General features: G+C 39.2%; 1 protein-coding gene across 2 annotated transcripts; it reads left to right on the forward strand.

Moving 5' to 3' along the window:
• The first annotated feature begins 6,172 nt into the window (after positions 1-6,172).
• trim44 (tripartite motif containing 44) lies at positions 6,173-56,549 on the forward strand. Of its 2 annotated transcripts, none has more exons than XM_026919909.3 (6): positions 6,173-6,287; positions 10,714-11,285; positions 16,086-16,163; positions 21,923-22,237; positions 28,522-28,544; positions 53,370-56,549. In XM_026919909.3, the coding sequence occupies exons 2-6, from the start codon at positions 10,773-10,775 to the stop codon at positions 53,449-53,451; spliced, it is 1,011 nt and encodes a 336-aa protein (XP_026775710.1). In that variant the 5' UTR covers positions 6,173-6,287; positions 10,714-10,772; the 3' UTR covers positions 53,452-56,549. The 2 variants fall into 2 exon arrangements, with proteins under 2 accessions (XP_026775710.1, XP_026775709.1); XM_026919908.3 differs by having other exon boundaries at positions 6,175-6,411.
• Positions 56,550-72,089: the final 15,540 nt, after the last annotated feature.

The following is a 72,089-nucleotide window of genomic DNA, read 5'->3' on the forward strand; positions in this document are numbered from 1 at the left end:
CCAACACAGATTATTAAGTATTCTCCTCTTGACCATAAAATATGGAGCTGTCAGAAGGGTATACACTACTTCTCTGTGCCTTTGTGTGTGTGTTGTGAGTATGTATGTGTATGTGTGTAGCATGCAGTCTGAATGACAGGGTGTGGGGAAAATTCTGGGAGATACACACAGGCAAACAGCTGTGTGTAGTCTATGTGTCAGGATAAAAGTATGTCCCTTATTAATTTGCCAAAAAGCACACACAGTCACACTGTTTTCCCCAGCCAACAAACACAGAGATTAAGCAGGAGACTTTGGCAGTAAATCTCTGCATCTGGGTGCTGTCCCAAGGTAGCTGAGCCCTTTATAATAAAACACAGCAGCACTTAGCAGCGAGCCAGGGTCTGCCCGCCAAAGATGAATCACAGATATAAAAGAATCCGGCGCCTTTATGTCAACTTAACCACAGCGTTCCGGCAGGACAGTCTCGATCTAGATCTCTGACTGTGTTTGGGCTATGTCCTGTGTTCTTTTCTTTCTCCATGAAGGATGCAGTTAAGGAGAATTATGCACTAAAGAGCAACGAACTAAAAGAAAACATGAATATGGATATGAATATGATGTTGGACAAAGTTGCTGCCTGCCTTTTCTGCAGTATCAGCATTTTCAAGAGAGCACTAGCAGCAATTTTTCTAATTCCCCTATTGGGCTTCAAAATCAATATTTAATGAAACATCTCACTTCCACACACTAAATAGCCCTTAAATAAATCCAAATAGTTTACAGTTCTCAGGGGGAACAGCTAGCTTTTCCCAGAGCAGCACTACCAAACTCTAATAGAGCATTGTATCATATTCGAAAGACAAAAATTGCTCCAAATCATGATTTAGAACTGAAACCGAAGATGGAAATATGGCATGCATGGCAATTAGGTTTTCTTTTACTAATAAGAAGCGAGTTCCCGGAAAGTCGGGCTGCGGTGATAGAAGCAGACATCTATGGAAGCACATCGCTGCTTGCAACTTGGAAGCAGGACATTGTAACCACAGTAACAGCAGAAGTGGTGCTGTATGTATGAGCTGATAATGCCAGGAGTGTTTAAACTAGCTGAAACGGCTGTGTGCCAGAATCCTGAATACTTTATCTGTCCCTGTGCTCGTTCATCTGAGCCCAGCAACGAGTCCACAGCCCACAGCACTTCACTGTCCCTATGTCTGAACCATCTCTCAGGCAGAGACAGTGGGAGGAATCTGGAAAAAATTCAATTTCTCTGATTGGAGGTTTTTTTTTTATTTGGCTGAAGCACTTGACTTGGAGCTCATCTTAAATGGATCCCTGAAGGGCATTTTAAACCCGTTCACCAAGCAACTTGCTTTGATCATTGCAGTTATTAATGATAAGAGGATTTATTTGCCCTTTTCTCTTAAAACTTTTCTCATAAAAACTAAAAATAGTTATTTGATTCTTGTCTCAATGTGGAAACAAATGTCCGTGGACATAAAGGACATGAATGCATCGTTTCTGCATTTAAAAATTCATTCTTTGAAATTCTTCTCACCAAGAATTATTACATCTTATTAATTTCCCAAAGACCACACAGGCTCCATGCTGAGTGAGGCCATCCTTCAGTTACACTTTTAAACTCTTTCATCTGAAGTGAGGGTTTATATCTCAGTCTCAGAGGACCATTTGCTTCTCTTTTAAATTATGTTTAAGGACGAGAGCCAAGTCATGTCTAATATTGGCCAGCTACACTGCAGTGGCATACTGCACCATTTGGCTCTCAGCCGTCTGTGGCATTATGAGAAAATATAAATACATTTTGCAAATTGGTCTTTCACATAAGACAAAATTTAATCTTATACCTACCAGCTTGAGCTGAAACAAACAGTCATTGTGTTTGCTGCTGTTCAAGCCCAGATCAGTGTTTACATATCACAGTTTTGTGCTATGAATATATGCATATTTATAACCATGTTCCATTAGACTGAAATTTATGTTACTCCTCATTTGGAGTGGTTTAGAAATTTAGAAATTTAGAGACAAAATTCCTGTAAATTCCCTCATTCTGATCACTACAAAATTACATTCAGTAGTTAAGCCATGTTCACTTTCATTCTGATATTGTGGATATTTCATTCTGGTATTGTGTGAATGTTTCTTGTTAATGTTTTCAATTAATTTTATTATTAAGGTCTTCCTGTATTTTATAGCGATAATTGTTATATTTCACCCCTCCTAATTGCCAGGGGTAGTGAGAATCACCTGGATAACTTTTGCATACATTTGCATACATTTGCAATAAAATACCACTGTCAATCATCCATTTTCCACCATTCTTCTTGTTCTCTTTTACATATGTCAGCCCACATGTACACTACCATGGCTCAGCTGAAATCACTGATTCAGGAGATGAAACCCAGAGAGCTCAGAGAGCTCAGAGACTAATTTCCAACAACCAAGCCCTACTTATAGTCCAATGAATAGTCACAATTGCAGAAGTTAATCACCCTGTAGGAGAGCTGATTGAAACCTCTCACCTAGTAGTGTAACTCCTAAGCCATTATATAGAGTGACTCTCTTCCAACCTGCTTTCCACATGGTGATACATGTGTTTAGCACAATCCACTCTGCTGCAAATCAACCCTGTGTAATCTGCCCTCTGTGGCATGTGCTTTTTGGACCTGTCCAAAGAGGCCCAGGAAAGGAGACCACATGTCTCAGAATCAAGAAAGCAGCATGAGGAAATGGACCATTCATGCAAAACTTTTAGGCCACTGCAACCCGATTCTGTTTTCCAACACCCACAAAAGCCTCACACAAGCATTAGGCAGGAAGAGTTATGCCCCATCCATATTGTAGGGCAGACCCTCAACAAGCCCCCTTCACTAATGGGTCCTGCACAGCACACCAATGAAGGGCAGGGGCTGGCAGTGGGAAAACATCGCAAAATTTACAGATTAAAACACTGATCCTTAGGCAGCGACTACATCGAATCAGTGGGCCAAAGAATTAATTCTCTCTTGGACAGAGGAGTGATCGAAAAAAAAAGGTAGACCCCATGGATCAAAACAAAATGTTCTACTCGACATAATTACTTTCATTCAATTCAATTTATCAAATATAATTTATGTCATAAAATCATGTCAATCAATGTCTGTGGATATGCATCACAGACATGCACCAGTCCTGTCTGTGGACTTGCACACAATCTGTTTTCATATCCTCTCAGCATTCTCTCAAGAGCACTGATGCTTTTTGAAATTTGCCTTCAAAGGATAGGCATTCAAATTCTACAAGTTCTGCAATTCAGCCTCTTTCTAGTGCCACAGGTTTATGCAAGTGGCATTGTATTGCCTGAAGGCCAGAGGCACCAGGATACTGCCAAAAAAAAACAGATGACTGGCTCCCATGTGCCCCCACCAAGGAGAAGGCCATTTAGGATACATACACCTTAATTGCACACATTGTGGTGCTTTATATCATGGTGAACTCAGAAAAGAGCTCCTTAACACTAGAACAGGCCACACAAAATCTGTGTGAAACTAATGTCACTGAGAATCCTAGCCAAAGTGTGCTTGACATTCAGATTCAGCCAGGTCGCTATGTGCAGGACCAGCTCCTGTCGAGGATCCCAACATTGAACATGGCAGCCATAGCAGTAATCCCCCTAGGAATGCTGGAGCCGTGAGCTTTTATCATCCCGTGGCTGGAACCCAAACACCACAAACAGAGGCATGCCCTTGTCTTAGTAAGAGGGGAACCGGCTCTTGCTGTAGGCGCTGACTGGGTCTGTTTGGGAGCATGGCCTAACAGAGAAAAATAATCACCACAGATACTTGCCATACAGTTTTGAGGAGCACTGTGGTGCAACAGTGCACCAGGGTGGCCCCTGGAGTAAAATCAGAACACATCAACCATCTAGATTTAAGGGCAGTCCATCTAGCCCCTTGTAAATGTTCTTTCGGCAGCTCCCGTTAGGGGTCGCCACAGCAGATCACCTTCCATTGTCTGCATGTTGATTTGGCGCAGGTTTTACGCCAGATGCCCTTCCCAACACAACCTTCCCCCTTTGTCCAGACTTGGGACCGGCACTGAGAGTGCACTAGCCTGTTCACCCCCAGTGGCTGGAGTTGGCACCCAGCATAGGGCTCGAACTCAAGATGGGATGAGGCAGAGCGACATGCAGCTGTCTCCACCTTGCACAAGTCTCTTCAGGTGAGCCTGTCCATGTTTAGCCTCACTGAGGACAACTCATCTGGCAGGGCAGCAGATGTTTTATAGCAGTTCTCCTAAACAATGGAAGACATTAGACAGCCTTGGCTGCAGTATGACTGGTCAAAACACTTATTTATCCATGACAGGTCCTGAAGCAGTCTGACCTCAAATCAAAGTCATGTCATTTAAGCTATACTATTCTAAAAACGCAATAAGGATGAAGTGTTGTGTTCCAACACTTCTCTCATACGCTGTACCCCCGAATATGAATATGTGAGTCATGCTAAAGTGCAAAGTGTGTGTTCAGAGTGGTTATATAAAAGCAGCTTTGGTGTCAAACACTTAGTATGGTTGCTTTTGTGTAATATGAAAAGACTGGCATGTGGGAGGCACTTAAGGGGGAGGGAGACAGGGAGAGCTCTTAATGAATCCATCTTGCAAGGACAGAAGCTGAGAATTAGTTACGACTGCTGGTGAAATGCTACACATAGGTTGACTATGGCACACTTTCTGAGGGAAAAGGGACTTGGCTATGTTGAAATATTACCAGATAATGATTTATAAAAGTGCAATAACCTAAAGTGTATTGATGTATTGATACCCCTCCTGCTCTTCTGGGATTCAGGCAGTTTCAAAGCACAACTGTGATCAGTGACATGCTGAGCATCAAGGCTACTTTGATCTCAGGCTGATGGTATGACCTGTTGTCCATCATTCATCTCTGTCTCCTCTGGGCTGACACACTCTCCCTCTCTCAATCACAAACGTATATTGATTCAGCTTTATGGTACCTCTAATGTCAGCAACAGTTTATAGTGGAAAAGAGCTGTTGAGCTGCTTTTAGTGGGTCAGTTGTTTTCTGTGTGTGTGTGTGTGTGTGTGTGTGTCCACGCGTTTGTGTGAGCTTTGTAGTAGGGTACACTGTTATACATGGTTACCAATGTGCAAAAAAAATAAATAAATAAATAAATAAAAAATTTTTTGCTAATATTTTGGAGTACAAATTTACTTAAAAGGACAATGATGACAAGTGATATCTGATAGTACTATAACATAGTAAGTTCTACTGTTAAGACAAAGTATACATATAATAATCATATATACTTATTATAATATGATAATAGTTATTACAAAGGCAGGATTGTGGTGCACCAGGTAGCCCTGCCACTTCACAGCTTTGGGTTCCTGTCTGTGTGGAGTACATGTTCTCTCTGTGTCCATGTCCTCCAGGTTCTCCAGTTTCCTGCCCCCTATCAAAAACATGTCAATAAATGGACTGGCAATGCTAAATTGCCCCTAGGTGTGAATAAGTGTCTGAATGGGTGTGTATATGGTGCCCTGCGATGGACTACACCCATTCAGGGTGTATTCCAGCTCCCGCCCAGTGTTCTTTGGATTGGCTTCAGCTCCAAAACAACCGTAACTAGAATAAAGTGGTTACTGATTAAAGTGGTTACTAGAATAAAGTGGTTATATATATATATATATATATATATATATATATATATATATATATATATATATATATATATGTGTGTGTGTGTGTGTGTGTGTGTGTGTGTGTGTGTGTGTGTGTATATATTTCTCTTTTTTTTCTTTTTTTTTTTTTGATATTGTATTATTTTAAGTGGTTTTATTCTTTACATTGAACTAAATTTTCTCCTCTGGTCTCAAAATGACATCATTTTACCCAGAGTTAAAAACAGTCACTATTTGGTTGCAGTCAATGAAGAGCTCTTAAAGGGGAAAAATGGAATCGCTCCTTAGTTGTTTTTGTTGTTGTTGTTATTTGTTTGTTTGTTTGTTTTTGCCAAGCTTGCAAATCCCGTTTCGTTGTCGCTACCAGCACCTCTCTCTCTCTCTCTCTCTCTCTCTGTCTCTCTCTCTCTCTCTGTAGTCAGAGCATGTCTTGCTCTCTCACTCCCTCTGCAGTATGAGCATGTCTCTCGCTCTGTCTTTCTGTCGCCTGTCTGTCGCGCCAGAAACAGGAAGTGTAAAAAAAACCCCGAGCAAAACACGGAAGTGGAGCGGCTTTAGTTAGCTCAGCGGGAAAGTGAAAGCAAATCAGGCCGGAGCAGGAGGACGCACAGGTAATGCTAAGGAAGTGTTAGCTTCAGTTCAACTGCTGAGACAGTCACCGACTGAGAGAAATAAAAAGACCGAGAACCGAGGCTGTAGCTATTTCAGTCCCACAGCGGGCTCACAGGATTAGAGGTAATTTACACACAGCCAGCTGCAGATGAGAGTGCTGTGCGCGCGCCTGTGTGTGTGTGTGTGTGTGTGTAGGTGTGTGTGTCTGTGTGTGTGTAGGTGTGTGTGTGAGTGTAGGTGTGTGTTGGGCCTGGACATTTATGTTGCAGTGTATTAAAAGGACAGGATTATGTCTCACTCTGTGTATGCATGCATGTGTGTGTGTGTGTGTGTGTGTGTGTGTGTGTGAGTGTAGGTGTGTGTTGGGCCTGGACATTTATGTTGCAGGGTATTAAAAGGACAGGATTATGTCTCACTCTGTGTATGCTTGCATGCATGTGTGTGTGTGTGTGTGTGTGAGTGTAGGTGTGTGTTGGGCCTGGGCATTTATGTTGCAGGGTATTAAAAGGACAGGATTGTCTCACTCTGTGTATGCATGCATGTGTGTGTGTGTGTGTGTGTGTGTGAGTGTAGGTGTGTGTTGGGCCTGGGCATTTATGTTGCAGGGTATTAAAAGGACAGGATTATGTCTCACTCTGTGTGTGCATGCATGTGTGTGTGTGTGTGAGTGTAGGTATGTGTTGGGCCTGGACATTTATGTTGCAGGGTATTAAAAGGACAGGATTATGTCTCACTCTGTGTATGCATGCATGTGTGTGTGTGTGTGTGTGTGTGAGAGAGAGAGAGAGAGAGAGTAAGAGGGATTGAGGGATTGAGGGGGGGTGTTCATGGGAATAAGTAGGGTGAAGCAGCATGTCTCTTTTCTGAATCTGTTGTCCTGCAGAGGGACAGAAAGGAAGGACTGAGTGGCGTCGGAAGGTCAGAACCTGAAACTGGACACTTGCAGGAAGGGCTGTTTTGTGTGTGTGTGTGTGTGTGTGTGTGTGTGTGTGTGTGTGAGCATATGTGAAAGGACCAGATCTCCCAGGATCGGCTCCGGATCCACTGCAGACTGACCAGGATAAAGTGGTTACTGAAAGTGATGGAGAGTTTTACCAAATGTCCTAATAAGGACACATGATTATTGTGAGCCTGTAAAGTACGATCAGAATCTGAGCTGATCCTGGCCAGAAATCAGTCCACTGATCTTATGAACATGTGTGGTACTGACTGGCATGACACAGATCTTGCAGATGAGATGAACATGTGTGGTACTGACTGGCATGACACAGATCTTGCAGATGAGCACATCACCAACATGTCCCAGACATATCTCCTAATAGCAAACCCGCAGGCTCTTGTAGGCTCGGTTATTAGAGGACGTCCATATCAGATCAGTATCATATATCAGCTATCAGATATCCAGCGCTTCAGTATCCGTCCAGGTTCATGCTTGCACGTAACAAATCACAAGATGTAAGTTGTATGAAAATGCAGCTGTTTGTGTTAAGAAAGCTTATGGTAGGTTGCTGTTAGGGGCAGAGTTAACATTCATACCATTTTTTGAATTGGTCTAAATTTCTCATGAGATTAGGTGAAGCCAAAATGGAAAAAGCTGAATTTGTCTGTCTCTATTGTTTTTGTAGCTACTTGAATGTAGTTTTTGAACTCTTGAATTTTAGATGGCTGTCTATATAGCATTTTGAAATAGTCACATATATGTTTATCAGTAATGTGCAAAAACAGTTGTTTTTGTCAGTAAAAAAAAAACAGCTTTTCTTTAAGAGTGAGAGTAAAAGGAAACATCTGGGATAGTCCTCAAGAGTTTATTAAATTCCTGAATGCTGCTTGTTGTGTTCACTGTCTTTACTCAAACGCTTCTGCTGATTGTTTCTACGGGCTCCAAACAGAAAATAATTAGAAAAAATTAATTGCAAGGAGACTAGAGAAAACTTTTCCATTCTGAGACAAATGAGTTTCATAATCATGTTGTCAATTCACCAAAACAGAATTTGCAGAAAATCCACACTGACAAATTCCAGTGATATTCAGAGGTGAAAAGACCTAATTGCATGCAGTATTTCCATTTAAAATTATGTTTCGGTCGGCTACAGATATAAGTATGGGTACTCAGTTTAATCAATTGTTTTGCTGAGTTTGTTTGACTCTGATGCTACTTAACGACAAGTTAAATTAATAATGAAACTGAAAGACTTTATCTTTTTCTCTTGTTTCATTCACCTTGCTGTTCTCCATTCTTATCAAATCTGTCTGCTTTGATCGGACCTTGAACATAATCGCAAGGGTTTGGGGTCAGAGGCCGCTGCAGAGTGCTCTTTGATGTGAGCTTCTCCATAAGCGTGCACAGAGGGGACCCTTTTGAAACCCTGCATGAGAAAGGAGACATCCTACAACCTTATGGGCAAACCAAAATGACTACCATGAGACCACAAGTACAACATCTGGGACAGAACATTAGACTTTGGAGATGATACTGAGGGTTTTAACCCCTTAAACTCCCACCATATTACCCATATCATTTTAAAGCATATGATTTAGTAACTATTATGAATTATTCATAAATACAGTTAAACTAATATGTAAGAAGTGCAGCTACAAAAGCCAGTGATGTACGTCTGAAGCTGCCAGAGTGTCTTCTGAGTTTAAAGAGTGAACATTCACAAAGCACAGTAATACGTACTTGGTAGAATGTCACACCATAAACTTTGTTTTCATATCAATAGTTAATTATCATTGGCCAATTTTAATCGTAGACTAACATTTTTATTGTTAAACTTTTGCCATAGCATTTTTACAGTTTATTATCGTGTAATTTGTTAGCATTATAATATACTATCTGATGTGTTGGAGACTGATGATTGAGTGTGTACTCACTATTCACTATTCACTGGTGAAAGCATATTACGACTACAAACCAAAACAGCCAGTGCCCTTAAATCCAGGTTGAAATGTGTTAAACACAAACCAACACCACAACAGCAACAAATGAGGCAGAATCTAAAAATGATATTTATACCAGTGCTCTGTTGAATTCTCAAATCTGATCAGTCAGAAAGAAAAACGTATAATCGTTGATATGGTGAAGCAATTTGGATGAGATATTTATTTAATGTTTATGGAAGGAGTCTCTGGTGTTGGTGCTTATGCCATGGGAGAGTCTTCTGGAAAGAAGACTTTTCACTTTTCAGTTTCTCAGGGCCATGACAAGCTGCATTTTTTGGTCTTATTTACTTGCTTCCTTTCCTCCCTGCCTCCATCTATCCATCCATTTATTTATCTATCCATCCATCCATCCATCCATCTTCCTCGTTTTCTGGTGGGGATTGCAGTGGCATCAAGCTGAGAAGATCATTCCAGTCTTCTCTATCCCCAGCCACACATTTCTGCTCCTCCTAGCTTAAGCAAGCTGTGAGATATAATCTTGTAATGTGTCCAGACCACCTCAGCTGGTTTCTCTCAATTCAGAGGAACAGTGGCTCTCAAGAAAGGAAAAAAAGAGAGGCTGGTGATGGAACGTCTGTTTATAGCTGCTATAACATAGGTGAAAATAGACGCTTACCTGTCTGTTGGTGGTTCAGTAACATTAAAGGTAAACTATAAATGGTAAAAAAGCATGACATATCATTCATTAATAAACTAAAAAGTGTAATTGTTGGCAAATAACTGTGGTATAAGATGAATAACATACTTTGAGTCATGCTGGTATTGGAAAATAATCCTCTTTGGGGTGGTAATAGTCCTCTGTTTCATGTCAGACCTCATCACGCCATACCATTAGAACCTTGTAGTACATTATGTTGTACTTGGGATGTTCTTAACCAAACTCTTACACCACTTTTGCAAGGTCCTCACTACACTTAGCACTCTAAACTCACTGACATGGACTTAAAACTCCACTTAGACTTTAGCTTATGAGACTTTCACTTGGACTGTTACTTAGTGAATTTTGCAAGCTCTATGTGTAAATAAACTATATTAAATATTATGTCTTCACCAGTGAATAGTAATACTGTACACTTCTTCAACCTGCTGTACAATTTCTTTAAGTTAACAAGAGTAAAATATGGTTGTGACTACATGCCCTTTAGCCCCTCCACTGCCCAGCCCCGTTTTGTCTTGATTAGTGTAGTAGCTTAGGGACTTTAGACTCAGCTTGGACTTCAGTGCTGCTGACTTGCAGGTAACTAACTTGACTACAGCACTATTAGAGCTGCAGGTTGGATGATCTTGGAACTTCAGGCTTTGTTTAGAGTTTCAGTCTCTGTGTTTCTGTTAGTAGAGTAGGAGGGAACAGTCAGAGAGTGATTTAGTGCAGTGAGCTTGGGCTCAGCTGTGGAAAGCTGAGTAAAGTACATTTGTTCTGTGTGTGTTTACCAAAGTCCCCTGAGCTGTGGCTATTATTAAACTTCTCTTTTCTTCCTCTAGGCTTCCCTGGGACCACTCTCTCTTTTGCTAGACTGCCCCTCCTTTTTCCTTTCTCCAATATGAACCCTCCAGGAGCATGCTGGGATAGATGCAATGATGAAGATGACCTGCCCCAGATGGACGGCACATGTGACGCGTGTGAACCAGATGAACCGCAGCCGGCTACGCAAATGTGTGTGATTTGCCGCTTTGCCTTCTGCGTGGTCCACGCCGAAAAACACACACGCAGCACCAGACATCCAATTCAGCCCTACACCCCCCCAGAACCTGGAGTAAATGCCAACGCACACATCAATGCTCAACCCGAGGCACATGAAAACCGGCTGGAGGAGGCCAAGGCTGCTGGGGGTGGAGGTGAAGGGATGGAGGAGCAGGACAAGGAGCAGAGTGTGTGTGAATCAGGAAAGAGAGACACAGTGACAGTAGAAAGACTGAGATGTAAGGATCATGGAGAGGAGGGCTCGTTGTACTGCAAACAGGATGAAAAGATTGTGTGTGTGCTGTGTGCTGTACAGGGAGATCACCGAGAACATGAGATCATCACACTCCGGGAAGCCTACATGTGGCAGAAGGTGAGTGTCAGTGTATGACACTGCCGTCATATTCTCTAAAAATGAAATTTTAATTACTTGAAAGATTAATACTTTGAATGGTAATGGGTTTGCAAAATAATGATTTTATCATAAAATTTAATTTTGAGATTTTTTATTTATTTACCCACAGTAATGTTTTCTTTCCTCTGATATTAGCTATAATTCTCCATTCTTGTAAAAAATTCATAAAACTTGTCTTCATGCTAGAATATTTTCCTTTTTTTCCGTAAGCCTTTTCCACACAGTTATGAAAAATTCCAAAATGGTGTTCTGGTCACTGTGCTTGGAGTTTGCATGTTCTCCCCGTGCTTCAGGGGTTTCCTCCAGTTACTCCGGTTTCCTACCCAGTCCAAAGACAGGCATTCTATGCTGATTGGCATTTCCAAATTGTCCGTAGTGCGTGAATGAGTGTGTGTGAGATTGTGCCCTGCGATGGGTTGGCACCCCATCCAGGGTGTCCCCCGGCTTGTGCCCTGGGATAGGCTCCAGGCTCCCCCACGACCCTGTGCAGGATAAGCGGTATGGAAAATGTGGACGTTCTGCTCACTACAGTTGGGATCGAAAGTTTGGGCACCCCAGGTAAAAATTTGTATTAATGTGCATAAAGAAGCCAAGGAAAGATGGAAAAATCTCCAAAAGGCATCAAATTACAGATTAGACATTCTTATAATATGTCAAAAAAAGTTAGATTTTATTTCCATCATTTGCACTTTCAAAATAACAGAAAACAAAAAAATGGCGTCTGCAAAAGTTTGGGCACCCTGCAGAGTTAATATCTTGTACTACCCCCTTTGGCAAGTATCACAGCTTGTAAACGCTTTTTGTAGCCAGCCAAGAGTCTTTCAATTCTTTTTTGAGGTATCTTTGCCCATTCTTCCTTACAAAAGTCTTCCAGTTCTTTGAGATTTCTGGGCTGTCTGTCACGCACTGCTCTTTTAAGGTCTATCCATAGATTTTCAATTATGTTGAGGTCAGGAGATTGTGAAGGCCATGGCAAAACCTTCAGTTTACGCCTCTTGATGTAATCCACCGTGGATTTTGAGGTGTGTTTAGGATCATTATCCATTTGTAGAAGCCATCCTCTCTTTAACTTCAGCTTTTTCACAGATGGCATCAAGTTACCGTCCAAAATTTGCTGAAATTTTATTGAATCCATTTTTCCTTCTACTCGTGAAATGTTCCCTGTGCCACTGGCTGCAATACAACCCCAAAGCATGATTGATCCACCCCCATGCTCAACAGTTGGACAGAGGTTCTTTTCATTAAATTCTGTGCCCTTTCTTCTCCAAACGTACCTTTGCTCATTCCGGCCAAAAAGTTCTATTTTAACCTCATCGGTCCACAGAACTTGTTTCCAAAATGCATCTGTATGTTCATTTGCAAACTTCAAACGCTGATTTTTGTGGTGAAGACGTAGAAGAGGTTTTCTTCTGATGACTCTTCCATGAAGACCATATTTGTACAACTATCTCTTTATAGTGGAATAGTGTACCACAACTCCAGTGTCTGCCAGATCTTTCTGGAGGGATCGTGCAGTCAAATGACTTTTGACTTGCTTTGGGTTTTGACTGTCTGATATTTTTCTTGGTCTTCCAGATCTTGCTTTAACTTCCACTGTACCTGATGACTGCCATTTCTTAATTACATTCAGAACAGAGGATATTGGCATCTGAAAACGCTTTGCTATCTTCTTATAGCCTTGTCCTGCTTTGTGAGCGTCAACTATTTTCAGTTTCAGTTTTCTAGACAACCGCTTAGAAGAACCCATGGTGCTGATTGTTGGGGCAAGGTCAGATGAGTCTGGGCATTTAAAACCTTTGAGATTGACATCACCTGGTCTTTCCAGACGATGACTGAGAACAATCCATGACACTGTCAGGTCTCAGCTTTCCAAAGGGGGCAGTGCATGCTATAAACTCTGCAGGGTGCCCAAACTTTTGCGGACGCCTTTTTTTGTTTTCTGTTATTTTGAAAGTGTAAATGATGGAAATAAAAACTTTTTTTGACATATTATAAGAATGTCTAATCTGTAATTTGGTGCCTTTTGGAGATTTTTCCATCTTTCCTTGGCTTCTTTATGCACATTAATACAAATTTTTACCTGGGGTGCCCAAACTTTCGATCCCCACTGTATATACATTATGCTCATTACATATGGTATAAATAGCACAGTAGATCCTACATAGTGCTCTACATGCCCGGTAGAATGGCATTTAAACATTTAGCCACTTTCAGAGTGCCCAATAAATGCTTGTTTGAAATTTCACTTTCATTTCTTGGATATGAATTAAAATATAATACCTAAATAAGAAATATGCAAAAATACAGTATGACATACTGTAAATTACATTCATTTATTCATTTAGGTACATTAAGGTACAAGCCAAAAAAAACTGAAAACCTTGATTCTGCATATTTACATATAATACAAATAATACAAGAATATGGCATCTTAAACACTCAAACGTGCATTTTTGCCTTCAGCATGTATGTATGCATTTGTCATTTTACTTATGCAAACCAAACTACCATTCATTTTCACTGCAGGGTAAAACAACTGCATCCTCTGAAGTACAGTATCTTGCATCAGCTATAACAGTCTTCGGCTCTCACTCCCTCTGTGTTTACGTCACAGTTGTGTGTAATTTCTTCACAGGTTTTAACCAAGTGTTATAAATAACACCCCAGTCAATCCTCTCACACAATACGAAGTGAACTATGTAGAAAAATATTGATTGCATTCGCCTGATCACAATACGACACAAAATGTCCATCATTAGATCATAATATGGCATTTTAATTAAGTAACCAATCCGACTGTTTGGATTCAGTTTTATGAAGTCCACTGAATTTGTAAACCACGATGAAGATGAAAACCAAAACTTTGAAGCCAGACTGAAATCCATGCTGATGCGTCTTTTTATTGAAGAGTTTTATTTCAAGTTGAGTAAATATTAAAGTGACACTGCGAGGGTTAGAAAACAGTGTAAACACTCACAAAGCAAACACATCATCTCACATTTCTTCACTGAAGTTTGCTCAAAAAAACACCTGCTCACTGGGCATTAAACAGCAAAACACCGTTTCCACAGAACAGTGACTCCTGAGCAGGTTCACATACATCTCAGAATTTCAGTAACAAAGTTATATACACACATCTTTGATTTTAGCTGATACACTCTTGATGTTTCACTGACAGCTCATGTAATACTTAAGAAAAAAATTAAAGTTTAATCTTCCTTAAAATCTTAAGTAGAATAGGTATATACCGTGATCTGAATATATTTCAGCAATTCAGAAATAGCGTTAGCATTCAATTCAATAACAGAACCTTACCACAATGTATAGCTTTAGTATTTATGGTGTGCAATCGAGTAAATATCTAGGTCAAAGTACAGCCCCCTACAAAATACAGGCATTACAAACTAACTGTATTTAATACTAAAGTGGCTACATTGGAATGGCTCCACTCACAGAGAAGTATCTTGTCATCCCTAGAAAAACTACTCTAAATGTCATCTTTAGGTGTAACTCAAGATTAAAAAAAAAGACACTAACTCACGATTAGCTTTCTTTTTTTTAAATGCTTTATTACTCTGTCAACCTAAAGTACTTGTAAGCTCAGACATTTAACAGTCATTTTAGTTTAAATAGGCAAAAGTAAAAGCATAGCCATAAACATATGAGAGATCTACCTTATCTGTATTATAGCACCATAAGAGTAAGAATAGTCATAGGTGTGTCACCCATGTCAGGCAGAGGATTCATGGATTACTTGGACAAACACATAAATCCCACACCCATTTCTCTTAAGCTAGTATTGGGGTTGTTATCCTGATCTGTGAGAAATATCATACAGTGGGAACTGTAAATATACAAACTACTACTAACGCACCTGCTGAGCTACACTATGGCCACAAGTTTCTGGACACCTGACCATCACACCCATATGTGCATCTCCCCCAAATTGAACACCTTAGGGATGAACTGGTATGCAGACCGCGCCCCAGACGTCCATGCCAGACATCAGTGCGTGACCGCTTTAATGCTCTTGTGGCTGAATGGACAAATCCCCACAGCCACGCTCCAAAATCTAGTGGAAAGGCTTCCCAGAAGAGTGGAGGTTATTATAACAGCAAAGGGGAACTAAATCTGGAAAGGGATGTTCATAAAGCACATATTGGTGTGATGGTCAGATGTGCAAATACTTTTGGCCATATAGTGTAACAATGTGTATTAAAAGAGGAAATGGGCTATACCCGACTCACTTAAAGACTAGCATTAAGGGCACTGTAACAAGGTAGCAAATCAATAACAACCATAATTAACTGTTACACACAGAAACAGTGAAGCTCCACTGCTGGTAGTATTAAGGCTATTGAGACCAGTATTGATGCAGCACTTTTCTGCTCTTTATTTCCCTTGTTAAACAAGTGATCAGGCATGGCATTAAACATTTAATTAGACGTAGTGTGAGAAAAGAGCAACACAGAAAGCAAACACACACTGATCAAAAATGGCATCTAAATCCAGTTCTACCATTTAATGGTTTCGCTGTCTGGGATGTAGAGGGTAACATATGGTTAGTCACCAGCCTATTGATTCAGAAAGGCTTTGAAAAATAGGACACTACGTATAGGCTAGAAGCTAATTGCTGTATGCCTCATTTACACATGATGCACTGTGTCATTTAGGCAGCTGTATTGGATGCAGATACTGTGTGATGACCAGACCAGTATGTCTCTTCAGATGACTTTTCTCTTATTCTTTCTCTCTCAGAGTAAAGAGGGCATAGATCTGCTAGCATGCACACAAGAAATGTCAGAGAAGATCAAGACCAAGTGGACCAGTCCAGAAGTAAGTGGGCCAGACTGACTGGCAACTATTATTTTATAATGGTGAGAAAAGAGAGTTTGTTTTTAATTCTCTTAAATATGGATGCACTGGAGAACTCACTTTTTAATTACTTCCTTCCCAGACCATGCCGAAACCAAGTACTGGACAAGTTTATGATTCCAAACAATAAAAATATAGGTGTTGTTCAAAGGTCATGTAATGGACATGTAGCCTAGTAATTCTCAAGTCCATTGGACACAAGCCCTACAATATGCAGTTACAATGAAGGTAAAAGCCCATGTCAGGATGGAACTGGGTAAAAAAAAAAAAAAAAAACTTATAAATATGCTGCCCCTTCAGCATGCAACACTATATAATAGGCCCTAAAACTAGCTTGATTGGTTTCACTGGTAGAGTTTAAATCAGTTTTAAAGGATATGGAAGATGGCTCCATTGGCAAATGCTGCTGTAGATAATTGCTATTTTTCAAATCTTGTTATAACTGTATTGTATCTATTTGTTGTTGGCTGCTTGCTAGTTGAAACTGTCTATGCTGCACTCTTGGCCAGGTCTCTTTTATATATATTTTTTTTTTAGGTGGGACTTTACTTGGATAAATAAATGTTAAATAAATAAAATAAATGAAATATTTGCAATAAAATGTGTGTGTTGAAGATATGAGATGTATTCGTGTAGGATTATGGTATGGCCATTTCAATCTGGTATTTAGCCAGAAATTCACTAGTTCCTAAAAGCCCTAGACAATGGATGTATATTATTATCTGTTTATACCACAGTGTTGAATTCACAGTGTTGTTATTGATCAGATGAAATTTCTATAACAGCAGCTCTGACAGTAGTTCCAGCTACTAGGCAAATGACATGTTTATAATATGCTAAGTTTTCGGTGAGGAGATTTTAGCATTTATTTAGCATGTTGGAAGGAGTCTCCAGTGTTGGTGTTTTGTAGCAGTTAGGGATGAAGCTGTAACTGTAGGTTTTCCAACACGGGAAAGTCTTCAAGATGCAGGGCTTTGTGGATTCTCACTAACATGACAAGAAAAGCAGCTGAGGGGAACAACTTGTTATAGTTGTTATAACGTAAGTGATAACAGGAATTACCTTGTTTCGCAGATATTCCACAGCATTAAACACAAATATAAATGGATAAAATGTATGATGTGCCTTTCTTTAATTAATTGTAATCGATGGCAAATTACTGTGAGAAGTAAAACCTTTCAGGATGTGCTGTTATTTGAAAATAATCAGCTTCATAGTAGTATCGAGCACACACCACTGCGTCATTGATTATTTTCCTAGCGTTTTGTTCCTTCAGAGACATCCTCCAGTAACATTACTTCACAGAAATATGCCTGGAAATTATACTGTATAATCTAAATAGCACTATACAGTCCTTCAGTCTAGCTCTGTATACATCTCGCAGTTTGTCACCACAATATATGCTTTAATAACATATTTTTTTAAGCATTTAATGCTTACAATGTAAGAGATTTTTCTCTCTCTCCACACTGGAAATGGAATCACCGGTGTGATTAGTGTGCCTTTTGTCTGACATGCTCCTTAGTCTCAAGATATTCAGCACAAGTGAGGATTATAAAAGAGTTGTATAATCTGTGAGGTTAATTTAAACACCCTGTGAAAAGGTATTATCATTAACTGGTGCTGCTCTCCCAGAATGCTGTTATTATCATGCTGAAATATTCAACTTTGGCTCATAGACTTTGGAAACCCTTTGTTTTCCTCCTCCACCTTTCCCTTTTTTTGCTGTTTGTCCTTTTGTATTTCTCTTGATCTCACTTTTTCTCCCTTCCTCTCTTTCAGACTTATTAACACAAATGCACACACATACAGTAATAGCGAATATGTCTTTTTTTATATATAATCTGGTCTTTTTCTGCTCAGCTTAGCCCAGTTCTTAGAAGAGTAAGAGGCTCTATGTGCATTAGGAGCTTACAAGAGCTTAAAGTCACCCTATACTTTAGAAAATGTTAATATTTAAATAATTTCAAGGGAATATTAGTGCACCTATGGTTAAAGTAAAAATGTAGTTTTGATGCATTTGGTTAAAAAACAGGAATAGGTGAAAATCTTATCAAAAATCTGGTGGTAGTATTGACCATTAGGTAGGCAAGAGTTATTGTGTCATAAAGTATAAAAGAGAGCCTATCAGGGTGCAGTATGCAAATATCATTTGTTACGACACTGGTTTAGGTAGGAAAAGGGGGTGGGAGCATGTACGACTTGTGATGTTTCCAATTTGTGTATTTGTACAATCTATGATATTTTGCTGAGAGTAAAAGTGTAGACATGTTTACGTGCCTTTATTTGTCTAATGCCTTTTTTTTAAATTGCCACCTCAAGCAATCCATTATTTAATACAGTGAAAAAACAGTTTTGAGTAACTTTTAGGAGCAGTTTGTAAATTTTAGAGTCCTCTGCTGACTCTGAAGGAAATTGCAGTTGTCATAAAAATAACACTGAAAGCTCCTACCCTTTCCTCCAATCAAACGCTGCTGATAGTATGTATGTGCTGTCTAGGCTGAGGGCAGAACTCATTTCTGGTGTCAAAAATGATAAACAAGTCAGAAATGAAGAAACTAGTCAAATCCTCTACATGTAAATATTGTGAATCCCAGTTTCTTAACATTAAAGTTGTTAGATGCACTTCTTAAAAAAGCGCACTTTTTTTTTTTTTTTTTAATGCACAGCTTCTCCAATCCTCATGCCAAAACTTCAAAATAAATATAGGGCGTAATGGTATAATATATAATTCTCAGGGCATGTTAGCTCATTAGTGTGCTTGTTTAATTACGGGTGTTGCCTCAGGGGTCATGTTTCTGGACCTCCGTGTCTGCCATCTTATATCTCAGTCTTCCTGTGGGACTATGGAGTACTATTTGAAGGAATTGTAGGAAGTATTAGATTATATGTACCGTACATGCTCATTCATGGAGAGTAGGTACACATAATATTTGCAGCACTCCCTTTTCTCTGTCTTCTTTCATTCCTGGCTCTTCCTCTGTTCTTCTTCAGCAGGGATTTTTTGCTTATTTTAAAATGCTTAAAAATTACGTACAGGGCTCACATAAGACCAACAGATGTTCAGCATATGTAATCAGTATGTATCATACTCTCCCTTTCTTTCCCCATGTGTGTCTAGTGTCTTTAGTGAAGGCTACAGATTCATTAATGAAATGAGAGCACATGTGCATGTGCTTCACAGATCTGCCAAACTGTTTTATTACAACATTATAAAATCTATGGAGATATTAAAATTTTAGCAGGGAACCCAAGAACCCAAGCCAGTTTTCTCTCTCTCTCTCTCTCTCTCTCTCTCTCTCTCTCTCATTCTACTCTACTAGCTACTTGAATAGTTCAGGGCTTGAAATCATTAAAGTACTTATTTTGCATTTACACTCAGTGGTGAAAAGAGCTCTCTCTCTCTCTCTCTCTCTCTCTCTCTTTGTCTGTGTGTGTGTGTGGTTTTGAGTTACCATGTAATTTCAACAGTCTGATTACAGCCACAGAGAAATGCCAATAGCAGGGAGAGAAAGTGAAGGAAATCTTCCTGGAAAAAGCACTCACTTAGACAGGGGCTATCACTCTGGGTGAGGTGACGGCCATTTCAAAGCCATTTGGTGTTAATGTGTCTCTAATGTGTTTCTCTCATTGACAGGTCTTTGTAGTCAGTATTTCTGTTCTTAAATAGATCCTGCACTCACTGTCACTGGAGGTCTATAGCCGTTTCTGCTCCTTTGATACCCCTTTTGCATAGACACAGTGCCAATCTAGACTCAGGGACCCAGCAACCTTTTTAAGAACCAGCCTGCGTTTCCATCGGTTGGAGAGCTGAACCACTACATAATCAGATGTGAGAGCTTAATAACTTAAAAATGTCAATAGAACCTTGGAGTGTTTTACTTCTGGGTTTGAATATATATTTTATCATTCAGAATCTTTCAGCATGAGCACGCTGACACCAGTTGTGCTCGAGATTAAACATGTTCTTATATCTTTTAGCTGTTTATACTGAGTCTAGATTCCAAGGTTTGCTTGCATTAGCAGTGTATCATTTGTGTAGTTCAGTGTAGGTAATTGACAATAAATTTATTTCTTCCTTCCACACACACTTAATTTTTTAATTTCTTTTCCTTCAATATACATGTAGATCTCCAAAAGAGGTCATGTTGCTGAGCTGTCGTCATGGCAACAGTTACGCCTGTGATGACGATAGTTCCTGGTTTCAGACCAGCAGCTCTTTAGTGCATTGAAATTATTTTTGCTGCTGGAGAAAAACTGTGGAATGGCTGTAGAATGATATAGAGCCACCAGCTCTGAAACCAGCACCAGCACTGTGTTGGTGAGCAATGGCTGTGCCACCTCGCAGATGCACTTTCAAATCCATGAGTTCAGGCTCAGTGTAGATAGATCAATTTTTTGCAGCTGTTGTATTCAGCCTCACTCAGTGGGTGTCAGAGTCAATGATATCATCAGCCCTACAGCAAAGCGAACCTTCTGAGAGAGGGTACCATGCAAAGGAAGTTGGGGTGACCAGCCAGATGCTGTCCACAGCTCTTAATTTTAATCAGGCTAGCATGGAAAGTGGAAGTGCCGATGACAGTCAAGGCTAGGCTCAAATAACTGACAGATGCCACAGACAGAAATACAAAGCGGTAACTAGAGGACACTCAGTGAGTTTGGTCTACTCATGCAAAGAACCTTCTCTGTCCCTGTTTTAACTGACTTGTGCCCATCTCCTTGCATCATTGTTTTACTCCCTTTAATGAAAACTCCACTTGCTTGTATTATTACTCTCTGTACAGTCATGCACTAATCAGTAGAATTATATCTACTGTGATGCTTGAGATAACCTTATACCTCTGAGATCTCTCTTCTCTTATGTAAGGTCAAGGTTTTGGCTAATGAAACTGAGCTTGTATCAAAAGAAAAAAGGCCAAGCACTATTCACCTAGTAACATATTTATCTTGTAAAAAAGGGGGCAGAGCTAAAGATAATAGACTTTCTCTACTTCTGGCCACTTGTTGATGGATCATGCAGCCTTGATTGCTGGACTGCAGTAGAGCTGGAGTGACCTATGTGGAACTGTACAAGGCCATTGGGCTTGTATTTGATCCAGACTCAGAATGAATGCCTGTTTCAGTTGCTTCAAGGCCAGTCCTGAATAAGTGACAGATGAGAGAGCGGTAGAAGATTGTGAGTCAGTATGGCTGTGAGAGGATATGTCATGGTGCATTAGCTGTAAAAGTATGGTTTCTAATTAATGATCGTAAACAGGTCCTAAAGGGAAAGTAGGAAATGGGTTTGAAGGAAGTACACGAGAGCTGAAACTTGAACAGATGGCGTAGGATGGTGGCACTCTAAGCCAAAGTCCTTACTGTGAAATGGGATGTGAAAAACCTCACTATCCGCTATTAAAATGACAAGTTTGATCCCCCAGGCTCTTTACCTAATCTCTGTCTCTGGACTGCCAGGCCCTCCATCATGTCATCTCTTTATTGTTACCTACTTTCTTCAAATACATTAGTCCTCGGCTCTTCCACCTGTGCTCCATATTTCCATTTTGCAGTTTTCATCAGAGGGCTGAAATTAGATGTAGCTCATTTGGCAAGCCTGTACCAATATCTCCTCTAATTATCCTTTTTATGTCATCTCTCTGCCTCTCTTTCTCAGTTTCTTATCTCCCTTTCTGCCTATCCCTCCACCACATGTTAATTTCTCCATTGTTTTTCTTGTCCAGATGAGCCCAGACGAGCTGGAGCGCTACGTGAACCAGCAGTTTGACGAGTTACAGAGACTGGTGCGTCTGGAGGAGTGGAGAGTGCTTCACCTGGTAGACCTGAAGGAAGCCTTTTTGACAGCACAGGCTGCTGAGAAGATTGCTGAGATCAGCGTTCACACTGAGAAACTGCAGGAGGAGATGGACTCCATCACACAGCAGCTGGGTGAGCTTGACCATGCTGAGCAAAATGGAGTGGCCCCAGCCGGCCTGGCACCTCTGCTGGCAGGACAACCGCGGCCGCCTGGTGCTGCTGTTCGGGAAGCAAGGCCTCTGGTAAGCAGTCATTCTCCTTCAGCGCAGGGAGCTCAAGGTTAACAAGAAGTTCTCCAAAGTTCAAAAACAGTAAAGTACATTGGTGGCCAAAGGTTTGGCATTTGGAGGAGTTTCTGCTTGTGGTCTCTGTGCAAAAGCACAAAAGTTAACCTTTTTGGTACATTTTAAGAAATTTAGGTTAATGTTTCTAAATGTTTTCAGTCTTTCAGGTCTTTTTGGTTGTCTAGTATAATACTACACGTTGCATCCTAAAATGTTTCAAGTACATTCCAAGTACACTCTTAGAATCCTTCAAACCTTGAGGAAACTTGTGTTCCAAATGTAGTATTAATAGGTCGAGATAACTGGACTGAATGAGTCCAACTGCTGAAGCCTGTTGTATGATAGGCAAGTCCAGGTACTTACCACTAGACATGCTTTTAATGTCATAATGTTAAAGTAAATCGTTAATATACATTAATTTTATTTTCAGCAATAACTACTCTAACAGTGATAACAGTTAGCAAAAACAGCTTTTATCCAGAAAAACAAAACAGTGCTTATAATATGTATACTACATAGGGAACTTGAGTATCACAATTTTCAGCTCCAAAAAATCCCTTGCCATTTTTTAATAAGATCTATGTTTGATTGCTACAGAGAAAGCAAGCTGCTGGAAAATGGTAAAATGAGCTTTGCATTAAAAATTTGAAGAACTAATAACCCTTCCATACATGGCTCCTGATCACATTTATTTTTATTTATTTATTATAATTAAAGTAGTCTTTTAGGAAGTCAGTATTAATGTAAGCATTATTATGAGCAATGAATAAAGTGGTAGCATAGAAAATCAGTTTGTAGGCTTGGTTAGTCTATTTAGACAATTTTTGAGCTGACTCCTAGGACTAGGTGTTAAGAAATTGAGCTCATTTTCGTTGAGCTGTAATTTACTACAAAAATATCCATCCAATATGAATGCAGAAGCCGGTAATGTAGCCTGAATCAATCCAGAAATTATTATTCTGTCTTCACGACAAAGGTCATTGCATTTATTAGGGAGACACACAAGGTTTTGACAAATAATTGTGGGCTCATATTGTCACTATGAAATAGAGAGTCTAAACATCTAATCTCTCCCCAGGCATTAAAGCTAAAATCGAAAAATGTTTCCAAAATATTTTCTCTGAACCCTGGTAATGGTCTGAGCCAGTCCTCCTGAGTGTGCACTAAAATTCCTAAATGAGGTTGGAGGGCTGGAAGGAGGGGGTGTTTTGAAGGTCTTTAGATGTATGAGGCTATTAAGACTGGTTGTGCGGTTTCTCAGGGCCACTGGAAGAAAGAGAGAGGGAGGAAGGAAGGTCTCAGCAAATCTAGGGAGGCTTATGAAGGGCAGTGGTATAAGCATTCAGGACACACACACAGTTCTGAAGGCAGGAGGATATACCACACACGCTCATAGACGTATATGTGAAGGACAGTGGTGTAGGCATGTTATTGGTCCTCTGGATGTTTGCCAGTGCTGAGTCTGACATGAATCTACAGTTATAACAAGTGCAGATATCAAGGTCATGCACACACTTACCCAAATTAACACAGAGGCAGACTTATTTTCACTCGTTTACACACACAAACACAGTCGCTCTACCTCGTGAGTGGCATATACACAGGCTTTTATAGATTACAGGAATTAAATCATCCCCTCAGCTCATTGGTCACCACATGGTGAGAGAACAACTTTCCAGTAGCAGCAGTGAGAGCTAAATTAGGCATCAGTGTATATATGTGTGTGTGTGTGTGTGTGTGTGTGTGTGTGTGTGTGTGTGTGTCCTGCACTGACTGATGGGTGGAAGCTGGAAAATGGCCCTCCCTAGGTTAATTGCGATTGTAATTAAATGTCGATTGGTTCTCTGATTATTCTCTGTATATGATTAAGAGTCACACACTGAGGAAGACACAGACACACACATCTCCATATATATATATATATATATATATATATATGTATATGTATATATGTATATAATTTAGGGAAGTCGTTTGGTGAATTAGAGCTCACTGAACGTGTGGAGTTTTGGTATACAGTCTGTATACACACAAATCTCATGCATTTTCAGCCTTATATTAGTCTAGATACTGAGCTGAAAATAAAATATATATTATGCCTCATTAAAACATTCAGAGTCTCATTTAGATTTAAAAAATAAATGACTGATAAATGACTAAGCAGACTAATCACACTTTTTGAAGTACAGAGCTAAATGTTCATTAGAGAATATTTATATCATAAGTCAGTGATATGGCTAATTTGCAACCATCGCATTGTGTTGTTTAAAAAAAAAAAAAACAGTACCATATGTACTGCATTTTGCATTAGCCTACTAGCCTGGATTAACAAAATAAATGGTAGCTCTGCAGACCTTACTTTTTTCCACTTGCTTTTCTAAATTAAGTAATGTTACAAAACAGTGAAAATGTTGTTTATATTTTTTGAGTTCTAAATTAAATAAGTTTTCTCCTGCCATAAATGATGCAAAAGCCACATATCCCAGCCTGCATGAATCCTAATGTGCTTCGGTGTTTTTATGTAATTCAGCTGACATTCTACCTAAAATGCATTGAATTACAGCTGAACAATTGTTACACAGAGTTGACACAAATAGGAAATTTGAAAAATGTGATGTCAGAATAGATAGATTAATTCCCATCATAAATGTATAGAAAGCCAAGAATAATTGTGACTATGCAGAGTCAGCCATACACACACTCACTTCACCGGTCTCTAGTTTCAAGTGTAATCTACAAATCTGTAAGGGAATCAACAGAGCGGCAGAAAGAAAGCAGCGCTAATTTCTAGCGAAGTGTTTGCTTTAACATCAGGGCCAGATCTAACCTTTATTTCTTCACTGATTAGATACAAATCAGAACTAATCTAATATGAACACACCTGTTTCACATTATTTACGCTTACAAAAAAGTGAAAACGTCTCACAGACTTCATGTTCCATGCTGGCTGAAATCATCACAATTAGTCTTGTATGTATCTCCAGTGACTACTTGTGAACATGAATAAAGTTCTAGACAGTCCCTTGATGTAAAAAATTAGATTTTATGATACTGTGTCCTCAAGATTTTCTTTAATTAAGAAAGTGACACTACTGTTAATATTTCTTCAGTTTGTCATAGTATAAAATTATAAGCTCCCTAATATTCAAAATCAATAAAAATTCTGTTTAACAAGTAACACACTACTTTTTTTTTTTTTTTTTCGCATTGAATACTTTCCAAATACTTATTTGGATGACTTTATTGTTGGGTCATTATTTTGTAAGTAAGAGTGTTTGGTGAAAATGTGTCAGGACACATTGCCATTTTCAGGCTGTATTCAGAGTTGAGTTCTGCACACGTAGTGAGAAGTTAATACTGAAACTCAGTAAAATCAGTATTCAGACCTCAGACGTAATTACAGTATAGTGTGTATCCCTGATCAAGTGGTTTAAGTGATCCAATGATCTGAGACTGATGTTAATACCAGGTCTGACCAGGTCCACAGTCTTTCCTCTCTCATTCCCTAAACAAAGACCCTGCCTTCCCCCCATCCTCAGACCCAGTTATTCGTTCTTCCATTCTCACGCCCTGACACAGCACCGCAATCAACCATCGACTGTAGGTTTTGTGTTGTGTACTCCATGGTTGGTGATTGATTATGTTAAATCAGTGTGACCAGTGGGAGAAAGACTTTTGATTGCCTGTTCAAAGAATCAGTGCAGTAGGGGAGAAATGAATTTGTGCAACGCAAGCAAACACTCTCAAAAGGACACAACGTTTTTTTTCCGCTCAACATCTGCTCATATGCTATAGATAGCGAGCAGAGCATTTCAATTCCAAGCTAAGAATTTAAGCAGTTTCACTGTGGAGTAAAGCGGCATGTAGGCTGGTTTGTCAGGCTACGTCCCAACCGTATGCAATAGCCCTAAATAGTTTGTTAAAAGAGTATGTAGTACGGCACCTACAGTATACAGTACCTTGCATAAGTATTCACCCCCTTCCAACTATTCCACATATTGAAATGTTACAACCTGGAAATGAAGTGGGCTTAATTGAGACTTTAACTATTTGATTTACACACTTTGTCTTATATTTGAAGCTGTAAAATATTTCTAATGTGACAGAAAGGTTAAATAAGGTTAATTATTTGTTGCTTGCATATGTATTTACCCCCTGGGTCAATTCTTGGTAGAACCACCTGTGGCTGCAAATACAGCTGCAAGTCTTCTGGGATACAATTCTTTCAGCTTTGCACATCTGGATCCTGATATTTCTGCCCATTCTTCTTGGCAAAATGGCTCAAGCTTGCAGATTGGACAGAAACCGTTAGCAAACATCAAAAACCATTGGTTATTGGTGTTAAACCACTCCAGTGTAGTTTTGGCAGTCTGTTTAGGGTCATTGTCCTGTTGGAACTTGAAGCTCTGCCCCAGTGTAACAGAGGACTGGCCTGTATCTGGTGCCAACCCTGACCAGTTTCCCAGTCTCTGCTGATGAAAACATGACACCACCTCCACCATGGGGATGGTGCTGTCAGAATGATTAGCAGTGTTGAGCTTATGCCAAACATAGTGCTTTGTTAATTGTTAAATTTAGTTTTTTTACCAGACCAGAGAACCTTTTTCCACACATTGTAAAAGAACCTTATTGCACATGTTCTCTAACAAACTCCTAGACCTTCCAGGAACAGTTGTATTTATATTGAGATCATGTGACCCTTTTATTGCAGTTATGTGACTTTCGATGGTAACTGGTTGGACCACAACTAATTTAGGAGTTTCACAACAAATGGGGTAAATACCTATGTTTACTTTTATTAACTTTTATGTTTTTCATTTGTTAAGACTTGGGCAAAATAGATATATTGATTTTTTTTTTCCCCCAACTTCAATATTATAGGCTATTTTGTGAAGGTTTATGACATAAAATCCCAATTAAGTCCATTTCAGGTCCAGGTCACAACACTAAAATAATTGGAAAAGTTCAAGGGGTGAATACATATGCAGGGCACCGCAGTAATTCCCATAATATTCAGTATATAAGTATGCAGTCATAAAATCTTTTTTATGTGATACTAAGTCTTCTGGGGTTTTTTGTTTGGTTGGTTTTTTTATATACAAATACAGACTGCTGCCACCTCCTGGTGTGGCGAGTTATTTCCTTTCTTGCAGGCACAGAAGGTTCGTGCATGATGACTGACAACTGGTTCAATCACATCTTTTTGCAGAAGATTTGACACAACCGCGAGACAATGGAACACAGCTGTCAGATGGTGTTTAATGTTGGCTTGGTGTGTCAGGGCTGTAATACATCCCTTAATTTGGAAGTTTTCAAGTGTAAACTGGCTGTAGCCAGGCATTAGCCAGTTATTAGATGACTCCACTTCTCTTCAGGTCAATTAGGAGGTCAAAGTTCAAAGGGCTTTAGAGTAGAACTAGCTGGGAAGCAGAGCCCAGCAGCTAATGAGATGCTCTGTCTCAATGTCTCACTCTCAACATGGTGAAGTCCCTCTCAACGCTTCTTTCACAAAGCTTCTGTCTCCTCACTTTTCATTTCTTTTACACACTCCTTCCAATTATCCTGTTTCAAATGATATAGTCTTTTTTTTCCAGCCCAGAGAGTTCTCTCATTCAGCTTCTTAATGAAAATGGCCGGCTGAGCTGAAGCACAGGCGCTAATGCACGGACAGACGCTGTGCTCTTATCTGCTTTTCATTACACTGTCCTGTCTCCTAATTAAAGCTGAAGAAGTTTTTCTTTCCTCTCCCTTTCTCTCTGTCGATCTCTGATGCTTCTCTGTCACCTCTTTATTTTCTCTTCTTCTCAGTTTCTCACACGCAGTTGACTTGACACACAGATGGGGAATTGTGGTGATAAAACTAAAATAACAGCTACCCGATTGACTTCAGATGACTTTGATTCTAGTTTGGTCTCGGGCTAGTTAGCCATGTTTGTGTCTGGCTTTCAAATGCAGCTACAAGTGAGTGTTTTTTAATCAGAGTGAAAGCCCACAATTGTAGCCCCAGGCTAATGAGCCTAGACGAAAATAGCACATCCATCCATGGCTAGTCAAGAAATAAGCGTGCTTTTGTGCAGAGACGGAGCCAGCTTGTTTAATCATCCTCTTATCTAGTGGTAATAGTGCCAGGTGATTTATAGTAGTTGTAATGATGGAGATGTAGTATAAAGGCACATCTGCTGTATTGCTTCTGCTCTATTCTGTCTCATTTTTCTGTCCTTCTTTATTTCCCTGATTTTCAGATGGACCCTGAAGCCAGACCAAGGTAAGACAATACAATACAGTGATTTATAATTTTAATGTCTGTTTCTTTGACTCTCTTGTGAACACACATAGCTTGTGATGTGAATGCAAAGTCTTTGATCAGCTGCATAGCATCCAGATTTCTCCTCAGCAAATAAATGCTGACTACAGGGTGCACTGGATCCCCCTGAGATACAGGCACACACACGCATGTACACGCTCACACACACAAATAGAATAATTACTTGCAGTTATCTACCCCAAAAATCAAGCTTTTCTTCCTTTTCCTTTTGCTGTAAGTCAGCCTTTATATACATTGTATCCTCAGGCAGCTTTGCTCTCTGTGTGTGTGTGTGTGTGTGTGTGTGTGTGTGTGTGTGTGTGTGTGTGTGTAGTAGTAGTAGTAGTATTAGTGTTGAACTGTGGGTGAAAGGAGATGTGTTCTCTGTTTGTGTAGTTCAATGTAGACTGTGTGGATCCAAGAAAACATTTTCTCATTTTCTCAGTATTTTACAGCTCAGTTTGTTCTGCTCTCTTGGCCTGCATATATTTAGCGTAATATTAGCCACAGTGGACATTTTCAGGAGTTTAAAAAAAGGTGGGTTTTTTTTTAGAATAACAACAAAGATGAACAGTCACCCATCAGCTGTAAGGGGGCAGTTTGTCATTTTCAGAGCCCTCAGCTGCATGTGAGGTGAACTGCAATTGTAAAGAAACATAAACAGACCCCACCCCTGTTGAAACTCTGTGTGCTTTGTGAATTTATCCCATCTGGGGCGTGGGGTTAATATACATTTTTGGCAAAGAAAAATATAAACAAAAGCTTGAAATGAAGACACAAGCCAGATCTATTGTATGAGATGACAGTTTTTTAAACATATCTTTAAAATGATTTAATTATAACCAGTGTTGAACATTTTTTAACATTAGAAGCTGCACCTTAGCATTAAAGAGACACTTGAGGGAGTGGCTGATATACATAAAATCTACTTTAAACTCTATATAAATCTCGCTCTTTCTGCCTTTACAAGTCTCTCTAGAGCAAGGATTATGAACTGGCAGACCGCGCTCCAGATGTGGGCCAAGCAAAGTATTTCAGTGGACTGAACCGAGTATTTGAAAAAATGCTGTAGCAGTTCTCATAGACATATGACAAAAATAATTCTGTGACTCTTGTTTTCAAGACATGAGCCATCACAGCTTTTGAGTGGTTTATCCAAACATACATTAGCTGAAGGCAGCTCATCAGACCAGAGACTAGCTACATGGCTAGAGACTTTATGTCAAAAAAGGATTTTCACTGATTTTTCTTTCTTTTTTTTTTTAAAGTTGAATGGACAGAGATGTTTATTCTTTTGGAGTTAAGTTCAAAACTGACATCATATCTATTCAGAGACTATGGCACTATTTAAAAGTGATATTGTCAAGCACCATTATGAAACAAAACTATTTCTAATTGTCTTATTTACAGCCATGTACTGATCACTGATAGTTAAGCATTAAAAGGTAAATGTTCACAAATTTAGTAGAATAGCCCTGTTCTAGGGGCTGTGATTAGACACTGTCTCATGATAGTTCTGGTCATAATAATCATTTTACAGTCCTGCTTTATAGAAGATGAACCTGAACGTTTGTAAAGAAATGAGTGTTAATATCGATAACACCAGCTTAGTGCTCTAACAAAAGGCATAAACATGCAGTTAGGCTCCTCGAGTGGGAACAAATTTAGACTTTAATTTGGTATCGACTTTCCTCAGTTATCATCATGAGATCACTTAGCTCATGTCCTTGGATAAGGTCAATATGACTACACACACACACACACACACACACACACAGAGTGGTCTCAAATTTATTATTTTTTTTCTTCACTAGCGTATAGTGAGAGTGGCTCAGGCTATCTGATAACCATCCATATAAACCATTATCGACTCATAGCTGGATGGATGGAGAGTGAAGGAAAGAGAGACAAAAGAGAAGATGAGGGAAGGGGGTAAGGATAGAAAATGAGGCGGAGGGTATTTGGGTCCCGGGAGAGGTGAGATGATGATGATCATGATGAGGGAGAGCAATAATAGTGCATTTTTTAAAAATAGGCAGCTTATGATGTTTAATCAACCAGCTTATAATGGCTGCAACTGTCGAAAGGGCTTGATGATGATGGGATCTTAAATTCTGGCACCCCATATGACTACAAAATGAATCTTGGTTTTTGCATGCTTTAAATGTAATTGTGCTGTGGTTGTTTTCGAGAAATTTAATGTTGATCCAGGTTGAGGTCTGTGGTTTTTTTTTTTTTGATGCCAAAAAAAACTACCTTTAGTACTGAAATGAATAGTATAAGCACAGCTCCAGTCTTCCAGTTAAAGTTAAGACATTAATCCATTGTGTGTGAGTATCAGTAGTGTTATAACCTGTACTAAAATTTCACACATAGAGTTCATAGATACTAATTCACTCACAGATAGAAATGTATACACACATATACACACAGCAACCCACATATACAACCATGAGCTGCACAAGAGAAATAGAAAAGTTATAGAAGCTGTCTCCAGACTGATCATGTGGATCTAATCTTTTAATTACAGTTCCTCTGAGGAACTCAGTCGTGTGTTTACTGTGCAGCTGTGTGTGGGTGTACATTTGTGTATTTGTGCTTCTATGAACTGATAATCAGAACACAGTATATAGGACGGAAATGTAGACTGGGTTGCGTATACCTACTTCTGAGCAAAATGGATCTTCTCATTTCATCCACTCATATTGATTAAATCTGTCTGATTCTATCCAAATATCCAAAAATGTGCTTTTGGTGCTCTAACTTCCTGACACACACACACACACACACACACACACACACACACACACACACACACACACACAGACATACACATATCTACTTAGATGCACACTCACACAGCCCATAATAAGAGGCATTGATCCCATTTCAGATACTCATCCGTCCACTACTCTAAGATGATCATTTAGGGACTACGTTTTGTCCTCACTGTAGTAGACAAAGGCTGGAGGTGATGTGTGCGGTGTAGTGTTACAGATCAATACTGAAGGGGATGATGGGAATGGAGACAGTGCGTGTGTGTATTTCACATCCCCTGGGAGTTCAGGGACCCTAAAAGCCAAGGATTGGCTTGAGTTACATGAAAAGAGGGAGAGAACAGGGAGGAAGATGAGTATCCCCTAAATGTTAAGATTGAGAGGGAGAGCAAAGAGGATTACCAAGAAACTCGACACACAGACATTAATGTTGAGTTTATTTTTACAGTTTCATAGGGCTTTAAGGTATGCTGTTACAGGAAAATGATTCAGTCAGTGACTGCTTGGTGTGGAGAGGCTTAATGCATAGCAGAGTTACCACCCCAAAGGTGATTATTTTCCAGTAAATGCACATCCCAAGTTGTTGCATTCCACTTACACCAGTTATTGCATTTTTGTAATAATTAAAGAATGACACATCATACTTTTAACTGTTTATAGTTAAAGTTACTTTCTGTTATCACTTACGTTATAGCAGCTATAAACAGCCACTCCCTCAACAGCTCCTCTTTTTCTATCTCTCTTGAAGTTAATAAGACAAAAAATGCAGCTTGTCATGTTGTCATGTTAAGTCTTTCCCATGGTGCTATATAATAAATACTGTGTACTTGAGTATATAGTACCTGATTTATTTTATTTTTTTTTTTTTAATTGTAGTTGCAAAGCGAAACGCTGAATGCAAATGTCAAATTACTGTGTGGTACCAGACACAGGAACAAGTACAGATTTTAAAACACAAAATGCTTGCTCAATTTTTTGCTCCTGAATGGCATTCAGGATTTGGTCTTATTCTTGCTCAGCGTGCTGGCCTTTCAGCAGAACTGAAACCATCTATACTAAACAAAGGCTGCTATTTTCAGGAGTTAAAGGAAAAGCACAGGCCATTCTCTTCTTCAACAGAGCTCACCTTCAGCTCTTGACACTATTGTGGTCGTGTGTACCATGGCAGTGCACTTCCAGCAGCGTAAGAGTAGTTATTTTGGTCTACTGCGCATCAACTGAGCTGAGCAGATGCAAGAAATTCTGTCGGCCAACGCTGAAGTTTTCCTGGGGGTATTACCATTTTATTAGCAATTTGTCAGCGAATAGCCGCTTAGTCTCCAGAGCCTCCTGTCTCCTCCTGATGGAGCATTAACAAGTAGAAAGTTTTGTGTTTGTTGCTTAAAATGTGCTTAAAATAGATAACTTTTAGATAAGACAAAGAACATCTGCACCTTTCCACTGTGTCAATGGCAAAGGTAAGGAATTTGCCCACCCACAGCGCCTAAGCATTCACGCACACTCAGTGTACAGAAGTATGCATGGATGAGTGCGAGTGAGTGAATGTGTGTGTGTTTGAGATTCAGTATGCATCGGGCATGTAAATGCATGGCATGGCTGCACTGCAAATGGAAGCAGACGAACCATATTAATCATGCAGTGTAATCACTGTAATGTGATAACGAGCTACAGCAATCTGACACTTCTCATTACCACAGTGGTGCTTCTCTCTCTTTCTCTCTCTCCCTCTCTCTCTGACATGATGGCACATATGCAGGCGAACACATTTACTTTTTCTTTTCTGAAAAATGTACCAGCATAAACAAGGTTTTATGACAGCACAATGAGGAATACGATGTTGTTATATTGTCTGGTCATATTCAATGCAATCTTAACAGAGGTGCGTACAGTGTGATTTTCTTTTCATCAGATTTTTCTTAGATGAAATCATTTCATTTTTTTCAGATAATAAATGTTTGTCGTTTTTTTTCAATTAGTAACAAAGTACAAAAAAACAACCCTAAACTTGTTGCAGCCAATATTAGCTGGTTAACCACAGTACTGATCAGACAAAACAAAGCTACATTTGCATGCTGTACTAATGATGCCATTGCCTCTACTGCCATCACTGTGTCAGTTCCAATTTGTCTCAATTTGTTGATGAACCAGCAGCCACTTTGAGCATAAGTCAGGGTGTCAAGTCAGTAGTCATTTTAAAACTAGTGCAGTTTAGAATTTTGGTTGTACCTCAGACACATTAAGGTACTTCGTAACTGGTAGATTGTAAAATGAACGTCGATCAAAGCTTTGTTTACGTATGTCCATATACCATCGTTAGCCAATCAGAAACATGATCTGACATATAAACAGGAAATATTACATTCATGATTGAGACACAGGGAAGAAGTTAGCATCTGTCTTTCTTACGGTAATATTTGCATCAAGCTGGAGAAATCCAAATGGACTGTGCTTTAAAATGAAATAGTGACTCCGATTATTCAGCGCTTGCATTTCTACATCATGCACTTCTCATGCTTCAACAGCATTTTAGTAACGAACCATATCAACGCAAGATAACAAAACAGCTTCTAACTTAATCTGCGTTTGAATATGCTGAACGACTGAATAAATTGTAACATTGCATTAAACTGTAACTGATATTTTGTGGTTGCTGATACCTTGCCAATAATATCGGTCTCGTGTATGACGTTTTATCACTTCGGTGCATGTTACACTGCTGGATATAAAACTAGCATAACTGTAGTTTGTCCTATGATCCGTTACATGTATATGTGCTGTTAAAAGCAGTATTTTTAATTTCAGCAAGGTGGCCATGATGGCGCCCATAGTATATTCAGTAAACATGCTGCACTTTAAACAGAATTATCAGGTAGTTTTGTTTATGGCAAATGTAGCATCTACTACGGCTAGTTGTAAGTTTTAAAGCAACGTTAAAACTATACTACTTGGTGCAACAGTTAATTTTTTGTTAATCTGTAGCCATTTCAGCTCAGTCAAGGCTTCGATAGGGCTTGTGTTCTCTAGGTGCAACCAGCTGCTGAACCCCAAGCTCCGTTGGCTCATAATTGGGCAAGTACTTGTTTTTGGATGTGCAGTGGAAAAACCCTGTGTCTCTGCCAGCATAAGGGTCTCGCTGTCACTCCTGCAGCTGTCGTGTGTTGCTCAGGTGGCCAGCAGATGAACTACAGTGATAAGGAGCTCACAAGTGTTCAGTACATACAGACTGAAATGCATCATATCACTCCTTTGGTTTGCTTTGCTTTTTCCTTTGTCTGTTTTCCTGAATGTATTCCACTGCTGGTTAAATTCTACCCATTTTATGGTCATGCATCAGTCATGAATCTTATTCATGTTTATAATATATATTATATATATAATATATAAATCTAAATGACATAATAACCCACCCTGTGTGAGAGGAGTGTGTGAAGAGAACGCCTCTGAACATAATAATGTCTTGAAGCTGCTTCCCTTATGGATATTGGCAGTGTGACTTTGCACCATGGTTTGATGATGATCACACGACCATCCATCTTTATGTAAAAAGGGTTTTTTTTGTGTGTGTGTGTGTGTGTGTGTGTGTGTGTGTGTGTTGGGGGGGGGTGGTCTAGGCATACACAGTAATGGCTATGATGTTGATTGCAATTATTTTGCTCAATATTGAAATAATGATTATTTATCATAAATATTCAGCCAGTAAATAAACAGTTGCACTTTTATTGTGTCATTTTATCCTGTTTTATAGCCATCAGTCAAATGGATAAATCTCTGAGATTTATCCAAACTAAAAAAAAGAAATAAAATAGTCATGCAAGAACATATGCCACCAAACAGTGAAAACTGTAAGGGAGAGCTTGCGATTTAATTCAATCAAAAATGAATTTTATGAGTCACACTAATATAAATTATGTCTGTTATGATGAATTAACAGTGGAAGCCAAAACTCATGATCACTATTCAAATATGATTCATTGTGCAGCATCGGTACGGTTGTTTGTGAGAACACGCACTATGCCTGAGGCTGGAAAGCTACTCAGTTTCCCTTAGTAAAATATTAAAAAAGTCTCCCACAGTGGAGACTTACTGCACACACCCTCTATTCTCAGAGCAGGGTGGCTGTGTGTGTGTGTGTCTGTGTCTGTGTGTGTGTGCGTGAGTGTGGGTATGTGGGTGTCTGCACATGCTAGCAGAATCAATATGCAGTCTGAATAATTTACGCTCTTCCACATGCTCTCTTTCATCCACTCTTCCTTTGCCTGTCTTTGTCTTTCACACTCACACTTTCAGTAACACTCACACTCACACACGAACCCACCCCTCCCCCATACACACACACACACACACACATACACACACCTTTTTCCTAGACCTAGCTGACTGATAAGTGAATAAACTTTATTGATGGCTATGATTATGATTATTACACCAAAAGAAAGATGGCCGTAATAGATATGAGCTTGAAGTCGATGGGCTTACATGTTTTTCCTCCAATCAACCTCAGGTCTTAGCCTAATGGTATGTTTTAGCCTCCCTGAAATCCAATTTAGGATATGAAAATCTAATTGTGCTCTGACATCTCAGTCAATAGCTATCTCAGTATCATGCAGTGTCCCCATAGAAACCGAGCCCCTCGGTGTATTCATCCTTGCTGTTTGCTATTTTAAAATGTGCCATGAAACCGATGTCGTGGATTTGAAAATTAAATCTTTGCAGATAGCTCCTCGTGAATAAAAAAACAGATTAGCAGGTGAATATTTAACGGGTAGAAAATGATTCTTCTGTATCTCTGAAGCACCACATTGGGGAGGAGAATTTGAATCCTTAAGCTTCCTTTGAGTTTTTATTGCCTATTTTCCACTGTGGTGCTCACACTATCTGAAGTGAGTTTAGACTCATGACCTTTCCATATGATCAAGCACCATGCAGTAGTTTTTACCTCACTGGCCTGCATGCTGCAATGCCAGCATTTTCAGCATTCCCATGCGTCTTGGTAAAGCTGAAATTTTAAAGACTCGTTTGCTAGTTGTGGGAAATACTTGGAAAATTGGTGAATGGATAAAATGTCCAAAAATAATCAGTGACGTTGTGGTAAAATGTAATGTTTGCCTGTTAATCCGCAGAGATTACATTTCTAGTATATTATCAGTTGAGGACAAAAAAAAATCTGGAGGAGATTGTTGTTCCATTTCATTCTCTATTAACAGGCCTAACTGTTATAGTGTGACATGTTCTAGTTTCTAATGTGAAGAGATGAACTCTATATTGGAGCACCAAGTCGAGGATACATGATGAACCCATGGATGAACCCATGGATTGCCCTAAAAGCTTTGAATGTGAAGCATTTTTATTGGTCACTCAACAAAGCGAGGGTCACTATTTATAGATGTTGTCATCCATCAGAGCCAGTCTACATAAGTGCTTATTTTACTAAGAGAAAAATCCCATGGAGAGACTGGAATTCTGACCAAATTTGGGAATTTTTCATAGATTATTTTCATAAAATGGTTGAAAACTAAACTAGTATATTCTCACATATTCTAACATAACTAACATATTGTACATCTGGCATGTTCTTTTGTGGGAAAGATGAATAACCCACAGATAGTAACCCAAGCTCAGAATCGAACCGGGGACCCTGGAGCTGTGAGTTGACAGCATTGATTTCTTTAAAAAGAGTGAGATTGTTCTTGGATCTTGAGCAGACTTACAGGGGTCTGAGAAGAGCATGTGAGCCATTGGTGCGTCTGTCTGTGGGTAAACAAGGATGAAAGGAAGCAAGGCGACTGAAGCAGACGGAGGTATACGAAACCATTTCTCCAAGTTTCTACAGTATGTACATGCCTGTGTGTGCAAGGATAACATAATGAGACTGGTATAAAGACTAATGGTTACTCTTCATTTGACTATCAAGGTGTTTTGGGTTTCTGTGTGTGTATCCGTGTGGGTTTGTGGTTTGGTTGTGATACTCCTGGCAGTGAAAGTGTAGATAGATGATGTAAAAAATACATCCAGGAAGACAACAGTTCAAATATTGATGTGCCCCTTCAGGAGATTTGCTTCCTGAATAAGGGCTCAGTATGGCGAGTGGGTCGCAAAAGCAAAGCACAGACAAAGAGGCTTAATGCAAATCTGAGCATGTGCTCGCTTTATCTGAGTCTACAATACACACTTTAACTTACACAACAGTAACAGGTTTATCTCTGACAGCAAGGTGCTTTGTTTCCTTTATTTTTCTATACTCATAGTGTTGTGTGCTGTGTGCACTCCAACGCCAGCCTGACTGTGTACACAACATACACACAGCTGTTGTCTGTAACTACTGAAAAGAAGATTAGTTAAAACTGTGGCAGTCTGATATATGCAGTAATTTATACCACAATGCTGTTGAATTCTTGAATCTGATTGGTCAGAAGTTGTTGATTCATTTTCTATAAAAGCAATTCTGACAGTAGTGCCAGTTTTATTTTTGTCTTATTAGCTTCAAGGAAGAGAAAAAAGAGAGGCTGCTGAAGGTGTTTATAGCTGATATAATGTAACAGCATGTCCTATGATGTTTTATTTCTTACACAATATATTGCTATACATATACAATCAGCTCCTTAATTATTGGCACCCTTATGAGGCTGTATGAGTTTCAGAACAAAACCCAAAATAAAATTGTGAGCTGGGACTCACTGGGCTTTATTGCTTGAAGGCTATATGAAGCTAAAGAGGCTATAAATGAACTCTAGCAGGTTTTGTTTATCATCTGCATCCGTGATGTCGGGTAAAGGATTCCTGTTGGTAGAGTTAAGCTGTGTTTCAGTGGATAGTCGCTACACAGTGTGTATATTACTGGGTACTGTTTTCAATTTTGTGTCAGCGCTGATCTCTCACCTTTACATGTTCTACAGCGCAATAGAAGGAGTAAAACCATTTTTTAAGGCAAGCCTGTCACACTGCATCTCCTCAGAGATGGAGAGGGGGGTGGGGGACTTGGGGAAGGGGAGGGGTGTCCCTCTGTCTCCACACCATAGCTTGTGAAATGGGCTTTCCAGCGCGACGACAGACTGAGTCGAATTACCTCAGCATTTTGTTCCGCTGAAGGTAAAGCCATATTGGATTCCATTATCTGTTGATTTGATTTATGTCTGTTTTTACCACCTTACCGATGTGGCTCACATTAGAGTGCTGCTCTTACAGCCCGGGATGGTATTAGGGAGTGAGTCAGTCAAGAGAGACCTATCTTCCAGAAGTGTGTGTCTTCCGAACAGGTGGCTCAGGACAGATGTGTAAAGAATTCATTAATGAGTTATTGATGAATGCGTTTGTACGCCTCATAAAGTGCTTGTGTATAATACTCAGTGTAACATCACTGGTAAAGGATGTTTATATGGATCAGGCTTTGTGTAAGCTGTAAAAGCAATGCACACAGGGAGTACAGGCGTACATAGAAAGAACAGAGAAAAACACATTTTGCTCCACATCAAGCATGATTTATGATTCCCACACAGAGCACAGCTGCAGATCGTGCGTGTGTGGAGTGTGTGGGGATATGGACATACCCCTTTTTCTACCAACGCTGTGCTTGATCATGGAACCAACAAACCTTTTAATGAACAAGCCCACATTTCTACCAGTTTAAGAACCAAACCGTTAAACAATCAGATGTGGGACTTTCTTAATTCACCCTGTAAAATAATACAACCATGAGAACCTGTAGTCAAGTGCATTCCCCTGGGACAAATTTTGGGGGGGAAACACATTTTTTGATTTATAGCAACAAGACATCTAAAGTGTCAGGTTCACAGATGTTCAAGTACCGAAATGGATAAAATGGTTGAAATGAATGAACCCGAATGTGATCTAAATATTCTCTAATAACACACTTACTCACCATTTTTCCTTTACAACAGCCTCCAACCTCTTTCATATCCTCTGAGCAGATTTCTAGCACCTCTCAGTTGTTTTTCACACCCTCGTTCTTCCTGACATGTCAGTTCTAACCCTGCCAGTTTGTTTAGCCAGTATCTTTCCCATAGTTTCATTATTAGTAACATAGCCCCTGTTTAGACACTTTATTTTTTTCCTTTACTTTGTCACCCTATTTATTTTAGTTTGTAGCTTCTGAAAATAAATGTCATTATTTTTTAGCAATGTATTCATTTATTCATCTTCACTAAGAGCTACATCCTGGTTAGGGTCAGTGTGGATTCAGAGTCTATCCTGGGAACACTGGACTAGAGGTGGGAATACCCCCTGAATTGGATGCCAGTCAATCGCAGGGCACCACACACACACACACACACACACATACATTCAATCCTAGGGGTAATTTTGTATAGCCAATCCACCTATCTGCATGTTTTTGGGAGGTGGGAGGAAACCAAAGAACCTGGAGGAAACCCATGCGCACCCAGGAGGTACATGCACAGAATCTCCACGCAGACAGTAAAGCGAGCTCAGGATCAAACTGGGAACGTTGAGGTGGCAAAGCTACCCGCTGCACTCCATGCCACCAGTTAGCAATGTTACTCCTGTTTACTTTGTTGCAATTTCCATAGTGTCAAAAGAATGCCATACCGAAGCCCACAATCAAATCTTATTTCCAGACAAGCGGTTTTTATTGATGAAACCCAACTGATGTTGATTTCGGGCCTTACTCGGTGGAAAAGCATGGAACAGTTCCAGGAAAAGGGCTTATATGTGTGAATCAATTAATGAGATTCTCTCTCTCTGTGATGTGTCAGTGTTGAGGCAGAAAGGAAAATTATCAGGACTAGCTCACTCCATCTCATGGTCCTGCCTCAGTGCTTTGCTCACACTAACTCACACACTTGCTCAAGAAGAAGGGCTCTGGCTTTGTGCAGGACACACAAACATACCCTAGTGTGTGTATACAGCATAGAAGCTCTCCCAGTTTTCATAATACACAGTAAAGCAAAGCACAGATCCAGGCTTCCTGAGAAATAATCCTGATGTACACTGTTGAGAGCTGCAGCCCATTTCATAGTGGAGTGATCTGAGCACTGTCATGTACATGCTTAATTTAACAACACTCCTCTACACACGTCACCACCACAGCTATGATTTATGGGATGCCTGTGCTCTGGGCACCACCTACCTTCTCATCAGTATTCAGATAGAGAAAGCTCACATACAAACACACAAGACCTTAAATGGGTTCAGAGGACACACAGGCAGCATGTAATTACAGCAGAGAGAGTGAGAGAGAGAAATAAAGCTTAAAGTTGTGCATTGTATCCTCTGCCTACTCGCACAGACATGAACATTTCCTTTGTTTTGTTTTTTTTTTTCCTTCTTATAAAGCTATGACTTGATCTATGCATCTATATTATCTCTAATTTTTCATTCCTCACATTCCCCCCTGCATACCCGTTCTTACCTGTCTGTGTGTTTTGAGTTACAAGCCCTAGCTATTTATATGCTTACTCTGGAGCTGTTCTGCTCATTTTGACTGAAAGCCAACCTTGCTTCCTCAAAGTCGTAACGAAGCAGTCAAGGGAATAGTGCGTGACCAGACAGGCAATATTTGGCATTTTACTCTGTGACAGATTTGGTTCTTGCTTCAAGCAATGATGAGATGTAGGATCGAGGAATATTACCTCAAGGATTTGGCTGGCTTTTATGACAAATGTTTTAAAAGATGCATCAGTGCACATAAAAGTTTATTAGTCGAGGAGCCTCTGACGAAGACTGTCAGTCTTTAGCTAAGCTCCATTGGACTGCACAGGCCACAGTGCCTCCCTTATTGCACTCTAAAAGCTGCAGGGTGTAGCCTGGACAGAATAAAAATTGTAGTAGCCAGAAGGGTAGAAAGTACCTCTGAAATAAAGAAAAATGTCACATTTAAATTAGGTCCTTTTAGATTTGTAATTGGGTAAACTTAGATAACAGCGTTAAATTTACATATTTCGGTATGAGCTCATGAAATAAACTCAACAGACTGAAGCTGATCATATTCAAAATGCAGCAGCTTCAAACCATCATGTCTGATATGCAGATTATTAAAGATGACATACTACACAGAAAGGTTTACACCCAGACAAGCAAGCTAAACTGGCTGACGTGGCTTGTGTTAGTAATGAACAAAACAGTTCTGATTATGGACAGCACAAGACTCTGATATTGATATTCTGTCTATCTGCGACAAGTGCATGCTAGTTTACTAGCAGTTAGCTAGTCAGTTAGCAAACATAACCACTAATTTAACACTAATATTAGTTATGGTGTGTTTTGACAGGTTTGACTGTTGTTAAATAAATCATGACTGATTGTGACATCCAATCAAAGCCTTCCTGTGCCAAATACACGTTAGTAAGCTAACCTGGCTAGCTAACCTAACTACTACTCAACACTAATATTAGTTGTGGTGTGTTTTGACAGGTTTGGTAGTTGTTAAATAAATCATGACTGATTGTGACATCCAATCAAAGCCTTCCTGTGCCAAATACATGTTAGTTAGCTAACCTACTGTTAGTTAGCTAACCTGGCTAGCTAAACTAACTACTACTCAACACTAATATTAGTTGTGGTGTGTTTTAACAGGTTTATTTATTTGCAAATAAATCGTTTTTTCCTGTGTCAAACAGCCCTATAGTCACTACTCTTTTGCTTTTCAATAGAGAGTGTTGATTCTGTAATTGAGTCCTTTTTGAAAATATGGCTACATCTAACTAAACTGAGGAGTTTTGTTAGTGGTGGATGATTAGTGACTGCCTTCTTGGTTAACAAGCGATACTGTAGGTGATACAGTTACAGTCATTGTGGAATGTATACACGTGTACCCGCGTGGACAGATGTACAGTCACACCCTCACGCCTTCATTTGTGCTGAATCAGAACCCGTCGTATATTTTCTCATGTCTTCAATGCCGTCCTTAAGGACCACCAGGCAGCGAGTCCAAATTTACAGTCATCATTACCTGACTCAGGTATGCTGGGAGTTAGGAAAAAGCAAACCATTTGCAGAAATGTGCATTGACTGGGGATCTTTGACGACTAAATTGGAAACCTCAGCATGTTATGTAAACTACTTCTTTTACCCCCTCTCTCTCTCTGTCTTTGTCTGTTTGAGTTTTGTGGTATTCTTAGAGTAGCTGTGAGGGGGAAAATGCACTATTTTTGAGAGGGCATCATTTGGACACAGCTCAAGGCAGTTTCTCAAAGAAAAGACCAAGTGTTTTTAGATCTGCTATGAAGCCAAATTATCAAGCTAAATTTAAATGGCTATGTGTCCAAATACCCCATTAGGCACTGCGTATTTTTATGAGGCCATTTCCGTAGTTTTTCCAATAGGAGAGTTGCTTTAATATTATTACGAACGTATATTATATTTTATAAGACTGTTAGAGCACTAAAGTTGGAAAATAATGGCCAGCTCAATTGATGATCGCAACTTCAGAATATTCAGTCAGCAGGATTACTCTCAGTGGAATGTAGAAAGCATTCATCTGCTAAATCTAAGTCAGAACATTGTGTAACCCATTACTCTCAGATTACCCATGTGTTCTTTCTGCGTAGGTGCTGCTTATTGTGCTTCTGCAATCATATTTTTCATCACCTTAGAAGGCACATACAGTGCTTTATTCATCCCCTTGATTCATCCCCTTGAACTTTTGCACCTAGATCCTTGGTCGTCATCATATTGTTTGTTTTGGTGTGTTCTCTAGGAACAGGTGTATTGGGATCACGTGACTTTAATTACATGCTTCAGACTTCAGACTCCATTCCAACTAAATATGTGACTTCTAATGGTAACTGGTTGCGCCAGAAGTAATTTAGGGGTTTCACAGGAAGAGGGGGTGAAAACAAAAGGGGGTGTTTTTTTATTTGTAAATAATTTTATTGCTTTTTCTCCTCACTTCCACACAATATTATAATATTGATAGTGGGCTAGTCTAAGTATTTGTAATACACATTCTGCAGTTGTGTTCTCATCATCTTGGCTGAGCCACCTCTCCCATTCTGTGTGATCCCTTGCTTCTTACCATCCACATTCAGACATTCACTGAAGCATAATTGCTATTTAATTGGACTTTAATGACTCTGGAGAAACTACAAGGGGAGCAAAAAGCAACAGGTGGCAGCGGTAATGCGTTCTATCACTGTAGTGTAATTGTTTATTGCACTGCAGATCTTGATGAAAAAAGTCTTCAGGGGGGCTGAACCATGTGACCCTCGTTCGATGAGCTCTCGTCTCCCACACCCATCCTATACAGCCGTCACCCAATTGGGGAGCATTTGGTCCTATTTTCCATTCATGCTGTAATTAATGATCTATTCATTATCAGGGCCCGACATAAGCGGCCGACTCACTCCGAAATTGATTCCTCGATTACCCCAGTGGCAACAACAGGGATCGTAAACTTGCTAAATGAGCCTGTGTAAGATTGACTGCTTTGGGCTTTGGTGTTATCCTTATTGCTTTTTTTTTTAATTTCCTCAGACGTGTAACACCGAAAAAATGTTTGTGATTGGTGGTGAATTGCCTCCAGATATCGTGTGTCCATCTTATCTGGAAATAATGCAATGCTGTGCTAATTATTCCGCAGCGCAGGTGTGAAATTGCTACATACGGATTTAAAACCGGCTGTCAGAAGCGAAGCTGAAACAGCTCAATGAATATGGAGGTGTCATTTATTATGTTGAGGCCCAAAACTGTCTTGAATATTTCAAAGCAGTTAATTTTAGTTGCTTGCAGTCAGTTCTTTTAACCTGTTCTTTACCAAACTGGAGTATGTACAACTTTCATATCTGTAATATACACAATATATTCCTGCTCTCTTGTTCTGTCTGTTCTGTCTTTTTTTTTTTTTTGATGAGCAGCAGCACTGATGAGTTCAAGGACAACAGCAGCTGTCATTACCAACAGTAGCTGAACTAAACTAGTCGTCTTTATTGTAATGTTCTCCATCGTATTCCATGAAAGATGATTTTAGTCTGTGCTGCAGTGTGTGCCACAACTTGCTTCCTAAGATAGATCAACTAACCGATCATAAGACTCCTTGTCAATAATTTTACTTATCGATTAGTGAGATTGTTGATAAGTTGTTGCAGCTGGAGCTCCCCATTTTAACATCAGAGTACGCTGCTACACTCATGGGCGAAAAAAAAAAAAAATGGGCCAAGCCGAAAATGGCAAAATATTAAGCTTTTAATGGTCTTAACAACAAATCACTGCTCAGGAAATTAGCAAGAACTGAAAAAATAGATAAAGGAAGTTAGTATGGGAAGCTTTTCCCTTTGATTTCTTTAAATGTTTAAGCCTTGTGGCCCTAGATGGGCTGCATCAGGTGTGGCAGATAACCAAATAATGAATAATCTTTTAAGAAAAAAAAACATCCCAGAAGCTATTTTTGGAAAATTTTGTATAGCCAGACATCTGTTTGAATTTTACATAAACATTTTAATCATTATCATGATTTACCTTTCCATATAAGAAGACTGTATAAGTGAATTTTCCTGTTTCTAGCTTTTCCCCAAGCAGTTGATCGATGCGCTGACACAACACTTTCTGTCAAGGTATATGGAACGTGTTTTCACTTCATTAATGGGGAAAAAAATCTGTCAATGTATTTTTGACTTAGCTAACATTAGACAAGTATATAGTTAACATCAGTTAACTATATTTATTAGGGATGACGCTGAAAAATCTTGGCCAAAAATAGTGCAAAATGGCAGTATGTAGTGTAAAATGTAACATGTTACAAATATAATTTTAATGGTAAGGAGAATTAGAAAGTGATTTAAAAAAAAATGCTACTTGCGCTCCGCAGATGCATTCAAACATCGCAGTCGTGCCTGTCACGGTAGAAACCGGGACGTGCGTATATACAAGGTTTTACAGTAACCATATGTAAGCTTGACACATATGTGGCTAATCAGCCAATCCATGCTTAATGTCCATCATCTGCTTCTTTACTCTTGCACTGCTTCTACGAGGCTAGTGTAGATAAGTATTGGAAAGTCTGTCTCACCCAAAATCCACATACAGTTCCTATGTACTTAAGACATCCTCATGTAGTTTAGGACACAGCATGGTTTGGTTTCATTGCTTCCCTATGGCAATGAAGTTATTAGTTATTGCCAATTCCCACCCACTAGCTAGTTCTTCCCTTCTCAGTAGCTAGTGAGAGTGACGACTAATTCCTCCGAGACATTCGAAGCCAGGCATCTCATCTTTTCAAACTGCTGCTCTTGATGAATCGTAGCGTAGCTGAACAGGCAGAGAGGAAAGCATTATCTGCCCTCTTCTGTATACAGGAGCTTACAGACACCCATGATTGGCTAGCTTCACTCTGATTGACAGGGGAGAGAAAGTAATGCCATCCCTCGCACCCAGAGATCAAGGCCAGTTTTGCTCTCTAAGACTCCCGATAGCGACGGATGGCAGTGGCATCATCGAGATTAGAAATCGCAATCTCCTGCCAACAGGGCTTCAGGAATGCTTCAGGAGCCGTAAAGAAGGAAGTTATGTGGTGATGATACAGTTCCATGTATTTATGTGAAAGATTTGCTGTGAGATAGCGTTCCATTGCTTGTAAGCTATCTCAGCCGATATACGTCCCATACAAGTGCAAATCTAAAGAAGCAGAGGTCTGGCACTACACATTTCTTGTCTGATCGATTCCATTTGAATTGAATTACATTGAATTATCCCTTTAAGTGCATTTAACAGCTGTGAGCCTGGATTTGTGTTCACTTGGGTTTTAATTTTTTCCTTGGTTTGTTTCTTTGTTTGTTTGGTTTTTTTTTTCATTATTTTCAGTATAACTTACCCTCACTACTTCTCTCTCTTTCCGCTTCTGTCTCTTTGTATCGCATTTTTGTGCTTCTGCTTTTGAGTCAAGCTCATCTTGCTGGATTGTGAGTGAGGGACGCAGAGGGAATTATGTCAGCAGGAGATGAGTGGCTGCATGTGATATCAGCCTCCTCAGATATAGACGGCGTGGGGTTGTTTTTTTTCCGGAGACCTGCTTTGCTGGTTTTATTAATCTGTCACTTCTTCTCGCTCTGCCTGTTTCAAAGACTGCAGCATGCATATAGAGAATGGCACGAATTCACACTTATAAAAGTGTCTGGCTTGAAACAGATTGGGCAGATGTGATGATGTGAATCAGAGACCCTACTTCATAACTCAGATATGCTGAAACATGTCACTTAAGGTCAGGATTATGCAGGGTCACTGCTTTTAGAGCTGGGGAGATGGAGCTGAACATGGTAATAGAGTGAATGAGTGAATGAGGGCAGCAGTCCAAGAACAGTTTGTGTTGTAAATTATTCAATGGACTGAGTCTTGAACTAAAGACACTACTTTTTGAATCTATTCTTATCTTCTAGTCTGTTCTTTTCCCTCCACTAGAAAACTGCATCTTATTATTGGCATTTGCACTGCCTTCTACTTCATATTACATCAGCCTTGCTGAATCCATTTCCTCTGTATGCAAAGTACTTCCTCTGCATTTGTTATCCATTTCTGTGTGCTTTTTCGCTTGCTCTCTTTTCTCCTACCAGCGTTCCCCTGCTGAATCTCTGAGCTGCAGCAGCACAATCAGGCGTAGAGTCTGGGGACTGCTCAGAGCCTCCCAGCTGCCGTAACACGTTAGATGAAATCTAAATTACAGACCTCCAGCGAAGGCCTGCCACATAAACGAAGGAAATTATATTGAGAAGTGCACGTCTGAGAGAGAGGGAGAACAGTGAAGGACAGCAGCAGTTAACTCTGGCACATCTTAACAATCACTCAGATTTGTCAAATTACCCATCATGCCTCATGTCGCTGCTGTTTCTGACTACTAGGTCAACCTGGAACTGATTCCTCCAGATTATTTCTCAACTTTCTATTTGTCCTGGTCCATCTCTTTTTCCTTTATCTCTTACTCCTCACAATTTTATTTCGGCTTAAACAGGTTTTCCCTCATCGTACCATGTGTGATTATTACAGATAATATTTTAGACATTTCACATTCTACTGAGAGAAAAGGAAAACCTGTTTACTCGAAACTTACGGCTGTCTAAGGACAGACTTTCATTTGACTTCTGTTTATATATAATGTATAACTTGGATTCAAATTATAATTGTAACAGTCTAAGGATAAGGTGATCTTAGGATCAGATATGGAAGTACTTAAATTAGCACTTAAAAGAAGTATTGTCTCTGTGCTTTTCTTACTATATTTCCTACCCAATAGAGTTTTTCGATTGATGGTATTCTTAGTCCCTGACCTAGTGAACCAGTATCGGAATGTATTTATTGTTGGAGACTTCAAAGCACTTCTGTAAGCCTCTCTGGATAAGTGCATCTACCAAATGCCATAAATGTAAATGTAAATTTGAGAGAATTCATTTATTCATACATTCATCTTCATTACTCACTTTATCTTGGTCAGGATTGCAGTAGAGCCGAAGCCTATCCCGGGAGCACTGGGCCTGAGGTGGGAATATAGTAGAATGGGACATTGCACACACTCATTCACACATGGGGCAATTTAGAGTCACCAGTCCACCTACTGGAATGTTTTTGGGAGGTGGAAGGAAACCAGAGCACCTGGAGGAAACCCGTGGGGAGAACACATAAAACTACATCAGAGAATGCCTTATCAAATAGGCTCTTATGGAGATTTTTTTTCCCCCAAATTTCTAATCCTGAACCCATACAGGAAAAGGTCATTCTGTCATTCTGCTCAACCTCGACCCAAGTCCAGTTCCAGCTCCAATTTATATATGATTGCCCTTTAAGGGTAATTATTTTACCTTTTTTCTGAAGGATTTGTGTATCTGTGCACTACGAAGCAGAGACTTTGAGCTACGTTGACTATGTTGGTAACACATAACCATATAACTGTAAATTCTTCTCTTTTAACTATTATTATTATTATCATTATTATTATTATTATTATTATTATTATTTTGATTCTTATCAACTAATACCAACTATGAATGGATTATACAGATTTAGTGCTTAATTTACGAATAATTACCTTCAACTGAAGAAGGTGTGAAAGCTTTGTACAAAAATACATGGTTTTGCGTAGACATCTGTTGATGGCCCAACAACTCCCTCAAGTTTTGAGTAAACCAGTTTTCTGTGCTTCTCTCAGTACATTTTGAATTGTCTGTGGTAATCACACATACACTACAAATTCAGTAGATAGCGTTAGAGAAAACAGCCATGAGGCTGAGAATATTAAAAGAGCTGGAAATCTAGGAGTGTCCCCTCAGGACTATATCAGTAACCATTAGGCACTTCCTCTGATTAGTGACCAGGCATTTGCAGGCCCAGCTTCCTCTAATCTGGCCCACCCTGATTCATCATCAGAGACACGCTGCCTCTGATCAGCAGTAAGTAGCTGCACTGGAGCTCATCAAGGCACTATAGCTGCTGTTAGAAAATGCAAATGGGAAGTATTTTATTAGGCATAATATGATTGTTAAGGCACTGCTGCACACAGGCTTACTCACTTTCAGCCTCATTTCGCATTCTATAATCAGGTAGCATACACACACTTCTATTCTTACTCTGCATACTGGAGTGTGTTCAGAGAACAGTGTGGAACATTGGCCCTTATTCATTACAGTTGCGTACAATCAAATCTCATCATAAAACGAGAGTATGCAAATTCCACGGACAGGTTCCTAATTCATCAATTTCTTACCACTCATGTCTGGTAAGAGTATAAATGTTTTAATCTGAAAAAATTTGTATGATTTGAAGTTAACTAATCAATGTCAAAATGATCAATATTTATAGCATGTATAGAGTAGTTCAATTCAATTTTATTTATATAGCACTTTTAACAATGGACATTGTCATAAAGCAGCTTTACAGAAATCCAGATATAAAATGTAAATTTAAATTCATCCCTAATGAGCAAGCCAGACACGATGTGGCAAGGCAGAACTCCTTAACGTGATAAGAGGAAGAAACCTTGAGAGGACTCAAAAAGGAGCCCATCCTCTTCTGGGTAACACCAGATAGTGCTATTATAAATCATTTCACTTCTATAATTGTATACTATAAAGTCAAGCAATGCTACATGTGTTATAAGGAAGTAATGTTAATAGAGTAATGTAATTTGCAAGTAATTTATGAATTAGCATATAACTTCTGAACGTGAATCAGAACGCGCAGATGCAGATCTTTATCAGCTCATTAGTTCTTGATGAGTCATTGATTAAGTTAGTAATAGGCACATTTGTATTGAAGAGGCACCATGAAGCTGCACCATGGGGAGTTGAACTGTTCAAAGACGCTTAGATATCATGGCTTTTTTTTTTTTTTTTTTAGGTCGTTACTTAACGCAATTTGGCAGACGCAATTTTCTTCATTTTGGTAGTCTGAATTTCAATTATTCGTTTCTTCCCACTGATTAGTTTATATGAAATAAGGATTTGTTTATTTGTTAGGATGGAAACTTAGCTATATTTATAGAAACAAAGCTTTAAATAAATCTGACCTTTTCAAGTTACAAAATGAATAAAATACAAGTTATGAGATGAAGTTGAAAATGGTTCTGTTTTCTACCTAATTCTGGCGTTGAAGAGCTCAATAAAAGGCACAATCCCATAACTATCTGTACACGCCTACATGATAGCATTTATTTTAATATACTTAAAGAACTTGCAAAAGACAAACCTGTTAGACATTTCCTCCACAGAAATGGTGTTATTTCAAGATTTCATTTTGTGCTCAGCTTTTATTTATTGAGGCTTTTGAAATGACAATTTTTTATTCTCAGCAACTTCAGACAAAAGCAGTTCTGACACAGCTTCACTGAAATGTATTCGTTCCCCTCTCCATTAACATATTTCCTCAGATATTTAATAACTGTGGTCTGTTGAACGCTTTCCTTTTATTGCGTTCGTTTTCACTGTCACAACACCTGCATAACTTGGTGTGTCTTTCATGTAAATGAGATGTATATGGGGTAAGTTGGCACGTCTCATATGCATATGACATAAATAAGGGACTAGTGGGCAGGAGCTTATTTCCACACAGATGAAGCTGATTGACTATTTGCACTTAAATCACCACTTTTGTGATGCTTTAAGGCAAATTCATGAATCGGACAAATTTGTTCATATGTCATTTCAGGAATTCAAATCTGTGCTTGATTCTATAAAACTGAACAAGGGCTATTATCTTTATTTTTGTGTCATTGTACAAGTTTCTTGGTTGGAGGAAAATGTAGCTATAATGCATATCAAGAGCATATCAAGTTCAGCCTGCAAAAGAGTAAAAGCAGGACCATTTGCACTGCGCCTTGAGGAGAGACAGAAGAGGGAATTAAAAGGGCTTGAAATGTTGAACATTTCTCTGTGGCCTCTCTTTCAGCAGGGCCAGCCGGTAATACATTCTGACAGGATATTTCACATTTACCTAGTGATTAGAAATGAGGTAAATTAGAGACGTCACGGCCTCCCCTGACCCTCTTCTCCTTCAATGAGCATGTCTACCAGAACTGTCCGTTATGCCTCATTACCCTGAAACTGCACCCTACCCGGTTATCTTCATCGAAGCTATCCACTCAAGGTCCCTCTGCCATCTGGACTTGGAAAAAGGGCATGATTGACCTTCATTAATGCACTGAACACATTAAAGCGCATGAAGAAGTCATGCATGCTAAAAAGCTGCCTCTGGTCAGTTCCAAGAATGCTGTCTCTCAGACTATTGTGTTGTAAAAGACATAGAAACAATTCTACCATATATCACTCTCCATCTCTAACTCTCTCCTTCATCTGTCTGTGTAAAGTCTGTCTGTGATCTGCCCTTTTCCCACCAGAGGTGGGTACATAAGTTATTCATTTCACCATGGTTATAAATTCAGTCTGGAAAGTAAGGACTCGTCTGGCTGTAGTCCATATCCCCAGCAGTGAATTATACAATACATTCCCTGTACTCCTTTTGGCACTGTTCTCTACTGGTCTGAGAATTGGTAATTAAAATAAAATCTTGATTCTTTGATGGAGAACAACAGAAGATCCACAACCGAATACATGCATATTCACAACACACTGATATGGAGAACCATCTGATCTGTTTGTCTAATGATAACTCTGAACCATGCACACATTATTTTCTTCTTTAAAGATACTGTTACTATATTGGATCTAAAACTAGAAACATTATGAATAGATACTGAGTGCCAAGAAGCTATCCTGCTGCACAATGAAACAAACAGATCAATAGTACTGTGAGCTGAATATGAAAATATGCTTACATATTCAAACACTGTCCACTGTTAGCAGGCCATGGGTTAGGATTACATGCTGACTTGAGGTTATAGTAAAGTTTAGGCTTTGAAGTAATGTTGACATCACATTATGAAACGTTTAGTGTACTAGCACATACTCTACAAGGGAATTCCTTGATTTCAGTCCTGTACAGTTTGCTGATTTTGCTGCTCTAACACATCTATTGAACCTGCTGCTTATAAAGTAAGTAAGGTGAAGTGTAAGTAGAAAAATGTTTAAACTGTGCTGTACTTTATCCGAATAGGGCTGTAAAATGCAGAGCAAGGCCAAAGTTCATTTTGAGTCAGCATCAGTTGTTTAATATGAATGACTTATTTCACATATCCACATCAAGAGACTTAAGCAAATTGCACAGATTAATAACATATTCAAACATATTGATACAATGATGTAATAAGAGTATTAGTCTGCTGAAGAGTATTATACTGCTGAAATTGGGAGGTCTTGACTACATAAAAGCACACTTTCTTAGATATTGATACTAGAATATGACATATATATGCACAAAGTGCCACAAGTGTATCTGCATAAAATGCAAATGCAGCAAAGCTGAAGCTGAGTAGGACAAGAGGGCACTGAATGTGGGCTAGAGAGAACAGTAATGCTGGGAGGAAGAGTGCAGATGAAAAATAGAGCAGTGTGAAGAGACAGAGCCTGGGGTGTTTGTCAGTTTGGCCATGGTAGGCTATAATTAGTGTCTGGTTGAAGGGATAGTGAGAAAGTCAGAAGGGAGGAGAGAGATGCCTGTAGCTGACTCTGAGCCTTGTACAGGGGAGGGACACTATGTATCTCTCTAGAGCTCGGCAATTGAATTCCAGATGATCTCCGTAAGAATGGAATCTTTTGGACACTGGATAAGAGAAATTTAAAGATTGTCAGCTCTGATTAGAGGATTTGTTAATCAGCCAGGCACTTTCATCACATCACTTCATCGCCTAAAAGAGGAGGAGGATTAAAGAGAGTGAAAAGGGTGGATTGTGGAAATGGGGAGAAAGAATGTTTCAAGAAACGGAAAGCCAAAGGGCTAGAGGAAGTTTCTGCACAATAGTGACGCTAGCATACGTGCAGAAATATTGCTCTACTAAAAACCTTTATCACTTATTTAAAAAATGATAAAGGCATTAGTTTTCTCAACCCATCCCCCATTCAAAAACTATGGGGAATGCAAACTTTTGCACGCAAATATTTGTATCAACTGATCTTATAGTAAGATTTTTTTTTAATGAATGGACTCAGAGTTTTGGACTCTACTACGCGATCCTGCAGTATGAGTTTATGTGACTAAACAAACAGGTTTATAAGCTCACTCTTATATTCTGTTGGCAATTTTACATAAGAAAGTTGATTGGAATATTTTATGTAAGAATGTTGGTTTTATGTATGATTTCAGATAATCTGATGGAAATAATATTTTTTTAAATGCAAGAACCAAATCAAGTAGGCAATGAAAGTTTTACTGTAGCAGGAAAAAATTATTGTGTTATGTTTCATTTATTTTGCTTTATTACTGCAAGTGAAAATGGTTGAATCGTTTATGTTAAAATGCTGTCAGGTTTGCATTTGAGTAAAACTTTATATACATTTTTTTAATTAGTGGACTTTTGCACCATACTGTATAATGGAGCAGTATGGCACAAGAGGATTCCCTGAGCAAATAGGTTTATTAGTTCACTCTAATGATCTATTAATGTATGAATGGCTGAACTTTACATAAGGCCTAAAATTACCTTTCTTTATGCCTCTTTGTCTCATAGACTACCTGCTCAGCAGCAAGACCCTCAGGATCCTCGAGACTATGGAGATGGAGGAGACTCTTCCATGGGCCATGCTCCATAACAGCAACATTAAAGTCTAACTTCTGCTATCTTCTGCCTTATTCTTATGAACTGGAACATTGGAGTGGACTGTCTGTCTTTCTAGCTACTGAAACTACCTTTCAGTATCGACTTTCTGCTTGGGTTGTTGCCTTTTTCTGTTCAGCCTTTGCTGCTTGTCTTCTCCTGAGGAAGAGGATGAATTGAATGGAGTTGATTGCAATCAGAGTGAGTCTTCAACACCAGTCAGACACTTGGCTGAGGATTTGCAGCTTAAGGACACACAAAGAAAGATGGGAATGTAAACCAAATCCAGTTTGCCTTCATTTGTATATTTTGTCATGATTATAGTGCTGGAGTTGTAGAATATGAATACCCAACCTAGTATACAAGTACAGTGTATACTAAATTGCATACATTCTTGGGCAGTTGCAATTAATTCTTGCATTAATTCTTGGACAGTTGCATTAATTCTTTTTTAGTTTTACCCTATTTCCTCCCAATTTGTTTATTTTTCTATTCCCACCCACTAGCTATGTATGTTCTGTCACATGACAGCTACCAACCAGGGAGGATGAAAGCAAACACATGCTTCCTCAGAGACATGTGAAGCCAGCCACTGCATCTTTGCAAACAGCTGCTCATGCATCAAAGGTCAGCGTAACATACTCAGAGGAAAGTGCTAACTGCCCTCTTATATGAGCTCGCAGACACCCACGATTGCTCGCTCTGATTGACGTAGGAGAGAGTAATGCTATCCCTCCCACCCAAAGAGCACAGCCAATTTTGCTCTCTCGCTGTGGCATTGTCGTGAATCAAAGCTTGCAATCTCCTGATGATCAGAGCCGCCCAGGAGCCATACAAAGTGAAGATGGTAAGAAAGGTTGGAAATTGTTATCTGTTGTTGTCCATACATAGATTCAGTACTGCAGAATGCCTTAAAAAAACAATATCGGTTTGGTGAAAACACCAAAAGTTTGATGCAAGAGAGGCAGAAATGAGAGAGGAAAAACCACCAAAAGTTAAAAAAAATGTCCATATTTAACATGGAACATCTCTGTCTGAACTGTAGCAAAAAAACTGTATTTTTTTTATACTGTCCTCACTTGAGGAAAAATGTGTGTAATTATTGTAGGAAGCTAAGGGCTTTTTGTAAATGGCACTCATATAAGCACATACAATCATTTTTCATGGACACATGATTACACTTGGAAATGTACCCATGAAGTTTTGAATGGCTTTGTAAATAGGTTTAGCATCTCCTCACTGCCACTTTTTATTTTTGTGCTGGAACATATGACCTTCATTTAATGTGCCCTTCTGTTGCTTATGATGCTGATGAAAATGTGACAGTTTTTGTTCAAAACTTCAAAAAGTATGAGATGCCTTTAATTCCACTAATCATTTGAACAGACAATAGACTTTCACTGTACAATAAAATTCATGGAGTGTGATTCTATCCCCCCCTTCAGCTGCTCCTGTTCAGGGTCACAACAGCGGATCACTCGTCCGCATATTTTGATTATGGCTCAAGTTCCTGATGCAATGCTCCCTATTTCCGGGCTTGGGACCGGCACTGAAAGCGCACTAGCTCGTGCAACCCTCCAGTGGCTGGGGTTGGTTCCCTGACCAGGGGTCGAACCCAGACTGCAGCGAAGAGTGTGCTGCATGCTAACCACTAGTCCACCAAGTGAACCTAAACATGTGTATTGTATATAAAAACACAATACTGCAGAAAAAGGAAGAAGGTGCAAAACATAAAATGTAAAATGTACAAGAAACTGCATTTACAGTATGATGGAAGAGGACAAACAGGTTGTTTCATGTTTTTCAATGAAGCAGTGGGATTTTAGAAAAGACTCTGAATGGTTTGTTTTCAAAATCCTATTAAGAGAACTTAAAATGCTATGATGTATGTAAGGCCATCCTCCTTGGGTATCAGTATATATTATCGTTAGCTAGAAGACCATAGGTAATGATACATAAGAATGATAACCTGCTTGAAAAATTGATTATGGATGGAATGAATAATGGGTTGTAGCAAATGTGTTAGCATTGTGCTATAGGTCCAACACATGATGCCATGACTGTGGAAACATTTACATGGTTGGATATTTGCACACGCTCACTGTTTATGTCAATTCTTCAAGGAGAGGCAGAACTTTTTTTTTTTTTTTTTTTTTTTTTTTACAGTGCCATCATCTAAACTCTAACTTATGCAGCAGTTATTAGTGATTAGCAAATAATGAATGTGCTTCAAATTCCTCATACAGTACATATAGCTGATTCTACTGAATAGACCACTGTCACACACACATGCACACACTGTTACACACATCTTGCTGTCTATGCTGTTCTGACATGTATGTGACATGTGTGTGACATGCTCTCCCCTGTGTGTCATTGTTGTCCAGTGTGCTGCGGCAGCACTTTGGCAATGTGCATATGGGAACATTAATCTAGTCTTGGCCGCAGATATAAGGAGCAACAACAAACATTCAGGCCGTTGTCTGCCTTTATAGAAATAATGGGCTTTAATGGCCCTTTTTATTCTGCCCCCATTGATTGTTAACTCAAGTACTACAACCAGTTCCACACACTTTCTCTGCTCTTTTCGCCTTGCCGCCTGCACCTCCATGCCACGATTGATTTTAAGTCGCATGACAAGTCAAAAGGAGAATAGCGATGGATTTAACGCTGTCGAATAGAGGCACAGCTCAGCACGCAGTCATTATTTCATCATCCAAGACACCTCAATCACCCCTTTCCGCACCATCAACGCTAATAACAACAAATCTGGTGGAAAACGATGTGCTTGTTAGTGCAGGGAAGCGCAAAAAATGTAAAGGAAGAGGGGCTGATCTAATTTACTAGCCATTTTTAATACAATCAATTACCTCTGCTTTCCGAGCTCATCTGTGCTCGTCTGTTTTTTTCGCCACCACACACATCTCCTGCTCTGGAGGACAACAGATAATGTTTGTGTTGACAACAATTAATAGCTTTGTGGGTGAGATTAAATTAGTTACGTGAGGTGGGTGTAACACGCAGCAGCACTTTATAGTGGAGTGTAAATTAACCTTTTGTTTTTCTGTGCCATTAAATAAACATGCAGAGTAATGTTTGTTCCTTGTTTTTGGTAAATGAATCAAAAGACTTTCAACCCGCACTGAAACAATGCTGGTTTTAATGTTTAGCAAAGAAATTATGAAGAATAATTAGAAATACTTTGTGAAAGGCTTCTGCTCATGAAAAAACATTCAGTTTGAATTTATTTATTTCATTAAAGACAAGCTGGATTTCATAGAATACACAGTTATGTTCTCCTAGCTGGAAAGAATGGAACTTTCTGTGACTTGGCTCTTCTGCATTTTACACACTGAACTTCCAGCTGTATATATGTGTATGCATGTGACACAGATAGAAAGAGGTCTCTGCATTCCCTACTTGTGTGTCCCAGAAAATCTTCATACAGAAGAACTGCTTACATTATACACAAATTCCTACAAATATCCCCAACACCTTCCTCTGTGCCTCTCTTGCAAATACAAGGTAAGTATGGCTCTCTTTCTCCCTCTCTTACGCTTGCTTTTGCATACACACACATACACACACGCACCTAAATAGTATTCAGCTTAACATAATCAGGTTCTCCCTATATGAGTATCCAGACGGTATCCCATTAGCCTTTAAACTCCCCGTGCTAGAAACAAGAGAAGCAATTATTGTTAATGCATACTACAACTTTACACAACACAAAAATGCCAGCGGACCACAAGCTTACTATAAAGAAAACGTGCTCATGAATATATTGTCTACACAAGAGTTTTAGTCTCATGTCTCAACAACATGAACCTCTGAATCCAAATCATGTTAGACATTAGACATTAGTCTTTTCCCAGAGCTGTGTGTGAAGTGGTGTGTATCAGATTTTGGGGAAGTGAGCAGAGCAGCACTGGGCTCCTATCAGGGCTGACGGGTACATTTGGGCATCTTAGAACTGTGACAGATGAGCTACCGCTCTGCTGAAGCAGGAGGAACCTGAAATCCATCTCTGGTTGTCAGACTTGAGCTCTCTGGCTGATTAGGGTCTGCCAATCATACACTTTGTCCTCCCTCTGTCCCAGCAGCCTATGCCAGCCTTGGCTTTCCAAGCAGCAGTGCCATCTGCAAAACATTATAAATCAAACACAGGACTGATCTAAACAGACAGGTATGCATAACCAGATCCTCTGAGATATGAGATCTGCCACCAAAAAGAATTGACTCTCTCTCTCACTCTCTCTCTCTCTATCTGGGTTCACCCGTATAAATTAATCATTCTGAACGCATGTCTATCATGAACACATAAAAGATCATCAAGGTAAATAAAACAAATCTAATCCAGATATATCAGTACAAAGCCAAATGAGACCTCTTAATTAACTCTGGCTTTATAATATGAATAGTAAAATAGTCCTGGCTACATGGCTGTATATGTGTTTGTCTGGAAGAACATGGCGTTAATGTGCCTTTTTCAAATTCACCTCACGTATGTGGAGTGTGGTCTTGCATTAAGGTAAATGTTTACTGTTGTTAATTTGTTAATGCTGTTGTGCATTTGCCGTAAACATATTTTATTACACATATTTCCGCTTTACTGAATATTCCATGTGATTTATCGGTACACCATCCTCTTGGTACTCAGAAAGACTCAGAAGACTTCAAACTGAAAGTCTGATGGCAAATGTTCAGCAGTGAACAAGATCTGTGTTGGAGTTCTTTTTTTAATCTCATATTTATCATAGCCAACTTTGGTGGAATATGACTGACTTCCTTCATTATAGAGTGTGCAAAGTTGTTCACCTGAGCATTCTGTTGTTCAACTGTGAGATGAACTGTCCAGTGAAGCTATGCCTCCATAGCCACATTTTAGCCTCTAGCTTAGTCAGAAATCAGGCAGCAGCATAATAAGTATGTTCGGAGTAGTAAAAGATGTATTCATGCAACCCTGAGGCCCTAAATCTCTTACTCCTGCCACACTGAACTTCTAGGCTCCTGATCTTCACACAGGCTCCTAACCTTGCCATCCTGAGGCTCTTAAGCACCTATGTCTTCCATCCCAAGGTCCATGAGGTATTGTCTCTCCTATCCTGAGGTGCATAAGCTCCTACCCCTGCCATCCTGAGGGCCGCAAGCACATACTTCTGTCATCCTTAGGCCCGCAAGCTCCTACTTCTGCAATATTGAGCTCTACAAGTTCCTATCCCTGCCATATCAAGGTCCACAAGCTTCTGTTTCTGCCATTCTGAGGTCCACGACCTCCTATTCCTGCCGTCCTGGGGACCACAAGCTCCTACCCCTGCCATGCTAGGGACCACGTGCTCCTACCTCTGCCATTCTGAGATTCAGAAGATCCTACCCCTGCCATCCTAGGGACCACAAGCTTCTTTTCCTGCCATTCTGAGGTTCAAATCTTCCAGTCTTGCAATCAACCCCCTACTCCCACTCCACCCTCGTCCATCAGTAATTTGTCTGGTACAAAACCAGCACCCTTCATTTTCTTACTTTACTCTTACTATACTCCTTCACCTAGGAGTGGGGTGTCCAAGCTTATCTCCAAAGGGCAGGTATGGGTGCAGGTTTTCATTGCAGTCAAGCAGAAGCCACACTTGATTTCACCTGTTTAATCAGTTGAATTTGGTGTGGCCTCTGCTTGGTTGGAATGAAACCCTGCGTGCACACTGTCCCTTTCTGGATAAGCGTGGACACCCCTGACTTAGGAGATATATCCACAGTTAACTTTATATAGATTTCAGTGATAAATCATATATAAATTTACTATTTGCTGACCATTAAATATTCTTTATAAACTAGAATTCTATCTGATTTAAAAGTAGCTCACAGTTTACAGTCCTGGCCAGAGGAGGATGGGTTCCCTGCTGCTGAGTCTTTGTTCTTTTCTAGGTTTCGTTCACTCAGGTCCATCTTAGGAAGTTTTTCCTTTCTCTCAGTTTCCTCACTAGGGGTTATGGCATTGAAGTCTGTAAAGCTGCTTTGAGACAATCTTTATTGTTGAAACACTTTAAAAATACATTTTCACCCTGTTCTATTTTTATTCAGTATACTAGGTGCAACACAATGTGTTTTGTAAATGCATCATAATCTAAGCAACGTTTCACTTGTATGTTCATTTAACCTTTGTGAATGATATGCTTTTGGGTAAATGATTGAAATGAGAAAATAAATGCTTTTGTGTGTAAGTGCTTTTTTGTGGGTTAGCTGCCATCCATGGGTTATTTTCAATCCAGTCAATGATTTCTGACATTTCATCCAGGTGCTGGTTGCTGACGTTTGCTGCTGGGAGAGATGAGCAGCCTGTAATTAAGGAAATAATTGGAAAGCATTAGTCCACAGCCTCTTAGCTCATCTGGACAGATACTGAAACATTTCACTGATTCAGCTGACAAAGGAGAGGAGTTAGTCCACTGTTACAAAACTCGGTTTTCCCAATTTGGCCAAGTGCCTTCATTCAATCGATCCAGCAGTAGTCAGCCTTCTTGATCCCTACTGATCAAAGTCACTTCTTTCTGCTGATCTGGAAACCATAGTCCTATTTCATGCCAATGCTTTCTGCTGCTGTATACTTTTTTTTTTCAACTTACTTTGACCTTTAGCATCACCTGTGAAAGAAGAAGAAAAACAGATGTTGATTTGCAGCAACTTGCCACTTTATATCTAAAGGGGGTCATATAATTTTCACCATTGCAGCTGTAGCCACCTGTTCAGCTGCCCCCACACAGCCTGACCTCAACAGAAACTTCACAAGGGTGAACGTGTTGAATGTCATTCCAGTACTTTTGCTGGAAAAGTGTATGTGTGTGTGTGTGTCTGTGCACGCGTGCATAATATGGCACTGGTTCAGCATTTAATTTAAAAAATACACTGAAACTAATATTTAAAATAAAAAAAGTATGATATTCTGCATAAGATATTCACAGATATGGTGACATCCAATTTTCTGACTTCACTACCAAGTTCTGTCTCTTTCCAGCGAATCTCATAACTTGGCTAAGCACACCAATAAGACATGAATCTTTCAACTCTCCATCATTTAAATTGTTCAGTGATATTGTACTATATATTCTGATTATTTATTATTGTATTACTTAAAAAGTAGTAAATGTAAAAACAGCAGCATGCTATACTGGGCAGTGGTAGCTCAGTGGTTAAGATGTTGGCCTACTGTTCAGAAAGTTGTGCGTTCAAAGCCCATCACTGCCAAGCTGTCGCTGCTGGACAAGGCTGAGCAAGGCCCTTGCCCCTGTACTGCTCAGCTGTATAAATCAGATAAATGTAAGTTGCTCTGGATAAGGGTGTCTGCCAAACGCTGTAAATGTATTACACTGGTGCAATCACACATACAGTAAGTATTCCTGCACAACTTAATTAAAGAGGAATTCAAAGTAGATTCCTGTCTATGGTCTGACCAAACACTGTGTATTGTAAGCATTTATTCTGATAACTGTTCACCTCCCCAATACACAACACAACTTAAGCCTACATGATCATAACAACCAGCAGTGCAGATAGACCCTTTTTGTTCTCGGTTTTAACTTTCAAGCCAACTTAGAATTTAATATATAGCAAATTCTTCTGGGTTTTGGTGAAAGTATACATAGGAACAATAACATAACTAACACTAGTAAAAAGAAATGCCAAATTACAGTGTACAAATAACTTTATCCCAATCCAATCAACAGCTTCTCTGAATCGCAAATCCAGTTTGATGGGTAGCAGGTTTGGAGAGCCTTTTGTTAACATTAACAGCAGGCAAAACCATGTTTTGTTCAGTCATAATGGGGCTATCAACACACTCGATACATAGTCTGTCAGGTGCAATGTAGTGTCATCTACAGCAGTGGTAGCAGCAGAAAATCAAACTGTAGATCTTGGGCAATCATCAGTGTTAGAAAGCATGCAAAAGACACTGACTTGAATAAAGGTACTGCTGCTGTAATAATAATTCACTTAAGTAAAAGTAGTGATCAAGAAAATAACTCAAGTAAAAGTAAATAAGTAGCCTGCTGAAAAACAACTTCAGTAATTCGTTTGCAAATTACCTTTTCATAAGTCTACAACTAGTCTGAAAATTTTCTATTTTCTATTCTGTTCTTATGTTAACTAACCAAGTGTACACCACCTAGATTAGCAACAGTGTATAAAGAAAAGTAACATTAGCTGCCTAGCTAACTTAGCCAAAGGACTACTGAAAGACAGGACGCCTGTTCTCTCACTGCATCATCCCAAAAGGTAGGCAGTGCTTAAGATCGGAAATGTACATCTGTCCACTTGCAATCTTCTGCAGTTTTGGTGGTTGATGTAAAACAATACTGTAGTCTTTTTGATGTGACCCACTTCACATTGATATGCTGATGTCAAGCGTTGTTTTTCCACCTTTTCTTCAGGTCTCTCTTGCTGGGAGGCATCTGTTTTTACAATTCCCCTCTTTGCAGAGAGAAATGTTGTCCTTGATCAATGCCTCAAGGTGCATGCATATTACTGATACCTGCCTTTGTAATAGGCCTGACAGGCTCTGAGCATTCAGCCAATGCCACATTCCAGTCAGCTGTAGAATGTCTTCATATGGCCAAGGAGTATGCACAGACCCTGTCATTGCAGAGGCTCTAAGTCACTCAATCACACTTTGAGAAGTGGTCCCAAAGCTTACCCTTTATGTACACTGATGTGTAAAGCTGGTCATTTCCAGCATTTCAGTGTGTGTAACAGTAGTATTGGGCTGCATGTTCAGTCTGTGCATTTGGTTAAACTGTGCAACTGAACACATCTTTTGACTGAACAGACTCATTTGGACCAAGAATTCAACTTCAGTGATGCCAAACAGCCTACTGCCTAAAAAGGAGGTGACGAGCAAGTGCCTTGCATGCCTGTGCATCAAAGAACTGAATTGTCAAGTGGTGCACAATGTTTTGACCAGGCTCAACCAATGGCTTTTAAGCCAGCCAACTTGCCTTCTCAACCCAGCAATCTACTCCAATGTTACAGACAGGTGACAGATTAAATGAAAAACCAAAACACAGTGTCTTAGGGCCGTCAGAACAGCTCCAATGCTCCAAGGAACATATTCTACAGTCTCTGGCAATGTAGTGGTATAATGAATGCCATTACTCTAAAAGCTATTCCCTCAACTGGTGTGTTGTTGGTGGTGGTGGAGAGCACCATAGGTGTTCAGTTGGGTTGAGATCTGGTGACTGTGAAGGTCATAGCGTGTCCTGGGGATGGGGCAGGGTCATCCTGGAAGAGATCACTCCCATCAGGATGGCATGTTTCATTATAGGATAAAGGAGATCAGGCAGAAGAATTTTGTATTAGTTTTCTGTGACTTTTCCCTCTAAAGAGACAGGTGGACCCAAACTATGCCAGCAAAATGTTCTCTACATAACAAAGTCAGAGTGCTGCAGGATTTCTGCACCCTGCTGTTATGGGCATTTTCCATTTACAGAACAATGATATCTTCAGTAAGTGGCATTTGTAATATGATGCTTTAGAAGCTGGCAGAGATATGATATTCCTTCTGCAGAACATCTATATCCCTGATTTATAACTGGCCAGGGGATATTGACAATCCCTAAAGACCATTTCCCTGAGAAATACCTGTCTTACTTATTCTCCTAAATCTAAGGACTTTTCAAAGAATGGTGAATTGGTTTCCTGAGTATACCAGAGAAGCTGGGGTTTGGTACACCAGGGAACAAATAACACTTTCCTCAAAGTTTATTAGTCCAAGACCTGTTAACAATCCTTGATTCCAAATATAATCTGTCCCGAAGCAGGTTAGGGATGTAGTGTAATGTCCTGTGTCTATCAAAAAACATTCAGAGTTTGAATAACCTAGGGTTAAAAATTAACTGGCTATCAACAATACATTAGCAAAAATTCATAAATTAGACAGCAATAAATGAGATAGACACCAGAAGAAACCTAGAAACATGAATTAATAAGGAGTACATAAAGAGAACTAAATTGGGAACTCAAAGGACTTTTCACCAGAAACAAAAATGTTCATATTTACAGTAACAGTAATGCATAACAAATTATGTATACTGAGTTAATAACAGGTATTAGTTATTAAGAGCCTTATTCAGATTTGGCAACTAAAGTCAGTCACATACATTCAAAAAGATTCATGCTACATTGATTTTCTGGGTGAGCTATTCAGATTATTGTCTTCAGCTTGTATTGTATCTAGGCCACACCTCTATCCCTGGACTGATAAAATAGATAGTATTTTATGGGTGAAATACAGTATGTTGCCAATTTTAATACCTTACAGCATGAAACAAGAAACAACTAAAAAGAAAAGAGAAGGTGACTAATACAATACAAAATAAATAGTGTATAATATCTTCTAGTAGCCTGATATATGAGTATATCGAGGTTGAGTAGTAGTTGTGCGGACAAATCTTATGACTATTTATTTCATAATGGAATGTTTATGTACTTTGTGTATATACATTTATATTTATTGATTTCAGGTTGGAATAATGCAGTTACAGCAAATGTGGTTGCAAAATAATGGAGCTAGACTGGATATTGTGCAAGAAAAAACATTTAAAGAATCTCTCTTCTGTCTGTGAAGTGATGTGTGATTACAATGAAAAAATTGACAAAACTTCTCCTTTTGCCCTGTTGATAATACATACTGTTTGTCTTGTGCCTTTTTAGGAAAATAGAGGCTTAAAAAATAGAAACTAGCCATCCATTAGATCCATTGCAATATTTTGTATCACAGTTTTTTCTAAGGCATCTTTAAAGGGAAATGATAATGGTGCATCTAGAAACAAGTCTAAGCACCTGATGTGAATTGCAGAGTGTAAATAGCACATAGGTTAGATGCTTTAAGCACACTGTGAGCATGCAGTGCTTGTAGTTAAATTCTAACATCTGAATACAAATGTGTGCAATTTAACTCACTTCTACATGCACTGAACTCTTGAATATGCCCCGGAGTTTAACCATTAACACATTAAAATAATATGCTTGAATCATACACATACTAGCATTTTTCAAGTTTGCGAATCTGATTTGTCTCACTTTTTAAGAATGATTATTCCTGAATAATAAATGTCAACTGAAATTTTTTTTATTAGTTTTTGATAAATGGTGGAATGAAAACAGTTGGAATTCTTTGTGTATGTGTAGACCGTGGATAAGAGTAATAAAGGGAGAGAGAGAAGGGTGATACAGGAGACCAACTAAAATATTTACATTTCTAAGTGGATTGGTGAGGGATATAAGGCAAAAAAAAAAAAAGAACTGAGAGGACATCTGCAGGGGGAGAAACTACCCTTATCACTCAAATGAAAACAGTGTTCCTCTTTTTTTATCCTCTCTTTATTCTCTTTAAGAGAAGTAGACATTTCCTGTTGTCCAGAAGGATAGAAATCTGATTTTTCTGACCTTGTGGGGACATTTAGCTGGAAAACCTTTTTTTTTTTTTTTTAACAAAAACTACGGCTTTTACTGGGGACAAAATATTAAATGTTTTTATATTTTGGTAGGGACAAAATGTCCCCACAAAGAAAGGAATATCTGACGGTTTTAACCTTAACCTTTACACCTTAAGGTTTCATATTTCATTGATTACTGAGGTTAAGATTATGGTTAGATTTATCATAGCATTAGTTAATTAGCTGCATTAATAATTATGTCAGAGGAAGGTCCTCACAAGGATAATAGGATATACGTGTGTGTGTGTGAGAGAGAGAGAGAGAGAGAGAGAGAGAGAGAGATGACAGAATGCTGATGGAACACAGGACATGTTTTGCATGAGTACAGGGAGAAATTGAGAGGAGCAGTAAATCAGAGTAAAGTAATCCTGGTGGAATTAAACTCTAGGTATGGAGTCTCATTTAATCCTGGTGATTTTATCAAAGGAGTGGTGCTGATCTGCAGAGAATAGTGTAGCATGAAAGTGAGAAACGAAAAGGAGACTACTTAAGAAATATGTAAGTCATAGAGTCCATCTAATAATATACTTCCACCACTTTAGACAATGAGAGAATGAAACTCTCTTTTATTCAGTTAATGGATGCTAGTCCCCGTAATTTACTCTGATGCTTGAACTGCAGGCCATATTTCCCTCGAGTGGAGTGGCTGATTGTAAGACACCTACAACCCATTTCATCTCTTATACTCTGTGTCCAAAATAATGATTGAACAGCATTCTGTAAAATACACTTAACACTTCACACACACAGGCACAAATACACACCTATTTGCACGCACTCAGTACAGTAAGCACATCATGAAGTTTTCTTCTTGTTCTCCATGACTGTTTTCTGTGCTGTCCCAGATTACACAGAGCCGCAGGGAGGACAGATGCTAGCGATAGGCATGGGCACACATTTATGTGCTCTGTTGCAGGGATGTAGCCAGTGCATATGGACTGGCAGGCATTCAGGTTGTACTGAGTGGCACGATTGTCTCAACTATCTCAATTTATTCTATTCAATTCTATTTAAATAAAACAAAAATAAAACTATATCACAATCATATACCAAGCAAAAAGTCTGTAAATACATAAACACAGTACAAATCCTGCTAATCCCAAACCACACATTTTAAAAAACAGAAAAATTCTACATCCCATAAGCATTTCCTTAAAGAAACATAAAAAGCACTCGGAGTGCCAGATCAAAATTAGCACAAAACCTACATAGATTATGCTGCACTCGACAACTCAGACATGGGAAGATGGAACTCAGAATTGCATCCTTTTTGACCTTCATGCATTCAAGTTACAAAATTGGGAAAAAAAACATAGAAGCCTACATGTTCATCTTTTGTTAGCAACAAGCTAGCCAGCTAACTGTAATAACTGATGTCAGAGAAAATGGCCAGATTGGTTCAAGCAGCCAGGAAGGATGTAGTAACTCAAATAATCACTCTTTACAAATGTGGTGAGCAGAAAAACATCTCAGCATGCACAAAACATCAAATCTTGAGGTAGATGGGCTACAACAGCAGAAGACCACATTGGGTTCCACTCCGGTTAGCCAGGAACAGGAATCTGAGGCACAGTCTCACCCAAACTGGACAGCTGAAGATTAGAAAAATCACCTGGTCTTATTTCAGTCTTCAACTGTCCAGTTTTGGTGAGTCTATGCCCATGATAACCTCACATTCTTGTTGTTGGCTGAAGGAGTGGTCTTCTGCTGTAGCCCATCCACCTCAAGGTTCGATGTTTTGTGCATGCTGAGATGCTTTTCTGCTCACCACAGTTGTAAAGAGTGCTTATTTGAGTAACTGTAGACTTCCTGTCAGTTCAGACCAGTCTGCTTTTTCTTCATTCTGATGTCTGATGTGAACATTACCTGAAGCTGCCACATGATTGGCTAATTACATAATTACATGAATGTGCAGTTGTACAGGTGTTCCTAATAAAGTGGATGGTGAGTGTATACTATATTACCAAAGGTTTGTGGACACCTGACCATCACAGCCATATGTAGTTCTTCCCCAAACTGTTGCGACAAAGTTGGAAGCACATAATTTGTATAGAAAATGTTTGCATGCTGTAGCATTTTAATTTCACTACACTGATATTAAGGGGCCCAAAAATGTTCTAGCAAGACAATGCCCCTGTGCCCAGCCCGAGCTCCATGAAGACAAGAACCTGAGTGGCCTGCACAGAGCCCTGACCCCAACCCCGCTGAACACCTTCGGGAGGAACTGTAACGCTGACTGTTCCAGTTACGAGTTTTAGCCAAATGCTAAACATTAGTAAAACTGACTAGCACAAAAATTAAAATAACTAATTACTACACTTGATATTTGAGATATCATTGGGGGGGGGTTTGTAGTAGTCCACTATCAACTCATGAACATTGTACAACAATAAGTAAGGAAATAAAACACAATAGGACCTGCTATTATAGAAACATAATCAACGGCTGTTGGCACACTGAAGTTGATTATTTTCCAATAATAGTAAGTCCCAAGGTGTTTTATTGCTCTAACACCACAACAATTTTGTCAAAGATTAACATTTTTAATTGATTAATGAATGACACATTTAACTTTAAAATGTTTATAGTTACATTTAATGTTGCAGAATGTCTGTGCCTGTGAAGTTAGTTCCTGCTATCACTTACTGTCTCTTATAGCAGGTATAAACAATCATTCATTCACTGGCCTCTCTTTTTTCTCTCTCTCTCTCTCTCTCTCTCTCTCTCTCTCTCCCTCTCATGAAGTTAATATGACAAAAAAAACACAGTTTGTAATGTTACATAAAACTCAGAAAGCATAAAGTTCTCTGTCCTGAAGACTTTCCTGTGGACTTACTGACCACTGCAAAGTAAACACCCAAGACTCCAAGACTGGAGAAATCATGAGCGCTGTGATATACAACAGTTAGTTCCAGTCCACTAATTTGATTGGACATACAGCATTCTGAGAGTGCTGATATTTATTATAACACAACTGTTACATTTCAGTGTTTGTATCACTCCTCTTCTCTGTGTTCGCTACATAAAATTCCAATTTTCATAACAGTTCATAACATTGAAACTGTTACTACACTTACTACGTACTGTCAATCAGTGTGTGTGTTGCATGGCAACACGTAATGCTCTACCCAGCTGTGGTTTTTTGGGAACTTTTTTCCTTTTTCTATGTTGCCATATTCTGTCTGAAACGTTGATCATTCAATATTAATTTCTTGTTTATGGAACTGTTACATAAAAGCAATATCACACTCACAATCATGCTGTTATAGTGTATATCAGCATGGCTATGATTTCTTGCAGGCAAACCACCGCTGTGCTAATATCTTAGGTATAACAGCACTCTCGCTCATGCGATATTGCTTCAATATTGCATATGATATTAAGAACGGGACATTAGTATGCCAGTATGACATCATGGAGCAGGCTGTTCCATAGCTACCAGATGACTGCAACATTATGCAAAAGAACCTGCTTAATTTGTCAGTTTTACAAACGAGCATTGTTTGCACATTGTTTGCCCACCTTTGTTTGAATGACAAATATGGGAAAAGATGATGATCATATTCATGATTCCTGTATAGAAACAAATACTGTGGTTCTTTTAATCACAGGAAATACCTTATTCAAACAATTTTGTATCAGTTCTAGATGATGGTGATATTATTTATGGGTCAGTATATTATTGTGTTTGGGGGGCGTGGTGGCTTAGTGGTTAGCACTGTTGCCTCGCACCTCCAGGGTTGGTATTTCGAACCTCGTGTCCTCCCTGTGTCCACGGAGCTTGTATGCTCTCCCCGTGCTTCAGGGGTTTCCTCCAGGTACTCTGGTTTCCTCCCCCAGTCCAAAGACATGCGCTGTAGGCTGATTGGCATTTCCAAATTGCCCGTAGTGTGTGTGTGTGTGTGTGTGTGGGTGTGTGAGTGTGCCCTGCAATGGGTTGGCACCCCATCCAGGGTGTCCCCCACCTCATGCGCTGAGTCGCCTGGGATAGGCTCCAGGCTCCCTGCGACCCTGTGTAGGACAAGCGGTACATAGATGGATGGATGGATATTACTGTGTGTTGTATTTTATTATGTACAACATATTATACAGAATGACTACACAGCACTGATCTTTATAGGAAAATGGTTTGGCCTTCACTATCCATGCGCAGGCAATTGTACTCCATCATTCTTTAAAAATAAGGCTATACTAGGAAAATTGTCAGCATAATTATTCCCAGTATTGAATTACAGAAATATTTTTAAAGTACCTGCTTAAATAATTTGATAATCCTTTAGGTTCCATCATGTGGAACTAACTTGGCAATTTTGTTAACTATTCTGGTAACTATTAATTATTTTAAGTTACTTTTAATTTAAAAGAGTAATTTGGTGAGACAGGAGTGTTCTTGGAGAACTATTGTTCTTGGAGAGATAAGGTTTATATCTGTTTTCTTTAACCTTATTGGACTATTTTATATAGCATTGATTTTAATTTCATGACTGTGGGTTTCATTTTCTTTAATTTGATATGCTTAATTTTATTTTATTTTATTTATTTTATTTAACTTATATATGCTTTTTCTCATCCTACTCTATTCTATTATTTATTACCATCTCTGTGTCTAAAGTTTGAAGGCAGGTCTGATGTCATATTAGTTTTTTTATTACTTGTTTGATCAAACCAGACTTGTCTGAAAGTGAACAATCATCATTTTTCATGCTGATTTTCAGTGTTCAGCCTCATTGACACTCAGATTTGTCTCAATTTCACACCATGAGTTAGTACAACATTTGTATCAGTTCTTTCACAACTGCAAGCAAATACCCAAAACCCCCGGGTCCTTCTTGCTCATAACCTTTATATTTTTGCTTGAAATACACTGAAATACACACATATTTTTTATCTTTGCAAAACTGTGCCCATAGTATTAAAATGTTATATCTGAGTTAAGAATGAATGAGATTTACAATACTAAGGTCACAAAATGACATTATTGCAAATTATATATGCTATTCCTTGTATTTTTCCACACTGCCTCTGCTGTTTCCAAACTGGGGCATTGTTCATTTTACACCAGAGAAAGGTATTCTTTAGGTTTAAGCCATTTTGTAATTGTTCACTACTGAACTTTTTGACCACATACAGGACACAGGTGTTGAACCTTACTAGTAACCTGACAGAAGCCCAATTTCTTTTCTAAATAACATTGTATATTATCTCTACAATTGAGATTAATATTGATGATTTAAACAATATACATACTGTATGTGTTTATAATTGTAAATACATATAAGACACAGATAAACAGCAATTAAAATGTTGCCTTGCTTGGAAATGTATTTTGGAGATGTTTGTTGTGTACACTTCCTTGTCTGGACTCCTCTGTTGCCGCTGGTCTTTTAAAATCTTTTCAGTGTATTAGACATTATTGTGCATTGTACTACAGTGTTGAATTCTCAAATCTGATTGGTCAGGAGGTGTTAATTAATTTACTATGAAAGCAGCACTGCAAGGTAAATCACAAATTTAGACAAGACGAATAATAAACAGATTAAAAATGTGTGTAAGAACTGATATGGTTAAGTTTTCTTTAAGGTTTATTTAACATTCAGGGAAGGAGTCTCCAGTGTTAGCACTTCGTAACGGTCAGAGGTAAAGCTGGTTTCCAGAACGGGAGTCTTCAGGACAGAGGATATTGCACTTTGTGATTTCGTGATAACAAGCTACATTTTTTCTTTCTTATAAGCTTCAATAGAGAGGAAAAAGAGAAGTTGCTGAGGGAATGACTGTTTATAGTATCTTCTATAACATAAGTGATAACTTGTTTCATGGATGTTCCACCACATTAAATGTAACTATAAATGGATACAAATATGATACATACTTATTTAATTAATACAAATGGTAGTCACTGGCAAATCACTATGGTATAAGTGGAATAAAACGCTTGTTTTGGGGATATGTTGTTATTGGAAAATAATCAACTTTGGGGAGGTAACTTAATCAACTTTGTGTTAGGCCACTCTATCACTGATTATTTTCCTATGACAGCATGTGTTTTATTCTTTACATATGACAATCCATATCTTTCTCAGTTCCTTGCTTGTGTGTATTGAGCTTGGCTGCCTCTACTCAGGTTTATGAACATTACTTTTTCTGTGTTGCCTGTATACCAGACCCCGGTGCCAGTTCTGGGATTATTGGAAAAGCCTTCGTAAAAGCTTCTTTGCTTCTTGTCTTGCTGCCTGCACTTCCCATACATTACTGATCAAACCTCAGGAATTGTGGGGATGCTGTTGCTTGAGATATATGGCTGTTGTTTGTCCATTGTGTTTGCTGAGGGAGCTGCTAGAATCTGATGAATATCTCCTTTATTGCAGTTTCAATCCTTGTCACTGGTGACCGAGTCCTTAATTCCCTCATGTCCCTGATTTTTTTTTTCCCCTTCACAGAAATCTGATGAGATTGATACCTCTGAGCCAAGCATGGTCTAAATCAATCACAGCAGCACAAACTCTAAAGCATAATGTAACATGCACTATAAAGATAGTTCTAATAAAATACGTGTGTGATTAAAAAAGCACTATTTTGTGTTAATTGGGATGGTGATGAAAGGTCGCACTAGCCATTTTCACAAGGTCGCACACCCCCATTTCTGGATTTAATTAAACTTTCTCAATTCAATTAGCTAGCACAAAATAAAGTTTCATTTTCCCATGTGTGAAGGGTGTGACAACCCCACAAGCCTTCATGATTGAAAAGATTCTCTCTCTCTCTCTCTCTCTCTCTGTCTCTCTCCCTCTCTCTCTCTCCCTCTCTCTCTCTCTCTCTTCCATGAAGGTACCCCTGTTTCCTGGATTAGGGCTGATCAAAGCTCTGTCACGTTTCCACTCTGCCAGAAAAAGCCTCTACAGACCTCACAGTCCTACAGACCCTCCTCCTAAAATGCACTAAAGGTAAAAGCTTTTGCGCTATATTTCATACTCACTATGTCACAATTTGGGATTTGATTAAACTGATCTTACTGTAGGAGTAAAAGGCACTGATGGCTTGAGAACCATATAGACTGAGTAAGAACGTTTCCGTGCCTCATTTGTTGACACCCTGACTTGTCTCTGTTGTTCTACCAGTTTATATTTAGAATTTATTCTGATTTGAACACACC

This window comes from Pangasianodon hypophthalmus, chromosome 9 (genome assembly GCF_027358585.1).
Source record: "Pangasianodon hypophthalmus isolate fPanHyp1 chromosome 9, fPanHyp1.pri, whole genome shotgun sequence".
Lineage (NCBI taxonomy): Eukaryota > Metazoa > Chordata > Actinopteri > Siluriformes > Pangasiidae > Pangasianodon > Pangasianodon hypophthalmus.

Excerpts from the sequence above, each read along its gene's own strand:
- trim44 (XM_026919909.3), top strand. The coding sequence starts at position 10,773 with ATGAACCCTCCAGGAGCATGCTGGGATAGATGCAATGATGAAGATGAC. Across the intron at positions 22,238-28,521 it reads TTCGGGAAGCAAGGCCTCTG|ATGGACCCTGAAGCCAGACC; the intron begins GTAAGCAGTCAT and ends CCTGATTTTCAG. Across the intron at positions 28,545-53,369 it reads GACCCTGAAGCCAGACCAAG|ACTACCTGCTCAGCAGCAAG; the intron begins GTAAGACAATAC and ends TTTGTCTCATAG.